Genomic DNA, 72,089 nt, shown 5'->3' with positions numbered 1-72,089 from the left:
AAGTGCTATATGACATGCATAAAAAGGGTTTCATAAATATGGTCAAAGGGCTGCTTGCCTGTTTTAACAAAGTCTTCGAGGTCTTCAAATATCTCTGGTCCAACTCCAAGCATTTCGTCTACTTCGTCAACTATCGTCGAAAGCAACCATAATAAGCAACACAACAAGGCAGGAAATGAAAGTGCTCTAAAAATATTAATTTGACTTTTCTAGGACATCTCTGGTTATATGAAAATTAACCAGAGTGGTTTCATTGGAATTGGGTCAGTGGATATTTCTAAACATTTGGATATGATGGAATCAAGGGGTTTATGGATTTGCAAGAGGTGTACAGAAATATTATTTTGAAAAATGAGCAAGGATACCCATTTAACAAGGCATGATTTTAGAAGCATCTAGGAGTTGGTTTCACTAGTTTTGGAGTTCAAATGATTTCTCTATGAATTTGCAAAGTTGGCTATATATGAAGAAATAGACCATTATTTGAGGTGATACAGAAAGTATTAGTAAAAATGTTCAAAAACTAAGTTTTGAACTTATAGACATCTAGGATTTTGAATCATGGAATTTGGAAAAAATGGGCTCTGTGTGATTTTCTAAAGTTTATCACAGAAATGGAAAAATAGGATTTTGATAAATATTTCTGAGGAGAAAGTTTTTGGAAAAATGTGCAAATAGCACCATGTGATATATCATGATTTGTGGATCCCCTAGAAATTTGAATCATCAAATTTGGATATCATTTGAATTATTTGTGGATTTTACAAGTTTACACAAAAAGAAAAAGAAAAGGGGAAGGGTTTTACCCTTATCCTACGCACTGGGCGAGGGATAGGCAGCGGGCCGGCCCAGCGGCTCAGCTGCGCGGGTGGCAGGGGCAACGTCGAAGGCGCCCCAGGCGGAGTACGCCTTCGCCGCGCGTGAAGCGGGTTTGCTCCCGGCCCGTCTCCACTTAAATGGGCGGGGCCCACCCACTGGATCGCTGACGAGCGGATCCCGGTGCTCAGGACGTCTCCTACCTCCCGCTCGAATAGAGCAGAGGCAGGAGAGGCGAGGCCGAGCGGGTGCCGGCGTTCTCCCCAGTGTCATCGGCCATCCCCAGCGATGCCCAGCACACCGGCGGGTTCAGGAGGCCGAGATGCATCCGCCGAGGTGCGCCATGTCCGCAGGGGTGGTCGGATGCGAGCGCACCATTGGCCATGGCGGGCGAAGCTGGCGGTGGTGATGGAACTCCATGGAACAGCCACGGGGAGGAGAGGGAGAAGCATGGGAGGGGCTCACGGTGATGGTGGTGGTGCCCTACTGCGGTCCAGAGGGAAGGAGGAGGAGAGGTGGGCATGAATTTAGGCGGAGTCCAGCGGCTCGGCTCCGGCCATGGGGAGCGATGGAGGGCTCGGGGAGAGGTTTGGCTTCGTCCTGTGGGTCTCTGGGAGGGAGAGAGGGTGAGTGGTGAGGAGAGGAGGGCTCGGGGAGGCCCTTAAATAGGCGGCGACGGTCCACCGAGGACTCGTGCGCCGGCGAGCTCGTTGCCGTCACCACGGGTCACAGGAGCTCGTCGCGGTGTGTCTGGGGCGTTCCTGGATTCGGTCCAGAGCTAGGGGAGAGAAGAGAGAGAGCAGGGGGGCCAGGGGCACCGCGCGTGTGAGCTTGCTCACTGGTGCACTCGGGAGGCTGGCGCGCATGCGAGCAGGGGAAGGAGGAGGGAGAAGGAGGAGGGGGCCGACCGGCTGTCGTGTTGAGGACGCCGAGGAGCATCGTCGAGTGCGCTGGGGAGGCCCGAGGTGGCCGGAGGTGCTTGGCAGGGGGCGGCTACAGTGCGGGAGCGCACTGTAGCATGCTCCAAAGCGCCCAAATGGCATGCCATGGCATTTTATATGCCTTGTGGGTGCGGCCACTAATGTCTGGTAGCTCTAGGAGGGAGTAAAGAAAGGGGAGGAAGCATTGGATGCCATGGAGGGCCACTGGAATGAGGAGGGAGGTGAGAAAGGAGAAGAATGCTGCTGTCTAGAAGGGTAAATGGGGGTGTTTCACCCCTCAATCATTGAGCTGAGGCCAGGGAAGAGTTACTGGAGATAGGAGAAGACCGGGAGGAGATGTGGTAAAAAGTTGAGCTCAAGGAGAATAGTGTAACTGGTCAAAATGGTGATTTTTGAAAAGTGACAGAAGGTGTTTGATGCAAATTTGGGGAAGCAAATTAACCCCACTTGACATGAGAATTAACAGGATCAAGTGTCACACATAATTGTGGTTGACCACCAAGTTTGAGTCCATTTTGAGAAAGTTGCCAATGCAACTTTTGTAAACCCTAGAAATCAGCAGAAATGGCTTTACCAAGATTTATTCATGCAAATCTATTCTCCTTGATGCACCACTTGGTGTAGTGTCATCATTTGAGGATTTGAACATGTCCACAGAAATTCAGATCAAAAGGACACACTTAGCAATGTAGAGTTGTTCAAATTTGGTTCTGGACAGAAAGGGTTTTGGGGTACTTTGATCAAGATAACATTCTCTCCAACTTGTGCCATTTGGTCTAGATGCATTATTACACCATTTGAGCATGTGCACCAAGTTTGAGAGCATTTGGACATGTTTGACAGTGCAAAAATGTTCAAACTTGAAAAAGGACAGAAGTGGTTTTGAGAGGGTTCCATGGGGTTATACTATTCTCCATGACATGGTACTTGGCAAGATCATCAAAAATGTCATATGTGACATGTTAGAATTTTCTTGGATTTTTATGAAAATATTTCCTGTAGAAATATTTCAAATCCTTGAAATGAGCAGAAATGGTTTTGGGAGGTTTTGTACAATATTTTGATCATGACCATGTGTTGAAACTCATATATATGGAAAATATATGTCCATTGAGTCTCCCTAATTTTTCTCAAATTTTTTTAAAGCTTTAAAATAATTTTAACCTATTAAAGACCATTTCTGGCCTTAAGAAAAATCCTTTAAATCAAATAGGAAAATAACTTTTAAAATTATATTTTTGTGGTTTCTGGGTATCCTATATCTAATAGGAGTCAAACATATTTTTGGAAAGATTTTTACTGCCCTAAATTAAGTACTTGCAGTACAAATCTTAATTCAGGGGTTTTTGGAAAACTAATTTTTGAAAATACTTTTTGGCCAAATTATTTTTGTAAGAAAATACTATATTGCTCTATACACATGGCATGATCATTGGTTCAAGAGTTTGGAGCAAGGAGATGAAGTATAGGAGTTGGAGGATTTATTTGATTTTTAGAGCACTTGTAAACAACAGACAAAATCCAAACAAGGCAAGGTCCAAAACACTCAAAAGTTTTTGTCAAACCACATTTTATCATGATTTATTAGCTTAAGTGTTGTGGCATGAAAATCAGGGTGTGACACATATTTAAGATTATCAGCCAACGGTTTAAGCTCAAACACGGGATCACCCTTAGGTGGAGGAGGATCCCCTAGGATTTCAACAGGCAAATTGTGTTTTAGCATAGGTTCCTGTTTAAAGAATACTTCATCTATTTCCCTTCTTTCATTCATAAACATATCATTCTCATGGTCTAGCAAATATTGTTCTAAAGCATCACTAGGAGGTACGCCAATAGAAGCAAGACCAATAATTTCATCCTTACTAGGCAATTCTTCTTCACAGTGTTGTTTACTAAATTTAGAGAAATTAAATTCATGAGTCATATCATCCAAGCCAACAGTAACAACATCCCTTGTGCAATCTATGGTAGCATTAACATTATTTAAGAAGGGTCTACCAAATATAATGGGACAAAAGCTATCTTGTGGGGAACCAAGAACAAGAAAATCAGCAGGATATTTAGTTTTCCCACACAAGACTTCAACATCTCTAACAATTCCCATTGGTGAAATAGTATCTCTATTAGCAAGTTTAATTGTGACACCAATATCTTCTAACTCAATAGGTGCAATATCATGCATAATTTCATTGTATAAGTCAATAGGTATTGCACTAGCACTAGCACCCATATCACATAAGCCACGATAACAATGATCTCCTATTTTAACAGAAATAACAGGCATGCCTACCACATGTCTAGGTTTATCTGTATCACAGGGTTTAGCAATTCTAGAAGTTTCATTACAGAAGTAAATAACATGCCCATCTATATTATCAGACAATAGATCTTTAACAATAGCAATATTAGGTTCAACTTTAACTTGCTCAGGAGGTGTATATGTTTTAATTTTGCTTTTATGAACCACAGTTGAAGCTTTAGCATGATCCTTTATCCTAACAGGGAAAGGTGGTTTCTCAACATAAGAAGTAGGAAAAATAGGATCATTATAAGTAATAGTCTTTTCTTCAACTTTAATAGGTCCAGCTACTTTTACTTCTATGGGAGGATGATATTTAAATCACTTCTCCTTAGGGAGATCAACATAAGTAGCAAAAGATTCATAGAAAGAAGCTACTATCTCAGAATTAAGTCCATATTTAGTGCTAAACTTATGGAAAATATTGGTATCCATAAAAGATTTAACACAATCAAAATTAGGTGTCATACCTGACTCCTTACCATTGTCGAGGTCCCAATCTTCAGAGTTCCGTTTAATTCTATCCAATAAATCCCAACTAAATCCAATAGTCTTCATCATAAAAGAGCCAGCACAAGAAGTATCGAGCATGGTGCGATTATTTTCGGAAAGCCGAGCATAATATTTTTGAAGAATTGTTTCTCTTGGGAGCTCATGATTGGGTCCTGAATATAACATTGATTTAAGTCTCCCCCAAGCTTGAGCGATGCTTTCTCCTTCGCGAGGCCAAAAATTATATATATAATTGCGATCACGATGAACAAGATGCATAGGGTAATACTTTTGATGAAATTCCAATTTCAATCTTCTATAGTTCCATGATCTCGTATCATCACATAGCCTATACCATACCAATGCATCTCCCTTAAAAGATAAAGGGAAGACCTTCTTCTTAGAAACATCATCGGGTATACCTGCAAGCTTAAATAATCCACAAACTTCATCCACATATATTAGGTGTTCATCAGGATGCTTTGTTTCATCTCCTGTAAAAGGATTAGCTAGTAGTTTTTCTATCATACCCGAAGGATACTCATAAGGAATTTCATTTTCATATTCATTTTCAATAGGTTCAGTAGGTTGAGGAGCAACCCTTTGCTCTACTGGTCGGGGTGAAGATACCCTGAACAAGCCCCTCAGAGGATTACATTCCATAGTAACAAGTGACAGTAAATTTCAGCACACTATATAGATTTTTCCTCACCAAATTCCACCTACCAAAGGCGCTTCACTCCCTGGCAACGACGCTAGAAAAGAGTCTTGATGACCCACAAGTATAGGGGATCTATCGTAGTCCTTTCGATAAGTAAGAGTGTCGAACCCAACGAGGAGCAGAAGGAAATGATGAGCGGTTTTCAGCAAGGTATTCTCTACAAGTACTGAAATAAGTGGTAACAGATAGTTTTGTGATAAGATAATTTGTAATGAGCAACAAGTAACAAAAGTAAATAAAGTACAGCAAGGTGGCCCAATCCTTTTTGTACCAAAGGACAAGCCTGGACAAACTCTTATATAAGGAAAAGCGCTCCCGAGGACACATGGGAATATCGTCAAGCTAGTGTTCATCACGTTCATATGATTCGCGTTCGGTACTTTGATAATTTGACATGTGGATGGACCGGTGCTTGGGTGCTGTTCTTACTTGAACAAGCATCCCACTTATGATTAACCTCTATTGCAAGCATTCACAACTACAACAAAAGTATTAAGGTAAACCTAACCATAGCATGAAACATATGGATCCAAATCAGCCCCTTACGAAGCAATGCATAAACTAGGGTTTAAGCTTCTGTCACTCTAGCAACCCATCATCTACTTATTACTTCCCAATGCCTTCCTCCAGGCCCAAATAATGGTGAAGTGTTATGTAGTCGACGTTCACATAACACCACTAGAGGCTAGACAACATACATCTCATCAAAATATCAAACGAATACCAAATTCACATGACTACTAATAGCAAGACTTCTCCCTTGTCCTCAGGAACAAACGTAACTACTCAAAAAGCATATTCATGTTCATAATCAGAGGGGTAATAATGTGCATAAAGGATCTGAACATATGATCTTCCACCAAGTAAACCAACTAGCATCGACTACAAGGAGTAATTAACACTACTAGCAACCTACTAGCACCAATCCCGGACTTGAGGACAAGAATTGGATACAAGAGATGAACTAGGGTTTTGAGATGAGATGGTGTTGATGAAGATGTTGATGGAGATTGCCCTCTCCCGATGAGAGGAGCGTTGGTGATGACGATGGCGATGATTTCCCCCTCCGGGAGGGAAGTTTCCCCGGCAGAACAGCTCTGCCGGAGCTCTAGATTGGATCCGCCAAGGTTCCGCCTTGTGGCGGCGGAGTTTTGTCCCGAAAGGTTGCTTATTATTTTTTTCTCGACGAAAGACTTCATATAGGAGAAGATGGTCATCGGAGAGCCACCAGGGGGCCCACGAGGTCGGGGGCGCACCCTAGGGGGCGGGGGGGGGCCCACCCTCGTGAGCAGGGTGTGGGCCCCCTGGTCTTCATCTTTGGCGAGGATTTTTCATTATTTATTATAAGGTGTTCCGTGGAGTTTTTTCAGGACTTTTGGAGTTGTGCAGAATAGGTCTCTAATATTTGCTCCTTTTCCAGCCCAGAATTCCAGCTGCCGGCATTCTCCCTCCTTATGTAAACCTTGTAAAATAAGAGAGAATAGCCATAAGTATTGTGACATAATGTGAAATAACAGCCCATAATGCAATAAACATCGATATAAAAGCATGATGCAAAATGGACGGATCACCCCCAAGTGATCGTATGAAGTGACAATAAATACTCATATTCTCAGAAATGAAACAACAAAGGCCCTGAATTATCAGGGGTGGCGGATTTATTATATTCATCATAATATATACATTGACAAAATATGTACATCACAAGAGTTGGTGGCTCAGGTGTAATAAGGCCGAAGATGAGCATTATTCCACGGCCGGCGGGTCTCCTCCTTCGACGTGCATGAGTCCTTGTGGTCTTGAACATCGATAAGGTAGTATGACCCGTTGTTCAGATTTTTGCTGACCGCAAAGGGCCCTTCCCAAGGTAGGGATAGCTTGTGCATGTCAGTTTGATCCGGGATGAGCCGGAGCACCAAATCTCCTTCTTGAAAGGTCCTGGTTTTAACCCGACGATTGTGATAACAACGCATATCTTGTTGGTAAATCGCCGAACGAGCCACCGCATGGTCGCGCTCCTCATCCAACAGGTCAAGAGCATCCTGACGTGCTTTTTCATTATCAGCTTCAACATAAGCTGGCACACGGGGCAAATCACGACAGATGTCACTAGGGAGAACCTCCTCTGCTCCGTAAACCAGAAAGAAAGGCGTGTAACCCGTAGATCTGTTGGGGGTAGTATTGATACTCCATAACACTGAGGGTAATTCCTCCACCCAACAACCCGGCGTCCTTTGCAAAGGTACCATAAGCCGGGGATTGATGCCTCTCCAAATTTCTTGATTGGCTCTTTCAGCTTGGCCATTAGACTGGGGTGAGCCACTGATGATACATCAAGATGAATATGCTCTCGTTGACAAAATTCTTTCATAGCACCCTTGGATAGATTAGTGCCATTATCAGTTATAATGCTATGAGGAAAGCCAAACCGGAAAATCACCTTTTTGATGAACTGAACTGCTGTTGCCACGTCACACATACCGACCGGCTCTGCCTCAACCCACTTTGTGAATTTGTCAACCGCCACCAAAAGGTGAGTCTTTTTGTCTTTGGACCTTCTGAAAGGTCCAACCATATCTAGCCCCCAGACTGCAAACGGCCAAGCAATTGGAATCATCCTCCATTCTTGAGCCAGCACATGAGCTCGTTGTGAAAATTTCTGACAACCATCACATTTACTGACCAAATCCTCTGCATCATTATGAGCCATCAACCAATAAAACCCATGACAAAAAGCCTTGGATATGAGGGAGTTAGAGCCAGCATGATGTCCACAATCTCCTTCATAAATCTCTCGTAGAATCTCACGACCTTCCTCAGGAGAAACACAATGTTGAAACACCCCTGTGAGACTGCAGCGATGCAGCTCTCCATTGACAATAGTCATTGACTTAGACCACCGGGTTATTTGCCTGGCCAAAGTTTCATCTTCAGGTAACTTGCCCCGGGTCATATAAGCCAAATACGGAACTGTCCAATCAGGAATAACATGAAGAGCCGCCACCAATTGTGCCTTCGGGTCAGGAATAGCAAGATCCTCCTCCGTTGGCAGTTTGACTGAAGGGTTATGCAGAATATTGATACATGTTTTTTGATTGTTCCATATTTTATGTTGTCAAATAATAAATTGCTTGGAAAGTGTTGGTATGGAGGGCATGTTGGGGAACGTAGCAGAAATTCAAAATTTTCCTACGTGTCACCAAGATCTATCTATGGAGAAACCAGCAACGAGGGGAAGGAGAGTGCATCTACATACCCTTGTAGATCGCTATGCGGAAGCGTTCAAGAGAACGGGGTTGAAGGAGTCGTACTCGTCGTGATCCAAATCACTGGAGATCCTAGTGCCGAACGGACGGCATCTCCGCGTTCAACACACGTACAGCTCGGTGACGTCTCCCATGCCTTGATCCAGCAAGGAGAGAGGGAGAGGTTGAGGAAGACTCCATCCAGCAGCAGCACAACGGCGTGGTGATGGTGGAGGAGCGTGGTACTCCAGCAGGGCTTCGCCAAGCACCGCAAGAGACGAGGAGGAGAGAGGTATAGGGCTGCGCCAGGGAGAGATCAAATCGTATGTGTTGGGCAGCCCCAAACCTCAACTATTTATAGGAGGAGGGGAGGAGGGTGCGCCCCCTCTAGGGTTCCCAACCCTAGGGGGGCAGCATCCCTATATGGGAAGGGGGGGCGGCCAAGAGGGGGAGAGGGGGGCGCGCCCTAGGGTGGGCCTTAGGCCCATCTGTGCCTAGGGTTTCCCCTTTCTCCTCCTAGCTACGCCTTGGGCCTTGTGCGAGGCGCACCAGCCCACTCAGGGGCTGGTACCTTACCATTCTTGGCCCATGCAAGCCTCCGGGGCTGGTGGCCCCACTTGGTGGACCCCCGGGACCCTCCCGGTGGTCCCGGTACATTACCGATAAAACCTGAAACTTTTCCGGTGACCAAAACAGGACTTCCCATATATAAATCTTTACCTCTGGACCATTCCGGAACTCCTCGTGACGTCCGGGATCTCATCCGGGACTCCGAACAACATTCGGTAACCACATACAAACTTCCTTTATAACCCTAGCATCATCGAACCTTAAGTGTGTAGACCCTACGGGTTCGGGAACCATGCAGACATGACCGAGACATTCTCCGGTCAATAACCAACAATGGGATCTGGATACCCATGTTGGTTCCCACATGTTCCATGATGATCTCATCGGATGAACCACGGTGTCGAGGATTCGATCAATCCCGTATACAATTCCCTTTGTCTAGCGGTACGATACTTGCCTGAGATTCGATCGTCGGTATCCCGATACCTTGTTCAATCTCGTTACTGGCAAGTCTCTTTACTCGTTCCGTAACACATCATCCCGTGATCAACTCCTTGGTCACATTGTGCACATTATGATGATGTCCTACCGAGTGGGCCTAGAGATACCTCTCCGTCACACGGAGTGACAAATCCCAGTCTCGATTCGTGCCAACCCAACAGACACTTTCGGAGATACCTGTAGTGTGCCTTTATAGCCACCCAGTTACATTGTGACGTTTGGCACACCCAAATTATTCCTACGGTATCCGGGAGTTGCACAATCTCATGGTCGGAGGAAATGATACTTGACATTAGAAAAGCTTTAGCAAACGAACTACACGATCTATGTGCTAGGCTTATGGTTGGGTCTTGTCCATCACATCATTCTCCTAATGATGTTATCCCGTCATCAACGACATCCAATGTCCATGGTCAGGAAACCATAACCATCTATTGATCAACGAGCTAGTCAACTAGAGGCTTACTAGGGACATGGTGTTGTCTATGTATCCACACATGTATCTGAGTTTCCTATCAATACAATTCTAGCATGGATAATAAACGATTATCATGAACAAGGAAATATAATAATAATCAATTTATTATTGCCTCTAGGGCATATTTCCAACAGGGCACCCGTGGATACGATTAGCCATGGAAAGTGAAAGTATGGTGAAAAAGGAATAAACTTTATTTTCTGTCTGGGAACCACCTATGATATATCTAACCATGGAAAGTATTGGGAACTCTAAGTCGTTTTCGTTGGTGGGATGGATACACCTCCCAAAATGTTTTTATCTCTAAGTTTTTTGCTTTGAGCTCTGGCACCTCTACAAATCCCTACTTCCCTCTGTGAAGGGCCTATCTTTTACTTTACGCAATTTTTATTTTGAATTTGAGTCTCCATCTTCTCTTATAAAAGCACCAACTAGGAGGCTATATGATCGTACTTGAGTATTGGACATAGCTAATATGGGAGTGTGTTTCATGAATGGATCAATGGATGAGCATGATGGGCTAGGGATAGCTTATTTTAGCGTTGATATTTTGAAAGACATGGTTGCTTGTTGATATGCTTGAGTATTTAAATTATCATGTCAAAACTAGACTATTGCTTTGAACAATATAAAAGTCCGAATGTCCATGCTATAAAGAAAGAAATATGATATGACATGTTAGGCAACATTCCACATCAAAAATTCTGTTTTTATCACTTCCCTACCCGAGGATGAGTAGGAGTTAAGCTTGGGGATGCCGATACGTATCCAACGTATCTATAATTTTTGATTGTTCCATGCTGTTATATTATCAATCTTGGATGTTTTCTAATCATTTTATATCATTTTTGGTACTAACCTATTGACATAGTGCCAAGTGCCAGTTGCTGTTTTTTCCATGTTTTTTTACATCACAAAAAATCAATATCAAATGGAGTCCAAATGCCACAAAACTTTACAGAGAATTTTTATGGGCCATAAGGAACACAACGGGCCCTGGCTGTGCCTAGGGAGTGCCCCGAGGGAGGCACAACCCACCAGGGCACCCCAGGAGGCCCATGCGCGCCCTGGTGGGTTGTGCCCACCTCGGGTGCCCCCAGACCGCCTCTTTGCTCTATAAATACCCCAATATTCCCAAAACCCTAGGGGAGTCAACGAAATATTCATCCAGCTGCCGCAGAGTCCAGAACCACCGGATCCAATCTAGACACCATCTCGGATGGGGTTCACCACCTCCATTGGTGCCTCTCCGATGATGCGTGAGTAGTTCTTTGTAGACCTTCGGGTCTGTAGTTAGTAGCTAGATGGCTTCATCTCTCTCTCTCTTGATTCTCAATACAATGGTCTCTTGGAGAACCATATGATGTAACTCTTTTTGCGGTGTGTTTGTTGGGATTGATGAACTTTGAGTTTATGATCAGATCTATCTTTTTATATCCATGAAATTATTTGAGTTTCTTTGATCTCTTTTATCCATGATCTCTTATAGCCTTGTATTTCTTATCCGATATTTGGGTTTTGTTTGGCCAACTTGATCTATTTATCTTGTAATGGGAAGATGTGCTTTGTAGTGGGTTCGATCTTACGGTGCTTAATCCCAGTGACAGAAAGGGAACCGACACATATGTATCGTTGCTACTAAGCATAAAACGATGGGGTCTATCTCTACATAGATAGATCTTGTCTACATCATGTCATCGTTCTTATTGCATTCCTCCATTTCTCCATGAGCTTAATACACTAGATGCATGCTGGATAGCGGTCGATGTGTGGAATAATAGTAGTAGATGCAAGCAGGAGTCGGTCTACTAATATTGGACGTGATGCCTATATAATGAAGAGGATTTGTTCAACCACCGCTTTGCTATTTTTGTCGAGAGAAGCCACCAGTGAAATATACACCCCGGGTCTCTTTCTCATATTATTTGCCTTTGCAATCTACTTTTATTTGCTTTTATTATCAGATATATTAATCCAAAAACCCACAAATACTTTGCTGCACTTTATTTTATTTACGATCTATTTTATTCAATCTATTACAACTTTTTCCCATCACACACCAATTTCTGGCACCGTTACCTGAAAGGGATTGACACCCCTTTAACACGTCAGGTTGCAAGGATTTGTTATCTATGTGTAGTGGCTATTTACGTTGTGTTGCTTGGTTCTCCTAATGGTTTGATAACCTTGGTTTCATATCTAAGGGAAATACCTACCGCCACTGTGCTGCATCATCCCTTCCTCTTTGGGGAAATACCGACATAGCTTCAAGCGACATCAAATATCAAGGAAAACATTAGGTGGCACTGGCTTACGCTGGGCCCTAGCCGGCTCAAAGCATCAGCCACCTCATTTTTCCTGTGATCAACATGTTTCACATGATAGCCTTTGAAATGACCAGCAATAGGATCAACCTCTCGGCGGTAAGCCGCCATGAGTGGGTCTTTAGAATCATAAGTGCCTGAAACTTGCTGAGCCACCAAATATGAGTCGCCAAAGCACCTCACCCGGCTTAGATTCATCTCCTTAGCCATACAAAGACCATGGAGCAAGGCTCATGGGGAAGTCAAAACAACGCCAGCCCCCGAGCCTTCCAACTGCCTAGATCCATCAAAGTGAATAGTCCAATATGTGCTATCCGGCTTCTCCTCAGGCATCTGCAGCTCTGTCCAATCATTGATGAAATCCACAAGTGCTTGAGATTTGATAGTCATGCGAGGCGTATAATTCAAACCATGGGGTCCAAGCTCAATGGCCCACTTGTCTACTCGACCTGTGGCCTCTCTATTTTTTGAATAATATCCCCTAAGGGAGCAGAACTAACCATAGTGATGGGATGACCAAGGAAATATTGCTTGAGCTTTCGACTAGCCATGAACATCCCATATACCAGCTTCTGCCAATGCAGATACCTCTACGTGGATTCAATGAGCACCTCACTGATATAATAAACTGGCTGCTGAACCGGATGTTCCTTGCCTGCTTCCTTCCATTCCACCGCAATTGCCACACTTATGGCTCGGCTATTGGCAGCCAGATATAACAGAAAGGGCTCCTTATCAATAGGAGCGGCAAGGATCGGCGACTCAGCTAACTGTTTCTTCACGGCTTCAAATGCGTGATCAGTAGGATCACTCTAGACAAAGTGATTCATTTTATTCATCATCTGGTACAGAGGGATAGCTTTTTCTCCCAACCGGATTATGAACCGGCTTAAGGCCGCAATACGACCCGCCAAAAGCTAAACATCATTAATGCACGCCGTTTTAGACAAAGAAGTAATAGCCTTGATTTTCTCCGGGTTAGCTTCAATGCCTTGTTCAGAAACCAAAAAACCCAAGGGCTTACCTGCTAGCACACCAAAAAATCACTTGGCCTGGTTAAGCATCATCTTGTAAACCCATATATTGTCAAAGGTATCTTTCAAATCATCTATCAAGGTTTCCTTCTTCCTAGATTTTACAACAATATCATCCACATAAGCATGAACATTGCGTCCAATCTGACCGTGAAGGAAATTTTGAACACACCGCTGGTAAATCACCTGGGCACTCTTGAGCCCAAAGGGCACATACACATAGCAGAAGGCTCCAAAAGGAGTGATGAAGATTGTCTTCTCATGGTCCTTAACTGCCATCTTGATCTGATGATACCCTGAATAAGCATCCAAAAAACTCAAATGCTCACAAGTCGCCGTAGCATTAATAATCTGATCAATATGAGGTAGAGCGAAAGGATCAGCCGGACATGTCTTATTAAGGTCTGTGTAATCCACACACATGCGCCAAGTACCATTTTTCTTAAGTACCAGCACCGGGTTAACCAACCATTCAGGATGAAAAACTTCAACAATGAACCCGGCTGCCAAGAGCCAGGCCACTTCTTCACCAATGGCCTTCCGTCTCTCCACATTAAAGCAACGAAGGAGTTGCTTAACCAGTTTAACCTTTGGATCAATATTGAGAGTGTTCTCAGCGAGTTCCCTCGCTACACCTGGCATATCTAAAGGCTTTCATGCAAAGATGTCCCGGTTCTCACGAATGAACTCGATGAGCGCGCTTTCCTATTTTGGATCCAGATTAGCAATAATACTAAACTGTTTAGATGAATCGCCAGGAACAAAATCAACCAACTTAGTGTCATCTGCCGACTTAAACTTCAACAAAGGGTCATGCTCCATGGTTGGCTTCTTCAAAAGCGTCATATCCGTCGGGTTAACATTATCTTTGTAAAACTTCAGCTCCTCTGTTGCACAAACAGACTCAGCATAGGCAACAACGCTCTCTTCACATTCCAAAGCTATCTTCCGGTTCCCATGTACTATGATGATACCCATATAACCTGGCATCTTGAGCTGCACATAAATATAACAAGGCCTCGCCATGAACTTTGCATAAGCCGGCCGCCCAAACAAAGCGTGAGAAGGGCTCTTGATCTTAACCACCTCAAAGGTCAATGTCTCAACTCTCTCTTGATGAAGCAATCCTTCCATAGATGATTGGCCGGCTTCTCATGCATACAATGCTTTGGGCAAGGCTGATTCATCATCGCCTCAATGTTAAATTTTGGCCCTCCAAGCCGGGGCGGCTTTCCCTTGTGATGCTGATTATTATTCTGTGTATTGCTATTAGCCACAAAATCTAAGTTGCCATCAGCTTTGCGCTTACCATTACCAATTTGACCCACCGTATTATGCTACCACCCCTTTGCATTTCCACTCTTCTTCCCCTTACCAGCCTTCTCCTCATCAGACTCAGGGTCTTCAGTACTATCAGAATTGGCCGAGAGCCGCCATGAGCTCTCACATATCATTGAAGTGACGTTTAAGCCGCCCCAATTTCTGTTTAAGGGGAAGGAAACGACAATTCTTCTCCAACATCAGGACTGCTGAGCCGGCATTGATACTGTCCGATGAGTGTATAATAGTTGAGATCCGGCGCACCCAATTGGTTGTTGACTCGCCCTCACCTTGGACACAAGAATACAAATCCAGGATCGACAAAGGCTGCTTGCATGTGTCTTTAAAATTTTGGATGAAACGGGCTTTCAACTCCGCCCATGATCTAATGGAGTTAGCGGGTAGCCCTTTCAACTAAGTACGAGCCGGCCCATCCAACATCATGGTGAAAAAATTAGCACATGCAGCATCACTAACAACCAGCATCTCCATGGCCATCTCATAGCTCTCAATCCACGCCTCTGCAGGTTGATCCGCCGTATAATTAGGCACCTTATGAGGGCCCTTGAAATACTTAGGCAAACACTCATTGCGCAGAGTCGGCACTAAACATGGCACACCCAATGTTCTAGATGTCACTCCTACCTCCATAGATGTTGACGGATAAACCAGAGATTGTTGTTGAGCCGCTAGCTGAGCCACCAGCTCCGCCTGCCGACGTGCCCTGCCCTGATCCACTAAAGTCCGAGCATCAATACCACCGCGTGCCGGGTCATGCCTACAAGGTTGGTTATGGTGCTATTCAGTGCTTGAAACTGCCGGTGAGTCAATGTGCCTGCTATAACTCTGGCTTGGCCGAGGGGTTGAGTGAATCCATTCACGGCTATACGAATAAGCCGCCTGTTGAGCCACAACCGTTTGAAGAAGTTCTCTGGCCTTCCGCGTCTCTATCGCAGCTGGAGACTCGCCTTCGACTGGAAGAGCCGCCAATTGTGACACCGTAGCAATCCTGTTATCCAAAGCTTTAGAATAATGGCCCGACAGTGTCGGAACATGCTGAGGCGGAGCCACATCCAAACGAGGCAGATCCACAGTATGCGGCTGAACTGGTGCTCTTGTCACGGGAGCCTCAGCCGCCCGGTTCACCATGGTTGGGTCACTGGTCCTTGCCCCCGGTGTGTTAAAAAAGGTTTCTCACATCGTACTCCAGAGGTAAGCGACTCTGGTATCTCCTTGTCATGATGGCATTTGACACGTTTTGATCCAAGGTAAGCCGGAACGACTCCGCCTGAATCCGTTGTGCCTGAGCATCCAAAGCAGCTCGCTCCATGGCCATCCTAGCATTCTCAGCCGCCAGCTCTTCCTTGGGTTGAGCTATCTTATCTCGTAACTTCACAACATCCACCTTATGTTGTTCTTGAGTGTTTGGGGTCACCTCCACCCCTATCAAAGTCACCAAAGCCTCCAACAACTCTGTCAGAACCTGAGCCAACGGACGCGCAGAGCCACTAGCACTAGCCGTCGTCGCGTCCGTTGAGCTGGAGGTCATGGCCGCGGTGGTCGTTGAGCCAAGTGGCGGCTGCATTGGCCATGAAGATCGCAACCCAGTTCGGTGGCTCATAGGGGTCCAGAATACTGTCACCATCGGAACAGCCGCCAAGCCGGCCGTCCTGAAGTTGATACATTCAATTGGTTTCACCGGTTGATGATTCAACATACGAGTAGATGGTCGGTTCACCATCAGACACAGATTCTTCCTCAATGTCCACCCCATGGATGAAACCAACAAAGGCACGCTTTATAGCGGCTTGAACCTTGGCGGGTCGTGCACGCTGAGCCGTCTCGATGATGTCGGTGCAGATGTCCGGCTCAGGGCCCGATTCGCTGTTCTTGCCGATGAAAACATGGATTCCGCCGAAGGGGACCCGGTACCCATAGTCAATTGAGCCGTCCTCGGGGCCCCAGCCAATGTCGTCGATGTAGAGCTTGTCGCGACGACTCTTGGTCATCCGGCCCACAATGCATCACTTTATCCCTGTGAAGTTGCCCTCCAAGAACTCGAAACCACCATGCACTGGCCCCACGGTGGGTGCCAACTATCGTGGACTTGACATGGCAGATGTCCTAGCGCAGGGACTTAGTCGTGGATCCATCACAACTAGGTTAGCTTGAAGGGGTTAAACGGGACAAAGGACACAGAGAGTTTACCCAGGTTCGGCCCCTCTCAACGAGGTAAAAAGCCTACTCCTGCTTTGTGTTGTATTGCTAGGGTTTTGATTACCAGGGAGCGAATACGCTTGACCTAGATCTTGATTGTTTGTTACTTGAGTTAACCCTCTGCTGGGTCACCCCTTTATATACACAGGTTGATGCCCGACGGCTTCAAGAGTCCCGACCGGCTCATACACAATGTGTCCGGCTCAATGACTAACTAAGCTTGCCTTACAATACAAGTAATACATATGGTGGTTCATCCTCTTGGGACTCAAGTCGCCTCAGGGTCTTGGGCCGTCAATGGGCTTGCTATGACCCGCCATCTTCATTGATAAGTCGCTAGTGGTATGACCCGGCCACTCCTGGGCAGTTCATACCCAGTAGTTATATCCCCAACACTTCTTGTCACAGACGACAGTGATCATGCCGTTGCACCCTGGCATCTTCAGAACATTGTAGCCATGATGAGTGGTCGCCATGAACTTGGCGAGGGTCGGGTACCCGAGGATGGCGTTGTACAGGAGGCCAATGTGGGCCACCTCAAAGTCAATCAACTCGGTGTGGTGGTTGTCGAGCTTGCTGAAGGTGACAGGGAGGCGCACCTACCACATGGGAGTGGTGGATCCATTGGTCACCCCAGAGAATGGCCTGGTGGGCATGAACTAGTCATAGGGCACTTGCAGCGTTTCGAAGGTCTCGACTGAGAGCATGCTGAGGCCGGCGCCACCGTCGATGAGGGTCTTGGTGATAGACACGTTGCTGATGGTGGGTGTGGACAGCATGGGAAACGCGCCGGCAGTTGATGAGCACCTGAGGTGGTCCTTGGAATCAAAAGTTATGGCATACTGCGACCACTTGAGGGGACACTGAAAGTCCATCTATCCCAGGGTGGTTTTGGTAATTCCTAACAACATATAGCTCATTAAGCTAACATATTCCAAGATTAATATTTCAGTAAAAGCTCGATGAATGGCATGGCATGGATGAGGAAAGTGGACCCCTCAAAATACTAAGGACAGAAAGATTGGCTCAAGCTCAAAGCTCAAGACTCTACATTTTATATTTTAGTGATCCAAGATCACATTGAGTCTATAGGAAAAGCCAATACTATCAAGGAGGGATGAGGTGTTGCTTGATGAGGTTCTTGCTTCATAGTGCTTAATGATATGCTCCAAAACCCTCAACTACCTTCCCACATCCACATATGACCTAAACCAAAAGTCAAACTCGGCCCCACCGATTCTTTCTATCCGGCGCCACCGAGTTCAGATGTCATAGCCACTTCCACAAACCCTAGGCAAATTGGTCTCACCGATAGGGATCTCGGTCACACCGAGATGGGGTTGTAATCTCTCTATTTCCCTTTGTAACGTTTCGGTACTACCGAGATGAGCGATTGGTCCCACTGGGATTGCAATGTAAACTCTCCGTTTCCCTTTTCTAACATTTCGGTCCCACCGAAATGAGCAAATCGGTCCCACCGAGTTTACCTGACCAACTCTCTCGTTAACTTATTACCAAAATCGGTCCCACCGAGTTTGTGTAATTAGTCACACCGAGATTATGTTATGCCCTAACCCTAACCATATCGGTCCTACCAAGTTGCATCTCAGTCCCACCGAAAATCCTAACGGTCACTAGGTTTGCTAAATCGGTCCGACCGAGTTTCTCAATTCGGTCTCACCGAGATTGGTAAATTGTGTGTAACAGTTAGTTTTTGTGTCGAGGCTATATATACCCCTCCACCCACTCTTCATTCGTGGAGAGAGCCATCAGAGCATACCTACACTTCCAATACACATTTTTTGAGAGAGAACCACCTACTCATGTGTTGAGGCCAAGATATTCCATTCCCACCATATGAATCTTGATCTCTAGCCTTCCCCAAGTTGCTTTCCACTCAAATCTTCTTTCCACCAAATCCAAATCCTGTGAGAGAGAGTTGAGTGTTGGGGAGACTATCATTTGAAGCACAAGAGCAAGGAGTTCATCATCAATACACCATTTGTTACTTCTTGGAGAGTGGTGTCTCCTAGATTGGCTAGGTGTCACTTGGGAGCCTCCGACAAGATTGTGGAGTTGAACCAAGGAGTTTGTAAGGGCAAGGAGATCGCCTACTTCGTGAAGATCTACCAATAGTGAGGCAAGTCCTTCGTGGGCGATGGCCATGATGGGATAGACAAGGTTGCTTCTTCGTGGACCCTTCGTGGGTGGAGCCCTCCATGGACTCACGCAACCGTTACCCTTCGTGGGTTGAAGTCTCCATCAACGTGGATGTACGATAGCACCACCTATCGGAACCACGACAAAAACATCCGTGTCTCCAATTGCATTTGAATTCTCCAAACCCTTCCCTTTACATTCTTACAAGTTGCATGCTTTACTTTCCGCTGCTCATAGACTCTTTGCATGCTTGCTTGAATTATGTTAAGATTGCTTGACTTGTGCTAAGATAGCTAAAATCTTCCAAAGACTAAAATTGGGAAAAGGATAGATTATTAATTGGTCAGGTAGTCTAATCACCCCCTCTAGACATACTTTCGATCCTACAAGTGGTATCAGAGCTTTGGTCTCCATTTGCTTTGATTTCCATAGCTTTTGGTGGTCATAGCCTTGGTTTCACAACCTAGGAGAGTATGGCGTCTAGCGAGGAAAATTATCACCGTAGAGGTCCTTACTTTGATGGTACTAATTTTGCTAGTTGGGAGCATAAGATGAAAATGCATATTCTTGGACATAACCCCGCCGTTTGGGCTATTGTGTGTGTTGGATTGCAAGGTGAATTCTTTGATGGGAGAGAACCGAATTGTGAAGCGACCGCGGAAGAGTTGAAAATGCTGCAATACAACGCTCAAGCTTGTGATATCCTCTTCAACGGATTGTGCCCCGAAGAATTCAACAAAATCAGCCGTCTTGAGAATGCAAAGGAAATTTGGGATACTTTGATTGACATGCACGAAGGTACCGACTCCATCAAGGAATCCAAGTTGGATGTTCTTCAAAGTCAACTTGACAAGTTCAAAATGAAGGATCGTGAAGGTGTCGCTGAAATGTACTCTAGGCTTGCTCTTATCACAAATGAGATTGCCGGCTTAGGAAGTGAAGAGATGACTGACAAATTCATCATCAAGAAGATCCTAAGAGCCTTGGATGGAAAATATGATACCGTGTGCACATTGATTCAAATGATGCCCAATTACAAAGATCTGAAGCCAACGGAAGTCATTGGAAGAATTGTTGCTCATGAGATGTCACTCAAGGATAAGGAGGAACTTCACAACAAATCAAGTGGTGCTTACAAAGCCTCATGTGAAGCCCCCACATCATCAAGTGAGAAACAAACCTTCAATGAAGAATTGAGCTTAATGGTGAAGAACTTCAACAAATTCTACAAGAGTAGAAGCAAAGAGAGAAGCTCCAAGTCAAGGTCCTACAATGACAAAAGATCTTCTAGTCGAGAGAAAAACTGCTACAATTGTGGAAGGCCCAGACACTATTCCAATGAGTGTACGGCACCCCACAAAAGAAGAGAAGATTCTCCAAAAGAAGAAGTAGAATAGAAGAATCACCACCTAGAGAAAGAAGGAGTAGAGATGATCGTTATGAACGAAGACCCTCATGGAGAAGCAAGGATTCGGAAAGAAAGAACAAGTCATCAAGGAGCTACACAAAATGAAGACATCAAGCTCATGTTGGTGAATGGGTATCCGACTCCGACTCCGACAATCACTCCGAGAGAAGCTATCACTCCGACTCCGAATATACTCAAGATGAAGGTGTTGCCGGTCTAGCACTTGTGTCAACCAACTCCTACGACATATTTGATTCACCAAATGAAGGAATTGGAAGATGCTTCATGGCCAAAGGTCCAAAGGTATCACACCCCGAGTATGTTGATTTCAATAGTGATGAAGAAGACTTGTTAGGTGATGATGATTTACTTGTTGACAACTCTAGTGATGAATACTATGATGAAACGTCAATTAATCATGCTAATCAAGGTGAAACGAATGACAATGATAAGGAGAAGATTGAGTCTCTAACTAAATAGCTAAACACTCTTAAGTTAGCTGATGAAACTATCTTAGGAGATCATCAAGAACTTTTAAGGACTCATGAGAAATTACGTTTTGAAAAGCTCAACCTTGAGCAAGAGCATGAGTTCTTGAAGGCAATGAATGATGATCTTCGCAAGAAAAGTTCTTCTTACATTGCCAAGCGTTTACTCTTATCCACTTACATGCCTCAAGTCAAGTCTAGTAACAAGAACAAGAAAGATTCTTCCTCTAGTAGTAACAATAATCATGCTAAATCCAATGTTGTTGCTTCTAGTAGTTCTCTTGATTCCACTAATGATTCTCTTAGCCAAGTTACACTTCAGCAAGAAAATAGCTTATTGAAGGGAATTATAGAGAAATGTGTTTACAAGAGCCTTGCCGGGAGTAAGCAATTCGAGGAAGTTGTACGCAAGCAAGGAAGGCATCGGAAGAACCAAGGTGTTGGTTTTGAACGAAAGTTCAATGCCAATGGAGTTGAGTGGGAAGAAGATCAATACCCCAAGACGAAGTTTGTTCCTCAACAAGAGAAGTATGATCCTACTTCTTTCAAAGGGACACAAGCTCAAGATGATCTTTCACCACAAGACCACAAGAAAAAAGGCAAGGACAAGATTCAAGAGGAAATTGATGCATTTGAAGAAGCTCCTAAGGCCTTGGTCAAGTGGGTTCCCAAGACTACATCAAGTTCCACTTCATCAAGTACAACTACAACTTTGAGGATTCCAATCAAGATGGTGTGGATCCCGAAGAAGAAGAACTAGAGAGTTCTTGAGGGTGACTCCGCCAACATACTTCACTCTTATCATTTTGGCAAGAACGAGTGCAATCAACTCACACATCTTACTCTAAGAATTGAGCTAAAGCAACTCTAATGGTGTGAAGAAAACAACGCTTTATGTAAAAGTGGTAAACCCACTTGTACTTAAACGATGAGTATGACCTATGATCAAATGTTCTCATTTGACTCCTAAGTCAATATACTCATATATAGATGACCTAGTCATCACCAATTGCTTGATAGATGCTAGAATTCGTTGTGCATGCTTTGCCACATATTTCAATTGCCATTTTATTGTGTGAGCATGTTGGTTGCATAATTTACTCATTCAAGGACGTCCACTTTGTTGTTTTGATTGATTGGTTTCTTTCTTCTCTTGCCAAGTGGATGGACAAGAATGCGTAAGAACCTTCTCTAGCTATCTATGCTTTTCTCGTCTCAAACTCTATTCATGCTACATCACAAAATTTGATCAAGTCAGATTCGAACCACTCTGTGTGAGGAGCACTCAGAGTCCCTGATTGGTCATAGACTTAAACTTCCAAAACTTCTTTGTGCGTTTCGGTCTGACCGATTCACCCATTTCGGTCATACCGAGATTGTAAGTGCATCTAGTGCCACCCCTAGTTGGTTTTGGATTATTGACGACAAACCTAGTTGAGGGACTAATGTGTTTGTGAGAATTGCAGGATAACACAGGTAGAAGTCCCTCATTGATTCGGTTTTCCTATCAGACATGACCCCTAAAAATGTATGAAGACATTGAAGTCAAAGGTGGTATATGAAGATATTCACATTGAAGACTATGACAAGAGAAGACATCACATGAAGCCTATGGAGCTCGAAGACTTAGATCTTTCGAAGTTCTTTTTCTTCTTTATTGAGTCATAGGAACCACCGTACTATTAAGTGGGGTCCAAGAGAACCAGTCAGAATGACTGAAGTGATGCCTAACCAAAACCTATGTCTTCGAGTGAAGACTATGAGAGCGAATCTTGTCTAGAGTCGGACAAGTCAGCTTTGCTTGTATCCCAAGTAAAGTTGCCGTGTGAGTTTGAAATCTGACCGTTGGAACACGTGTCAGTTCCTTAGTGACCCAGGGTCATTTCGGACAAATCAGGTCGGGTTGCCTAGTGGCTATAAATAGCCCACCCCCTACAACCATAAACGGTTGGCTGCTCAGAGTTAGTATACGGCTTTTGTCGTTTGAGAGCAACCCACCTCGAAGCTTTGAGAGAGAATTCCTTGTGAGGATAAAGCCCTAACCACCCAGAGCCAAAGAGAATTGGGCATCACTTAAGTCTTCTTGTCTGTGTGATCTGAAGACTTATTACACTTGAGGACTGTGAATCCTCCAGCCGGTTAGGTGTCGCGTTCTGAGCATCCAAGAGACATTGTGGATCGCCGGTGAACGAAGTCTGTGAAGGTTTGGGAGTCTACCTTGAAGACTTACCAGAGTGATTGGGCGAAGTCTGTGTGACCTTAGCTCAAGGGGAATATGGTGAGTACTGGGTGTCCTGAGCTGCGTGTTCAGGACTGGGTGTCCGGGACTGTGTGTCCTCAGGTTTAAATACCTAGCCACCCTAACCAGACGTACAGTTGTCACAGCAACTGGAACTGGTCCAACACATCATTGTCTTCAACGAGTCACTGGTTTCATCCTTCCCTTCTCTTTACGTACTGTTACTCCCTGTGAAGTCGTTGTATGATTGCACTATCTTTTATCTTCACTGAGTGACTGCATGTTCTGTTTGGCTTCATAATATCTTCCTACCTGATCCTTACTACATTGCTGCTATTAGTCATTGTGCTTTCACTCTATTGAATACTTGACTATGGCTTGCCTAGTGTAGTCTACCTTCCGCTGCAGGGTAATAGGTTTATTTCTATCGTTTGTCTTCATAACTTCCATGTTTTGAAGACTTTCATAAAAATCGCCTATTCACCCCCCTCTAGTCGATATAACGCACTTTCAATTGGTATCAGAGCTAGGTACTCCCTTGTTCTGTGTGATTCGGTTTAACCACCTCGAGTTTTAGCTATGTTGACTGCAGGGATAATTAAAGTCTCTGATGCGTGCCCCGTCTTCGATGGAACTGAATATCCCTACTGGAAGAATAAGATGCGCATGCATCTTGAAGCCATTGACGTCGACCTATGGTATGTCGTCAAGAACGGCGTTCCCAAGGCTGGAGAAGGTGTCACTGCTGCTGACGTCAAGAATTTCGTTCAACTGGACTCTACTGCCAAGAATATCATCTATGGTCATCTGACCAAAGGACAGTATGGCCGCGTGAGTGCTTTGGAAACATCTAAGCTAGTCTGGGACTGGCTCTCCAAGGTCAACGAAGGCGTCTCAACCCAGAGAGATCATAGAATCAGTGTCCTTCACAACCTCTTCAACCGCTTCAAGAGAAATGATAATGAGAATGTCCAGCTCACATTTGATCGACTCACTGACATCATGAATGAGCTTCAAGCCCTTGGCGCTACTGAGGTCACCAAGCATGAAGTCGTCAAGACACTACTGAGATCACTTGACAGTTCGTTTGACACCCTAGCCCTGATGATTCAAGAACGTCCTGATTTCAAGACACTCGATCCATCTGACATACTTGAGAGGCTTAACACACATGAGTTTCAGCTTTCTGAGAAAAGAGATATCTACGGTCCAAACTATGGGCGAACTCGTGCCCTGAAGGCAAAAGCTGTCTCCCCATCTGAAGAAGAATCTGACAGCAGTTCTGATGATCCTGAAGACATTGGAAGGGAACTTGCTATGCTTGTGAAGAAGTTCCAAAAATTCACCAAGAAGAAAGGCTTCAGAAAATCTTCCCGATCAAGCTCAAGGAATGATGAAGCTTCTGCTCATGACTACAAGAAGAAAACATGTCACAAGTGCGAGAAACCTGGCCACTTCATCTCTGAGTGTCCGCAGTGGGACAATGAGAACAAAAAGAAGAAGAAGAGCAAGGAATATGACTCTGGTGACAAGAAGAAGAAGAAATACTCAAAGTCTTCCTCCAAGTCTTCTTCAAAGTCTTCATCACACAAGAAGAGCTCATCTGGCAAGGCACGTGAGTTTGTTGGCAAGGAACTGGACTCAGAGGAGGAGTCCGCTTCTAAGGAGGCAGAGGTGGAGTCTGAGGAGGAGTCCGATTCTGGCGTCGCAAGTCTGGCTACAGCATACGTTGCCAAGTCCATCTTCAACACTAAAGACAATGACCTCATCACCGACACCGATGCAAATGACAAGGACTACTCCGCTCCTACCTACTGCTTCATGGCACGCAGTGCCAAGGTAAACACACGCACTACTCACTATCAAACATCTAGTGACGATGACTCTGATTGTGGTTCAAAACCCAGCTACAAAACACTTGCTAAAATTGCAACTGAGCAACAGAAAGCCATGGAACATATTCAAAAACTGTTAGACAAAAGCGATGATCTGTTAGGCACTGAAATGACTTGGTCTGAGTCCTTAATTGAAGACATAAAAGATCTTCACGTTAAGTATGAGGAACTTGAAAGTCGTCATGAAACGCTCTCAACAACTCATGAAAAGCTTTCCTATGATTATCTTCAAAGGAAGCAAGATCTTGAGAAATTGAGATGGCTCATGAAGATCTTCAAAAGGAAAATGAGTCACTTCGCTCCAAACAGATCAGTTCCGCTCAGGAAGGATTTGAACCACCATGTCTTAAGTGCATTGAGTGTGATAATGCTACTACTGTTGCTGAATGTTCTACTGGTGCTACTACTGCAATATCTTCAACTGTTGATGTGGGAACTAACCCCTCTGCTGAGGATTCTACTGCTATTGCTGATGAGAATGCTAGGTTGAATACATTGCTTGAAACAGGGATGTACAAAAGTCTTAAAGGGCATCAGACACTATGTGATGTCCTCAAAAAGCAGATCTTGAACCGAAACCCGAGGAAAGAGGGTGTTGGGTTCGTAAGGAAAATGAATGCTGATGGCTCTTACTGGAAATCTGAGCAGTACCCCAAAACCACATGGGTTGCTGCAAAGGAATCTTCAGCGGATCTATCCAATCTATCTGGCTTCTCTTGTGCAAATCCCATTGTCATTGATGAATCCTTTGATGCAAACTATAAACTGTTTAAGAATCAGAATGGTGAAGTGTTTTCCAGGTACATTGGTACTAACTGCAGGAATGGACCGCCTATGAAGAAGATCTGGGTTCTGAAAAAGTGTCTGGAGGATCTTCCTGTGAATGTCATCATGACTCCACACGTGAAGAAGACAAACCTCAGACCACAGGCTTCATACGGTCCAAAGGCTTCATATAGATAGAGGACTCACCTGAGTCGCACTAACGCAAATGTTTTGCAGGGAAACCATACTCAGGCCTATGAATATGAGCGCGGTTCATCAAACCGCCATGTTCATAAGACCAAGAACTATTCTGCTTATTCTTATGAGTACTATTGTCCGCCTGCAAGACTTTTTGCTAGGGCTCCAAAGCCAAAGTTCTCAGATGCTGCACTTAGACTTATTGCTTCTAAGCCACCCTTTAAGATGTGGGTGGCTAAGAAAGCTTAACTCTCTGTTGCAGGGAATGGTCTCCAGCAGAAAACCAAAATCGTCTGACGCTATTGCTGGGGACCTTAAACATCTTGTAGAGCGCAATATCAAATGCCCGAATGGTCTTACTATGTACTTCGTTCCTGAATCGCTTGCTACTCTCCCTATCAGTCCTAATCTGGATCTAAGCTTTCATAACCCACTGATTCGTCAAATGTTTTTGCTTCACAATTCTCTTCGTGAAGCCTATCCCCCTAACTGCACTGTAGAGTACGACACCAGCGTCTTCAGAATGGATTATTGATAGTGGGTGTACCAACCACATGACTGGCAAAATAAGTCTTCTTATAGACTCAACCTTACGTCCATCCGACAAGAGTGACATCACATTTGCTGACACTGGTAAAAGTAAGGTATTGGGTCTAGGTAGAGTTGCAATCTCAAAGGATCAACACATGGATAAAGTCATGCTTGTTGAATCCCTTGGCTTCAACTTAATGTCTGTCTCAATGCTTTGTTATTTGAACATGATCGTAATATTTGGAAAATATCTTTGCCTTGTACTAATGGAATCTGACAAGTCTCTAGTGTTTTAAGGGTATCGGAAAGATGATCTGTACGTGGTAGATTTTTCGGCAGGACCACAGCTTGCCTTATGTCTTCTAGCAAAGGCTTCAGAATGCTGGCTCTCGCATCGGAGGCTAGGGCATGCTGGCATGAGGAACCTCCACTCCCTTGCAAAGAAGAAGCATGTCATAGGCATCGAGGGCGTCAAGTTCAAGAAAGATCACTTATGCGGTGCCTGTGAAGCAGGGAAGATGACGAGGGCCAAACATCCCTCGAAGACAATCATGACAACCACTCGACCCTTCGAACTGCTCCACATGGATCTTTTGGGTCCCACTCATTACTCAACTCTTGCTACCACTTCTTGCCTCTATGGCTTTGTTATTGTTGATGATTATTCTAGATATACTTGGGTGCACATAATCCTCTACAAGACTGAAGTGAAGGATGTCTTCAGACGCTTCGCCAATCGAGCAATGAACAACTATGGCGCCAAGATAAAGCACATCAGAAGTGACAATGGCACTGAATTCAAGAACACTGGCCTTGATACATATCTTGATACCTTGGGCATCACACATGAATTCTCAACCCCGTACACGCCTCAGCAGAATGGCGTCGTCGAACGCAAGAACAGAACACTCATTGAGATGGCCCGAACGATGCTTGATGAATACAAGACTCCAAGAAAATTCTGGCCTGAAGCTATTGATACTGAATGCCATACAATCAATCGTGTTTATCTTCACAAGATTCTGAACAGGACATCTTATGAGCTCCTTACTGGCAAGAAGCCAAATGTCAGTTACTTCAAAGTATTTGGTGCCAGGTGCTGGATCAAGGATCCACATCACACTTCAAAATTTGCACCAAAAGCACATGAGGGTTTTATGCTTGGATATGGAAAGGATTCGCACTCCTACAGAGTCTTCAATCTCTTTCATTATAAAGTGGTTGAAATAGTGGATGTGCGGTTTGATGAGACTAACGGTTCACAAAGAGAGCACCTCCCAAACATGCTAGATGAAGCTCCATCCAGCGAATCAATCAAGCTTATGGGAACCGGAGAAATCATACCCTCTGAAGCTCAACCTGAAGAGGAACTTATCATCTCCGCACTTGATCAACCTGAAGACAATGCTCAGCCTGAAGACAATCCCACTAACAATGGCAATGATCAGCAAGAGCAAAATCTTCGCCCTGTACATCCTCGTGTTGCCAATGAAGTGCAGATTGAGAGAATAATTGATAGCATCAATGCACCTGGTCCGCTTACTCGTTCAAGGGTGACTCAGCTGGCAAATTTTTGTGGGCACTTCGCATTCGTCTCAATAACAGAACCCAAGAAAGTTGAAGAAGCCTTCATGGAACCTGAATGGATTGAAGCTATGCAAGAAGAGCTTCAACAGTTTGAGCTGAATAATGTATGGGAACTGGTTAAGCGTCCTGATCCTCGGAAGCACAACATAATAGGAACCAAATGGATATACCGCAACAAGCAAGATGAGCATGGTCAAGTGGTCAGAAACAAAGCTCGTCTTGTTGCTCAAGGATATACTCAAGTGGGAGGCATTGACTTCGATGAAACATTTGCTCCTGTGGCTAGACTTGAAGCCATACGCATACTGCTGGCCTATGCCAATCATCACAACATACTTCTATATCAAATGGATGTGAAGAGCGCCTTTCTCAATGGCAAGATTGAAGAAGAAGTGTATGTTGCACAACCGCCCGGCTTTGAAGATCCAAAACATCCAGACATGGTATACAAGCTCAACAAGGCACTGTATGGCCTCAAACAAGCCCCTCGGGCCTGGTATGACACACTCAAATACTTCCTGAAGAGCAAAGGCTTCATACCTCGTTCCCTAGACCCCACTCTCTTCACGAAGACATATGATGGTGAACTGTTTGTGTGCCAAATATATGTGGATGACATTATCTTCGGCTGCACCAATCAGAAGTACAGTGAAGAGTTTGGATATATGATGCAAGAGCAATATCAGATGTCCATGATGGGAGAGCTGAAGTTCTTCCTTGGTCTCCAAATACGACAGCAACGCAACGGCATCTTCATATCTCAAGAGAAGTATCTCAAAGATTGCCTGAAGAAGTTTGGTATGCAAGACTGCAAAGGCTTCACGACGCCAATGCTAGCCAAACATCATCTGGGTCCTGACGACAATGGTAAAGAGTTCGATCAAAAGGTATACCGCTCCATGATTGGTTCTTTACTTTATCTATGTGCATCTAGGACAGATATTATGCTTAGTGTTTGCATGTGTGCTCGATTCCAAGCGGCACCAAAGGAGTCGCATCACTTAGTTGTGAAGCAAATTCTTCGATATTTGCTCACACCCAACTCTAGGATTATGGTATCCAAAGGGCTCAGAGTTTGATCTGGTTGGATTCTCGGATGCTGATTATGGTGGTGACAAGGTGGATCGCAAGTCTACATCAGGCACATGTCATTTTCTGGGACGATCACTTGTATGCTGGTCTTCAAAGAAGCAGAACTGTGTATCTCTCTCCACTGCTGAATCTGAATACATTGCTGCTGGATCTTGCTGCGCTCAGATTCTGTGGATGAAGCAAACACTCAAGGACTATGGCATTCATCTGAAGCAAGTGCCACTCTACTACGACAACAGAAGTGCCATCAAGATTGCCAACAACCCAGTTTAGCACTCGAAGACAAAGCACATTGAGATTCGTCATCACTTCCTCAGAGATCATGTTGTGAAGGAAGATATTGATATCATACACGTCAACACTGAAGAGCAATTGGCAGATATCTTCACCAAGCCCTTGGAAGAGAAGAGATTTTGCAAGTTACGGTGTGAGCTAAATATCCTGGTGTCAGGTGGTAGGTGCGACATATGCCAACGAGTGGCTTATCATTGTAGGATCCAGTAAGACGTCGCCGGTGCCTGGAAATGGGATGAGGCGAAGACATGCACGCCGGCAAATCTTACCCAGCTTCGGGGCTCTCCGTGGAGATAACACCCCTACTGCTGCTCCGCGGGGTCTCTGCATGGTCACTAGATGAACAAGTAGCTACACGGTGCTCCTTGAGCTGTTTGGCGAGAGGAGGAAGAAGGGCGCGGCTTGCTCTCTTCTCCTCCCTGTGTGGTGTCTGAGACTAGCGGGGGTTGATCTCTCTTTGCATGGATGCCCCGGGGGGTTTATATAGGCCTACCCCCCGGGGGTACAATGGTAATCCGGCTGGGCGCGGGGCCCAGCCGTCTGTGTCTACACTCTCCGATTTCTGCGCCGGCTGCTGGGGCGCGCCGGCTAGTGGGTCCCGCCGGCTGCCGGCTCCTTGGTCGACAGGCAGGCCCCACTGTCAGGGCCTTGTCGGCGGCTGGTTACTGTTGCTCAATCTTTGTGGCGAAGGCTTCACCGAAGTGGGCGTGGCTACCGTGCTGCTGCCCGGTGGGTGATCACTGTAGCCCCACCGCATCTTGTCTCCTTAATGGGGCGTCTTCTTCGAGGGAGGTGGCAAGCCGGCTGTGGGGAGCCGGCTCTATCTTGGGCCGACTGGGGGAGGTCTGGCCGCCTTCGGGTGTCTCTCTGCCCAAAAGGGCCCACCGCCCGTGGGCCGTACTGGTAGCCCATCGGGGATGACAGCAGGGTCAACGTGGCAACAGTGCCGCGCCGGACGGGTCATGGCCACCCGTACAGCGCACTATGCCAGGCGTGCTCCGGGATTCGGGGGTGGCAGGCTTCACTATAGCCACGCCCCATCACATTGCTGTTATGTGGATGCAGACTTCGAGGGTACGATCTTGACCGCTTTATGGGAGCAGGCTTCTTGGAGTCGGCCTTCTCGCGGCCGGCTTCTCGGAGCCGGCCCTCCCGCGGCTTGTCTTCATGAGGGCTGAAGTCAGGCCGCCTTTCGATAGCCGGCCTGGAGACAGCCGGCAAGGGGAAGGCGGCCCTGCGTCTTGGATTCTTGAGGGCCGAATCGGCTCGTAATTTTTTCAGAAGGGCCAGGGGGAGCCAGCTAGGCTACCCATGGTTATTTACTCCGACAGTAGTCCCCGAAGCTGATCGAGCATCGAGGCTGACAAAGGGATGAGAAGCTAGGTCAGCTTCCTTTCCCGAGGGGCTGGCTTTGCTCGTGCGCGCCATCTTCGGAAAAGCTCCATTTCTCGTAGGCGGGAACGCGGGCCACATGGCGAGGAAATCCTGCCAACGTACGCGCGCGACGGGACGCCGCCGCATGCCCGGGCCCGCCACTCGCAGGCCTCGGTCCGAGCGCGGATCTTCTGCGGCCCACATGGACCGCTCGCCTTCCCGCGGCGGTTTTATTCTGTCATCAAGGCAAAATAATCACGGGACGTGGGGGAGTGGGCGCAGTTGATCCCCACGTTCCCCCACGCCGCGCCTCCTTGGCTCCGCCACGCAGTCTATAAGTAGTAGGAGGAGGGGGAGCGGCAGAGGCTCGCGCGCTCTCCCTCACTCCGCCCCTTCTCGCCCTCCTTCTTCTTCTCTTCGCCGCAGCAACTCTTTGTCGCGCCGTCCCGCCGTCGCTTCGTCTTGCTCCCTGCCGCATCGCTCCCATGGCGCTGTCGAGCTCGTGGAATGGCTCCAACGTCCATGAGGACCACGTCGAGTTCCTCCGCCGGACGCGGCGTCTGCCCGGCGAGAACCTTGTGCGGGTTCGTCAAGCGCTAGCGAGGGAGATTTCGCCGGCACCGGAGGAGGGCGAGCGGGTGATCTTCCGCTCGCACTGCCTGCGTGGCTTCGGCCTCCCGGCGAGCGGATTCCTTCGAGCCTTCCTCGAGTTCTACCACCTCCAGCCGCATCACCTGACGCCCAACACGGTGATGCTGCTATCGGCCTTCGTCACCCTGTGCGAGGGCTTTCTTGGAGTTCTCCCCACGCTCGAGCTCTGGGGGGAGTTCTTCCAAAGCAAGCTCGGCACCGTCGTCGTGGGCGTGCCCGCCCCCTGCGGAGCCTTCATTGCCATGAGGAGGGCGAGCGAGAACAATCCGTTCCCATCCATTCCGCTGATCCAGTTGGTGAAGCTTTGGCAGAAGTCTTATTTCTACGTGAAGAACGTCGCCCAGCAAGGCGACTACGTCAACCTGCCGGATTACGTAGCCGGCCTGCCGGCTGGGAGGCAGCCTTCGTGGAGCTACCGGGCCAAGTCGCTGTCTCAGGCCGGGAACGCAGCCGTCTCCCGGCTTCGGGTGATGATCCAGTCGGAGGGCCTGACTGGAGCCGACTTGGTGGCCGCCTTCATGGAGCGCCGGGTTCTTCTGCTCCAAGGCCGGCCTCACATGATCTTCCAAATGAGCGGCCGCTTTGACCCGTGCCGGCTGAGCACCAGGGATATGCCTCACGCAGAGGTGTCTTACATGGTGAATTATATCTCTAACTGCAAGCTCGTCGAGGATTGGCGATACGGCAAGGAGCCGTATTCCCGCGCCAACCCTCCGCCTGCCGTAAGTTCTTTCTTCTTTTCTTCCTTTTTGTAGCCGGCCTCATGATAGCCGACTCTTGATCAGTTCGTTTGCCTTTTGCAGAACCCTCTTCTCCCGCCGACAGCCGGGGCCGCGGGGGTAGAGCGCCAGCTCCTCCCCGACCGCACGATGGACGACGCCGACGATCCAGACCTGGGAGCGGCCGCCATGGAAGACGCCATCGTGGGGGAAGGCGAGGAGGCCGGAGGCGCAGGACACGGGACCAGCTTCGAGGACTGGCCGGATGACGACGAGGTCAAAGTCGCCCCGCACTGCCAGCCGGCGCCCGATCATCAAGGCGCGGGCTCGTCTGTCGTGCCGGCTGCCCGTGGCGGTGCGCAGAAGCGCCGGGCCACGTCGACCTTCTTTGGCAGCCGGATGAGGCGGCCGCGAAGGCGGCCCGCTTCCGCAAGGCGGTGAAGCAGCCGCAGGCGATCTCTGCGTAAGTCGTCGAATGTCTTGCGTATATATTTTTTGTCTTCTCTGTCCGAAACTCTTCTAAACCTTTCTTTTCTTGCCGAACAGGGCGCCGCTTTCTCTCGAGCGAGGTCCTGGCGGCTTCGTAGTCGGGCCGACTAGAGGCTCCTCAAGCTCCCGCCGCGTGGATCCCTGTGCCGACCTTAAGGAGGCCACGGAGCGGAATGCGCGGGAGGTGCGGGAGGAGCGGGAGGCGGCGGAGCGAAGGACCGCCCAGGCGACGAAGGAGCAGGCCGACGTGGCGGCCAAGGCCCGGGTGAAGGCGGCAGCCGCGGAGACGGAGGCTTCGCACAACCGGCCTCCGCTGCTCATTGTTCCCCTCCGCGCCGTGGCCCCCGACGTTCCCGTGCCCCCGTTGGAGGAGGTCGACCAAGGCCCGCCGGTGATGGAGTGGCGGGAGGATCCCGCGATCTTCGTGGAGGGGGCGTCGCAGACGGCGCCGACTGGAGCGGGCCAAAGCGGCCAATCAGCTGTGGCGCCAGAGCAGCCGTCCAGGGGCGAGCCGGCGGCAGGGGCCGGCCTCGAGGTGCAGCAGGCATTGCGCCGGCGCGCAGGGGGTGGCGCCTCCGTGCCGGAACGGCAGCGGGCGCCAGCCAGACAGCGGAGGCCCTGGAGACGGCCAGCGTCAGCACGTCCGAGTGGACTCCCAGTGGGGGGACGGGCGAGCTGAACGCGGCGGCCCAGGAGGTCCGGAACCGGCTTCAAGCTCAGGCCGCCTCGCTGCAGTGATACACTCAAGAGTTTCTCTCGACACGGGCCGTCATCCGGGTGAGTCTTCTGTCCTTGGTTATTTTGCTCTTTCGATTTCTTCCGTGGGGGCACGTCAGCGCACCCACTGGGTGTAGTCCCCGAGTTCCAAGCCGGCTGTTGCGCAGGAGGTTTGGAACTTACTAGGTCCTGACAACTTAACTTATCTGCCTCGTGTATAATCTTCCAGGAGTATCATAACCTTCGCGCAGCCGCCTTCAACTCCCAGGCTCAGGAGCTGGGCCGGAGAACTGAGGACCTGACCAGCAGCCGGAGTGCGTGTTTGTCTCGTTCATCTCCTGTGGGGCCGTGTCAGCGCACCCACTGGGTGTAGTCCCCGAGATTCGGGCCGACTGCTGAGCAGCCGGGTCGGATCTTCCTTGACGACTTCCCCTTATTAATTTTTCCTTTGTCTTCATCGTTGTAGGAGCCAATGCCGACTTGAGGGGGCAGCTCAGCGAGGCGCAGGCCGCCCTTCGCGCCAAGGAAACTGAGTACGACGCCTTGGTCATGGAGCACAACCGCCTGGCCAAGAAGCTGGCTGACCAGGAGGAGAGCCACAAGGCGGCCCTGAAGAAGGCGCAGGATAACGAAGCCGCCCTGAAGGCGGAGTTCGAGACCGAAGCGGCGGGCTGGGCTGAGACCAGGCAAGCGCTGAATGAAGGCTTCGGCCGTATTGAGGATTTGATCGACGGTAAGCCGCCTTCCTCGCTCCTTGCATGCCCCTTGCCGCCTGATTTGTGTTCTGACTTGTGCTGCTTTTTATTCTCTGTGCAGACTACTTTCCTGGCTACTCCGTCTTTGCTACCCAAACCATCGAGGCCCATCGCGAAGCGCGCCATCAGGCGGGGGCCGACATCGTGCCGGATGCGAGTCGGACGCTTGAGGAGCAACTCTTGGCGGTCCAAGCACGGCTACAACCGGCTCATCGAATGCTTCGCCGCCTCCAGCGCGCCAGGGCGCAGGTGTTGGCCGCCCTCTGGCCAAGCGAGACGATTCCCCGCACCCCGAGTCGGACTGCCGACTGGCTGGAAGTTGCAGTTGGCTGCTTCGAGGCTTGGAAAGCATCAACGGCCTGGCATGGAGCTGGGCGGGTGTTGGAGTTCGTCCGAGCTTGGTATCCGCGGCTGAACCTGGACCAGCTGCGCACCTGGCGGCTGGAGGCCGATGAGGAGCTGGAGGAGGTGTGGCCGGCTATCGCTCAGCGCGCTTCGACGATCGCCAAGTGTACTGACATCAGCGTCTTTGCTCCTGAAATTAATGATGACGGCGCTGCTCAGCCGGAGGAGTGGTTCGGGCTGGACCCGGCAGCGGGTGAAGACTCCGCAGAGGAGATCGCCTCCAACGATGAAGGCGAAGACGACGAAGGAGAGGAGGGCGAAGACGTTGAGCCGGCCGGTGAAGCGGCCAGCCAACCTCAGCCTGATCGTGCCTCCAGCAACGAGGCGCGTGCTAGCGCGCCCTCTGCGGGAGGCGGTGATCATGCCGAGGTTCACCAGCCGGCCACTCCTCCAGCTGGCACTGCCGTCTCCACCGACCTGCCCGACTCGCTAGTCGCTCCCTTGGCTTAGTCTGCCGTCTTTCTTTTTTCCTGCTTGTTGCCTTTTGAACGATTTTATCAAACTTGCGCAGTTCCACCCACTGGGGGTGTATTCAAACTATGTCGAATGTTGGCCTTTTGAAGGTCTTTTATGTAAATATTATTGCGTGCTTGGTTTCCATTCATCTATGCTTTTTATCCTTAGGCTGTTTCCTTTGCCGCCTTCCCCTTCTGGGAAGGCAAGTACTCGAGCTTTCTTAGATTGGAGCGAGGTGAATGGAAGCCGGCCAGCCGGCTACTCTGGTAGCCGGTCGGTGGTGGGAGAAAAACCGGCTTTTGCTATATTAGTCCGTTAGTCCCTAGCCGTTTTTCGTGTGGGCACCCGTTCCTGCCCTTAACTCTTGCCAGCCGGACAGCCGGTTCTTCGAACTGCGACTTTTGGCAAGAGAAAGCTTGGGAGCAGACACACTACTTGTCTGACTGCGGGTGGGACTTCTAATATAACTCCAGGCGGCCAGTCCCCGGGCCGACTAGTCGAACTCGGTGCCGGACGGAAAAAAGTGAATGCAATGACAAGGCCATAAGCATGATAGTTTTCATTTCATAGACAAAAGATGGCAGTCCCCGAGCTCTCCTCGGGGGGCCTATTGTCTCGAACTTAGTACAAAAGTTAGTGTGATACATACTGCATTTCAACTGTAAAACCTTCGGAGGAGGTTGGCGTTCCATGGTCGTTCCGACTCCTTGCCGGAGTCGTCTCTCTTTCGTGCCTTCGGCTTCTGCGCGTCGATCAGGTAGTAGGAGTCGTTGCCTAAGGCTCTGCTAATGACGAAGGGGCCCTCCCAAGGGGCCGAGAGCTTGTGCTGGCCGGCTGTTCGCTGGATCAGCCGGAGCACGAGATCGCCCTCTTGGAAGGATCTTGGCTTGACCTTCCAGCTGTGGTAGCGGCGCAGGCCCTGCTGATAGATGACGGACCGGCTGAGGGCTAACAGCCGGCCTTCTTCCAGCAGGTCGACGCCGTCTTCTCGTGCTTCCTTGGCCTCGGCTTCCGTGTACATGGTTACCCGAGGCGAGTCGAACTCGGTGTCAGTTGGGATGACCGCCTCGGCACCATATACGAGGAAGAAAGGAGTGAAGCCGGTTGACTTGTTTGGTGTAGTGCGCAGACTCCAGAGGACAGCCGGCAGCTCATCAAGCCAACAGCCGGCTGAACGCTCCAGTGGTACGATTAGTCGGGGCTTGATGCCGGAAAGGATGAGGCCGTTGGCTCGCTCGACCTGTCCGTTTGACTGCGGGTGGGCGACGGACGCTAGGTCCAACCGGATGCCTTGCGTCGTGCAGAAATGTGCCAAGGCTCCCTTGGCGAAATTCGTGCCATTGTCGGTGATGATGTTGTGTGGTACGCCATACCGAGTTGTTATATCTGTGATAAATGTCACGGCAGTTGGCCCATTCAGCTTCTTGATCGGCTTTGCCTCAATCCATTTGGTGAATTTCTCCACGGCGACAAGCAAATGTGTCATGCCGCCGCGCGCCGTCTTGAATGGGCCCACCATGTCCAGTCCCCAAACGGCGAAGGGCCAAGTGAGGGGAATGGTCTTGAGTGCTGAAGCCGGCATGTGTTGCTTGGAGCTGAAGAGTTGGCACCCTTTGCAATGTTTAACTAACTTCTTGGCGTCATCCAAAGCAGTCGGCCAAAAGAAACCATGGCGGAAGGCTTTGGCGACGAGTGATCTTGAGGCCGCATGGTGGCCGCATTCTCCTTGGTGGATGTCCCTGAGGATTGCAATGCCCTTCTCTTGCTCAACGCATTGCTGGAGGACTCCAGTGACACTGCGCTTGACAAGTTCTCTGTTGACGATTGTGTATGCTCCGGCTCGGCGTTGGACTTGTCTTGCCTCTACTTCGTCAGCCGGCAGATCTTGGTTTATTAGGAAGTTGAGGATGGATTGAGCCCATGACGGAGCTGCGACTTCTTCTATTGCCAGAACGGCTACTGTGACCAGGGCGGGCAGGCTGGGCGGTGAAATACTGGAGTCGGCCGCCGCCTGTTGTGTTGGTGTAGTCTCCGGGCCGACTACCACAGTCCCCGAGCCGGGTGAGGCAGTCCCCGGGTCGGGCGTAACTACGGAAGTCCCCGAGCCGCCTGCTGATACCCCCTGGCCGACTATCGAAGTCCCCAGGTCACCTGCTTGGTTCTTCGAGCCGGCTGCGTCGGGGTCAGGCGGCACGAAGATGGAATCGGACTCTGGAGACGGCTTGATAGACGGCTTGAGGAGGCGTTGTAGAGAGACACCGGTTGGTATTGCTTGCCGAGTGGAGCCTATTCGAGCCACGGCATCAGCTAGCTCGTTGTCGGCTCGTGGTATGTGGAGGAACTCGCATCCTTCAAAATACCCACTGATCTGCTGAACGAGGAAGCGGTAGCTTGCCATATTTGCATCCTTGGCATCCCAGTCGCCGGATGATTGCTGGACCACCAAGTCCGAGTCGCCATAACATAGGATCCGGCGAATGCCGAGTTCTTTGGCAAGCCGGAGCCCGTGTATGAGCGCCTCGTACTCGGCCACGTTGTTGGAGGCGGCAAAGTGAATTTGCAGCGTGTATCTGAGCTTGTCGCCTTTGGGAGAGGTGAGGATGACGCCGGCTCCCAAGCCGGTGCGCATCTTGGACCCATCGAAGTGCATGCGCCAATGAGTGGAGTCAGGAGCCGGCGGTAGGTACTGGGTCTCGGCCCAGTCGACGAGGAAGTCGGCCAATGCTTAGGACTTGATGGCGGTGCGAAGCTGGTAGAAGATCATATAGGGGGCCAGCTCGATGGCCCATTTCGCCACCCGGCCAGATGCATCCCGGCTGCCTATGATCTCGGCCAGCGGGGCGGTGCATACAACCGTGATGGGATGCTCTTGGATGTAGGGCTTCAGCTTCTTGGCGGCGAAGTACACGCCGTAGCACATCTTCTGGTAGTGCGGGTAGTTCTGCTTCGAGGGAGACAGCACCTCGCTCAAATAGTACACCAGCCTCTGGACCGACTGGGCTCGTCCTTCTTCTGGGCGTTGGACTACGATGACGGTGCTGACCACCCGGCTGGTTGTGGCAATGTAGAGGAGCATGGGCTCTTTCTCAGTCGGCGCCGCCAGGACAGGCGGCGTGGCCAGCATCTTCTTCAGCTCGTGAAAAGCTTGATCGGCTTGGTCATTCCACTCGAAGTGGTTGGTCTTCTTCATGAGGCGGTAGAGGGGAAGAGCTTTCTCTCCGAGCCGGCTGATGAAGCGATTCAGTGAGGCCAAGCATCCAGTAAACTTCTGGACGTCTCGAAGTTTGGTGGGGATCGCCATTCTCTCAATGGCCTTGATCTTTACTAGGTTGCATTTGATGCCTCGTTTGGAGACCAGGAAGCCTAGGAGCTGGCCGGCTGGCACTCCGAACACGCATTTCTTGGGGTTAAGCTTGATTTGGAACCGGCGTAGCTTCTCAAATGTTTCCTTGAGGTCTTCCAGCAAGGTGCCGCGCTTCTCCGTCTTCACTACAATGTCATCTACGTAGACATGGGCATTTCTGCCGAGTTGCTTGAGGAGGCACTTCTGCATGCAACGCTGAAAAGTGGCACCGGCATTTCTCAAGCCGAATGGCATAGTCAGGTAGCAGAAGGCTCCGAATGGCGTGATGAAGGCGGTCTTTAGGCGGTCTGCCGGATTTAACTTCATCTCGTGATACCCTGAGTAAGCATCCAAGAAACTCAACAGCTCGCATCCGGCCGTGGAGTCTATCACTTGGTCAATCCTTGGCAGGGCAAAGGGATCTTTGGGGCAGGCCTTGTTGAGGCTCGTGTAGTCTATACACATGCGCCACTTGTTGTTTTTCTTTAGCACGAGGACCGGGTTGGCAAGCCACTCTGGAAAGAAAACTTCCATAATGAAGCCGGCTGCCAGAAGCCGGGCTATCTCCTCTCCCACAATCCTGTGTTTCTCCTCCGACACTCGGCGGAGGGGTTGTTTGACTGGCTTTGCGTCTTCTCGGACGTGTAGTTTGTGCTCGGCAAATTCCTTCGGGATGCCCGGCATGTCCTTGGGGGACCATGCAAAGATGTCCCGATTCTCACGGAGGAAATCGGCGAGCTCGCCTTCCTATTTGCTGTTTAGGTTTGCCCTGATGACGGCAAACCTCTCTAGGTGCTCGGGGTCGAGAGGTATCTTCTTCGTCTCCTTGGCCGGCTGGAAAGATCCTTGAGCATCATGCTCCTTGGGATCGGGGGACAAGGCCGATTGCTTGCCGGCCATGGCCACGACTTGGTCCAACATCTTCTTTTCTTCGGCAATCATAAGGGACTCGGCCAGCCGACTGCTGGCTGCTGCGCACTCAGAGGACTTCTTGTAATCGCCGGCTATGGTGATGACGCCTTTGGTGCTCGGTATCTTCATCTTGAGGTATGCATAGTGGGGAACTGCCATGAACTTGGCCAAGGCAGGTCGGCCAAGCAATACATGGTAAGGGATCTCCAGGTCCACCACTTCAAACCAGATCGCTTCCCAGTGGAAATGCTCCTTGTCCCCAAAAAGTACATCAATCTTGATCTTGCCAATGGGGGCGCAGGACAGGCCGGGTACGATGCCATGGAACACAGTCCGAGTAGGCATGAGTTGCTTCGTCTTGACATTCATCTTCTCCATGGTGTCACGGTACAGGATGTTGATGCTGCTCCCGCCGTCTATCAGCACGCGGGAGAATCGGGCAGCGCGTCTATCCGTTGCAAGGGTGGCATCCAAAACCAACGCATAAGAGCCGGGAGACGGCATCACCTCTGGGTGGTCGGTCCGGCTCCAGCTGATAGGTTTTTCTGACCAGTGCATGTTCTCGGCGGGGTTGGCAGCAACCATGCTGACTTCTTGGTGCTCTCGGCGTTTGCTGCGCCGGTCTGCGGGCTGACTTGTAAAGATGATATAGGCGGCATGCTCATCGGGGAACTCATCATGCACGGCTCCGACTGCGGGCCGAGCGGCCGGCGGCTGCGGAGCCGGAGGCGGCGGACCGGCAGGTGGAGGCGGCGCGAGCCCTTCGCCTTTAGAGATTCGGGTGTGCCAGTGGCACTTCCGGGTCATGTGGTTGGACGGCTTCGCGCCGCTGTGGAACTTGCACAGGGCGTCGAGAGTCTGCTCGTAGGAGAAGGCCGGCTGCCAAGCCATCTTGCCGCCCCTCTGCTTCTTGGGTGCGGGCCGCGCTTCGGGCTGCTCGTCTTCGACTGTGGCCACCTGCCGACTGGTGGAGGGCGGCATCGGGCCCTTGCGCTTGTGGTCGTTCTGGTGTGGGCGTTGGCCGGAGTCCCCAGCCGGCGTCTTGGGCGCCGGGTTGAGTACCTTTCCGGACGCGTGTACACGGAGTTCGGTCTTCATCGAGGAGTCGGCGGTGGCGTACTTGTCCGCTATGATCAGAAGCTCGTCGAGGGTAGTCGGCTCGTCGCAGAGGAGCTTGTGCTTGAGGAGGGTGCCTTCTCGGCACCCGGCAGTGAAGTATTCTATGGCTTGCACCTCGTGCACCCCTTCGCAAGAGCTGCGGAGCTCGGCCCAACGCGTGAGGTAGTCGTGAGTGGACTCGGCGGGGCCTTGTACGCACAAGGAGAGCTGTCTGGGCTTGGGAGCCCACTTGTAGGTGTCGGTGAAGTTGCGGACGAATGCTTCTGTGAAGTCTAGCCAGCTGTTGATGCTGTATGGCTTGAGGCTGTTGAGCCAGGTCCGCGCCGTGCCCTGCAGCATGAGGGGCACGTACTTCACGGCAACGCCCCTGTTGCCGTTGGCTATGCTAGCCGCCGTGGAGTAGTCGATCAACCAATCTTCCGGCTTTACGGAGCCATTGTACTTGGGCGTGTCTCTTGGGAGCGAGAACCCTTTGGGGAAAGGCTCGTCGCGGATGCGGGGGCCGAAGCAAGGCGGGCCGACATCGTCTTCTTCTTCTAGCACTAGGGATCGCGCCAGGCGGTCGATCCGATGGCGGGCGTAGTTCTCACCGACTCCTTCGCGGCGACCTAGCCGACCGCTGAGAGTCGGATGCGCAACAGGCGGCGGGGTGGGATATCTCTCTCCACGGGGCCGGGGCGGAGGCGGGTTGCCCTGCCACTCCACGGCCCGGGCGTGGCCTTCTGCGTCTCGCTCGATGAAGATTCGGATTCGGCTGCGGCTGGCAGCCGGTTCTTTCTCGCGCCGCGCGCGGGTTTTACCCGTAGTCGGCGTCCGGGACGTCGCGCCGTGATCTCGGTGCGGGGGAGGGCTTTCCGCGCGAGCGTCGGCTTCGTGCCGCTGCGCGGCTGCACTGATCAGCCGCTGGATGCGTCGGGTCATGTGGGGGAGCTCTTCAGCCCCCAGTCCATCTAGCTCGTCTACGACCGCCTAGGCGGCACGCAGGTTCTCGAGTCGAGTAGCATAGACTGGGCGGTCGACTCCTAGCATATCGGCGACGATACCGCCGCGCTGTCTAATAACGCCGGCCCGGCTAGGCCCGCCTGGGGGCGGCGTGCCAAAGGCGGCGCGGTCGGCCTCGCGTCAGTGGGCCTCAGCGAGGCGTCTCATGGAAACCAACTTTCGGCCCTCCGCGAGGAGGGCGAGGCGGCGAGCTTCCAGTGCTTCAGCATCGGCATCGGTCGGGAAGGGGATGGACAAGTCGTGGACCGCTGCGTGCGGGGCGTCGTGGGCGCTCTCGTCAGAAGCGCCGCTGTGGCCGATGACCATCACCTCGGTGGTGACAGCGTCGCAGCCATCGGCCCGGGAAAGCGGGTCGTTGTAGATCGCGACGTTGGTGGGGAACGTGTCGAGCGAGGCCGTGTCGGAGTCGATAGGTATCGGATCGGTGGAGCCGACCGACTCCAAGTCCACGGCAGGCTCACCGGAGACGTGGAGCTGGCCGAGGAGGTTGACGAGGTGGTCGGTGCCCGCGTCGGGGGCGAGCTCGTCAGAGATGAGAGTCTTGTCAAGGAGATTGGCGAGGCTGCTCGCCGCACAGATGTTGGTGACGCCTTGTAGCACGCCGTGGCAAGCGCCATCGGGCGTGCCGGGCTGGCTACGCTCGCGTGGGAGGAAGAGGGTTCCCGTCCAGAACAGGTCTCCGGACAACGGTGCACCTAGCCCCACGGTGGGCGCCAAATGTCGGGTGGTAGGTGCGACATATGCCAACGAGTGGCTTATCATTGTGGGAGCCAGTAAGACGTCGCCGGTGCCTGGAAACGGGATGAGGCGAAGACATGCACGCCGGCAAATCTTACACAGCTTCGGGGCTCTCCGTGGAGATAACACCCCTACTGCTGCTCCGCGGGGTCTCCGCATGGTCACTAGATGAACAAGTAGCTACACAGTGCTCCTTGAGCTGTTTGGCGAGAGGAGGAAGAAGGGCGCAGCTTGCTCTCTTCTCCTCCCTGTGTGGTGTCTGAGACTAGCGGGGGTTGATCTCTCTTTGCACGGATGCCCCGGGGGGTTTATATAGGCCTACCCCCCGGGGGTACAATGGTAATCCGGCTGGGCGCAGGGCCCAGCCATCTGTGTCTACGCTCTCCGGCTTCTGTGCCGGCTGCTGGGGCCCGCCGGCTAGTGGGTCCCGCCTGCTGCCGGCTCCTTGGTCGACAGGCAGGCCCCACTGTCAGGGCCTTGTTGGTGGCTGGTTATTATTGCTCAATCTTGGTGGCGAAGGCTTTGCCGAAGTGGGCGTGGCTACAGTGCCGCTGCCCGGTGGGCGATCACTGTAGCGCCACTGCATCTTGTCTCCTTAATGGGGCGTCTTCTTCGAGGGAGGTGGCAAGCCAGCTGTGGGGAGCCGGCTCTATCTTGGGCCGACTGGGGGAGGTCTGGCCGCCTTCGGGTGTCTCTCTGCCCGAAGGGGCCCACCGCCCATGGGCCGTACAGGTAGCCCGTCATGGATGACATCAGGGTCAACGTGGCAACAGTGCCGCGCCGGACGGGTCATGGCCACCCGTACAGCGCACTGTGCCAGGCGTGCTCCGGGATTCGGGGGTGGCAGGCTTCACTGTAGCCACGCCCCGTCACATCGCCGTTATGTGGATGCAGACTTCGAGGGTACGATCTTGACCACTTTATGGGAGCCGGCTTCTTGGAGTCGGCCTTCTCGCGGCCGGCTTCTCGGAGCCGGCCCTCCCGCGGCTTCTCTTCATGAGGGCTGAAGTCGGGCCGCCTTTCGATAGCCGGCCTAGAGACAGCCGGCAAGGGGAAGGCGGCCCTGCGTCTTGGATTCTTGAGGGCCGAATCGGCTCGTAATTTTTTCAGAAGGGCCAGGGGGAGCCGGCTAGGCTACCCATGGTTATTTACTCCGACACCTGGAATCCTCAAATGTCCTGTGATCAGGCACACATCCTAACACTTATGCATATTGATGACTTAGATGTGCAACACACGAAGTAAAGTATATCTTTAATCAATGAAGACATACATTCTAAGTTTGAATACATGAATGTGGAATTTGACTTCGGAGCGCCACGATAATTGTGTGCCGTGTCTGGGTCTAATACTTCCTATACGGTGGGTAACGCCACCACCAAATGTTCTGTTTGAAGTGTTTCACTCATGGCGTTACATTTGCTATGTCTTCACATTTGGTTTGGCTTCAATCTCAACATGTCTTCGTGATTATCTTCACTATGTTGAATATATATATATATATATATATGTACTAGTGTCCTGTCCTCTACAGCATTCACTTATAGCTATGTCTTCTTGTTGAATCCTTTGAACTAAGTGAATGTGATCGGACCCTAACCTCTCTATGCTTTCTATCTCAAACTCTATCTCTCAAAATCATATGCATTCTATTGAAACTGTCGAATGTCTTCTCTGCGTCCTTGTTAGCAGAAGATACAGAGACAACCATTAAGTCCGTTTTCAATGCTCATTCCTCCACCTGAAACCAGGAGAAGTGGGAACGACCACCCGACAATCCAGGCGTGCGTGGGACGTGGAACAAACCCCAATATGCTGCATGATGGCCACGTGTTCCTTAGATGCAAATCGCCAGGGGCACCTATGTAATAACGCAGTGCCGCCCCTGTACCTATAAATACGCACCTCACAGCAGTCATTATCTCTTCTTCCACTCTCGCACGAACCCTAGCGCCACCGCTAGCCCTCGACGACGCCAGTGACGAAGCGCTTCGCTGCCGCAACCTCTCTGACGCCGTCTTCACGCCGACCGCGGACATCGTCTTCTCCACCATCGCCGTAGGTGTCCTCCGTCGCCAAGTTAGGGCACGGACGATCGAACTGCTCAGCCTCCTCTTCCACTCCGTCTAGCAGTTCTTCATGTGGTAAATAAAACCTCCTTTTTATGGCCTCATTGATCCTATAGCTTTATCACTTTCTACCACAAACAGTTTCTGTTCACACAAGTTGGATCTCTTTCATACTGCACCTCATAACATGCCTAGTATATTCACTTATGCTTCACAAAGTAGTTAGATTCCTCACTTGTACTGATCCGGGGATTCATACAAATCTGGAACCAACTCCTTGTCTATGAGTGAATGTCTTCGCACGATGAGGTCAATGTCTTCTAAACTGATTTATCTTCAAAATCTTCTAAGAATGCATATGACCTCTTCCCCTTCCCTCGCACCTTAATGCTGTCACAGGTACATGTCCGTGGGAGAATCCCTTGGTTCTCATAGTCTGCATTCATTTGCAGAATTCTTACAACATCACATAAATTCTCCCGAAGCCAGTTCCTGTTTGTCCAGCAAGCAAAAACCTTTGAAGCCTTTGAACGTATTGAAGCCTTTTAGTTTAAAGTTCATGGCTTCAGAGAAATCAGCAAGGAAGGGTGGCAGAAAGCGTCGTGGAGAAACATCAAGAGATCTGCCCGATGACCTCTCAGAGCTGTACAAGACAGATCCTGAAGAGGATTACAATCAGCGCAAGACGCGAATCCAATTGATTCGACACTATTGGGCAGAACAGTGGTTCAAGTACAGATTTGTGACCAAGGAATATGCTGAAAAGAATGCCTTCAAGCGACCATGGGGAGACATCCTCTACAAAAATCTTCAACCCAGGACCAGAGATGAAGCCATTGAACAAGGCTTCTATCCCTGCATGGTTCGTGGACCACAGCCTGCGGATGCTGACCCATCGTCCCTGCTATGGTGTCGTGACGACATTCTGTTCAAGCGCAACTTCCAGTTTGCCCAGAAATCAGCAAAGCAGAACAAGAAGACATTGGGACTAGACTTCAACCCTGGTCCTTCTGTGTAACGCCTTTGATGCGGCTATATCTCCCACATGTCGAAGCACAACTTAGAGGCATAACCGCATTGAAAGCAATGCCGCAAGTGAGGTAATCTTCACACAACCAATGTAATACATAAGGGAAAAGAGATACATAGTTGGCTTACAATCGCCACTTCATACAATACATGAATAAAGCATTACATCATCCAGATACAAACAAGGTCCGACTACGAAACCAAAATAAAAGGAGAACCCCAAATGCGACACGGTCCTCGATCGACCCCAACTGGGCTCCACTACTGATCAACTAGAACGAAACAACATGAAGGACAAGATTTTCATCGAGCTCCTCCTGAGCTTGGTTGCATCATCTGCACGGACTCATCGGCACTTGCAAGCTGGTTTTGGATGTATCTGTGAGTCATAGGGACTCAACAGTCTCACACCCTCACGATCAAGACTATTTAAGCTTATGGGTAAGGTAAAGGTACGAGGTGGAGCTGCAGCAAGCGACTAGCATATATGGTGGCTAACATACGCAAAAGAGAGCGAGAAGAGAAGGAAAATCATAACTCCAACACCGTGTTCACTTCCCAGACTCCGCCGGAAAGAGACCATCACGGTTACACACGCGGTTGATGCATTTTAATTAAGGTCAACTTCAGGTTTTCTACAACCGGACGTTAACAAATTCCCATCTGCCCATAACCGTGGGCACGGCTTTCGAAAGTTCAAATCCCTGCAGGGGTGTCCCAACTTAGCCCATCACAAGCTCTCAAGGTCAACGAAGGATATACCTTGTAGCGGGAAGACCTGATCAGACTCGGAATCCCGGTTACAAGACATTTTGACAATGGTAAAACAAGACCAGCAAAGCCACCTCAATGTGCCGACAAATCCCGATAGGAGCTGCACATATCTTGTTCTTAGTGCACACCGGATCGTCCAAACTTCCGGTAGGCCAGCCCAGAGTTGCCCCTGGTGGCCACCGGCGGCTGACTAGTTGGACCAACACTCAGAGGAGCACTGGCCCGGGGGTTTAAATAAAGATGACCCTTGAGTCCATGGAACCCAAGGGAAAAAGGCTAGGTGGCGAATGGTAAAACCAATGTTGGGCATTGCTGGAAGAGTTTTATTCAAGGCGAACTGTCAAGGGGTTCCCATTATAGCCCAACCGCGTAAGGAACGCAAAATCCGGGGACATAACACCGATATGACGAAAACTAGGGCGGCAAGAGTGGAACAAAACACCAGGCATAAGGCCGAGCCTTCCACCCTTTACCAAGTATATAGATGCATTAATTAAATAAGATATATTGTGATATCCCAACAAGTAAACATGCTCCAAAAAGGAACAACATCTCCATGTTCCAACAAGGAACAAACTTCAATCTTCACCTGCAACTACCAACGCTATAAGAGGGGCTGAGCAAAGCGGTAACATAGCCAAACAACGGTTTGCTAGGACAAGGTGGGTTAGAGGCTTGGTTCAACAATATGGGAGGCATGATAAGCAAGTGGTAGGTATCGCAGCATAGGCATAGCAAAAGAGCGAGCAACTAGCAAGCAAAGATAGAAGTGATTTCAAGGGTATGATCATCTTGCCAGAGATCCCGCAAGGAAGAAGAACGAGTCCATGAAGAAGACAAACAGACGTAGTCGAACGAATCCTCACAACACGATGTTAACGGAAACAACCTGAAGAAGCATCACCGGAAAGAAGCAAACAACATCGTAAACAAACATCACATAAACATGGAATGATGCACAACGAAGTATGATGCATGTCCGGTTTAATGAAGCATGGCATGGCAAAATGCACAAGCAACCCTACAAATTAAGTGGAGCTCAATATGCAACTCCGTTGCATATTGACGAAACAACACGTGACTTATTTTGTTTGATCTCGTTTATGTACCAAACAATATTAAATGTTGATTAACATGGCAAGAGGTGAAGCTAAGTAAAACTACCTATCTAGTCAAGTTTAAATGAGGCCGGAAGCAATGAACAACAATTCCGGAAAAAACCCCATATGCATATATTAGGTTTGTTACTGTTCTGCCCTAAACACAATTTTAGAGTTGTTAAACATGCAAAGTGAGGCCACCATGTTAGACTAGGCATTTTTCTACCCCATTTACATATAAAGATTATTTAATTTGAAGCTATGGTTATTTAGTTATGAAATAAAGCATTTTAGCAAGTTATTTAAACAAATTTAAAGAAACAGCATTTTAAACATTTCAAACAAGCATGAAAGTGACAAATTATTAAGCTAGACAAAATTCTAGACATTTTACATATAAAGTTTGTTTTAATCCGATGCACCGCCTGTGAGTAATTATATGTATGAAGCTAGGGGGGTTTCTGTAAATATGCAGTTTTCTGTAAATAGAGAAAATCGTCCCGTGGAAAAAAACACATCACGGCCGAATCCGATGGAACTGGGATGCTCACCACGGGCTTCGGCCCGGTCCAGTGGTGAGGTGAGGCCAGCAGTGGGGGCACAGATGGGCCTGCTGGAGAGGCCCACGTGGAGGACGACGGGTCAACGAGCACGGGCGAGCGAGACTTGACGCAGGCCTCGTCCTCGAAGCAGAGGAAGCAGGCAAATGATGTGAGAGGCGGGGTGGCTCCAGTTGATGCAGGGCGCGGCGGCGGATGGAAATCCTGCACCGGCGACGCGGCGGCGTGAGGCAGAGGCAGGACACGGCAGGCGGGGGTGGATCCGGGTCGCGGAAGATGGCGGGGACGGATGGATCCACCTCGGACCCGGCGAGGCAGCTTGAGCTCGGCGGCTGGGCTCGTCCTGCTGGTTCTCGGTGGCAAACGGGTGAAGCAGCGGCTGGCAAGGGAAGGTCGAGGGCGGACGGGACAGGCGCAGGGGTCGCGGACGAGCAGGACGGAGAGGAAGCAGTGGCGCGGTCCATACAGAGGGTCAACCTGGGGCGTGCCTGGCTCGTCCTCGAAGAAGAGGCGAGGCGCTCGCCGAGAAGAGACTGGACGGCGACAGCGAACTTGGCGGGGAGGAGGCAGGGAACACAGGGCCTCGTGAAGCAGGGCGGTGGCGGCGGACTTGGCATACGGCGAGGCTGACGGAGGCCGGACGGACCTGGCCGTTCGAAGGTCAGGTGACGGAGCTTGTCTCCTGCAGGAACAAGGCAGCGGTGGCGCTGCTCCTGCGGCTTGAACGTCTGCACATCAAAACGGGAGAGAGAGAGGGAAATGAGCTCGGGCAGCCGGGAAAAGAAAGAAGGAAGGAACGAGAGAGGAGGCGCAAGGTTGGCTCTGGTGTTGCTGCTTGTGCCCGGTGGAGATGACTCGGGGTTGGCCTGCACGAGGGAGACGAGGTGAGGAGGAGGCGCTCGGCTGCAGTCTCGATCCCATCTGGATTGAGCGCTGGGAGACGGCGCGTTGTGGGGGTTGGCTCGGGGCTTGGGCAGGATTGGTGGGGATGGATTTTGGGATCAGTTTGGTGGTTGCTTGGGTGAAGAGCTCGAGGTGGATTGGAAGGTGGCGGCGGTCGAGAGGGATCGATGGGACATCTCCCTAGAAGTTAGGGTTGACTGTTTATATAGGTAGGTTGGTTAGGTTAGGGGCTACTCGGTCCATCCGATCATAATCAGACAATCCCGGATAAAATAGCTAGGGAGTCCAAATAAGAAAACGGTGATGTTTTGTAGATGTTCGGGGATGATCCAAACACAACAGTGGCGACAGTCCGGGTCGGGTCTGGGACAATTTCGGACGCGCACGTGAGGGGTTCGATGCACTCTGCAGAGAGGGTTTCAGACCGTGCGGTCGCATCGGACAACTCCGGAAGCGAAGAGGGGAAGGAAGATGGACTAGGTGGGCTGTGGCGAGACTGCGAGGGGGAGAAGAGAGAGAGAGGGCCCGGCATCTGTTTTCGGAGACCGAAAACGTCCGACGTTAGACCGTCTATAATGCCGCTTTAGTTATCCGTTGGGGCGTCAAACGAACTCCGAATGCGATGAAATTTGACAGGCGGTCTATCTACACTATAATAAGACCGCATGCCAACTTTCAACCCAATCCTAGAACATTTTCCGGCCACTTATGAAATACTATTTCAGACATGCCGCGGGCGCATGCAAGTGTGTCTGGGCTCAGAACGGACAACGGAGAGAACTCGGAGAACCCGGACGAATGCAAGTTTTAAAACATGATGATGCAATGCACATGATGACATGATAAGATGCAACACGCAAGCAAATGACAAGGCAACAATAGCGAATAACTGGAAGACACCTGGCACATCGGACTCGGGGCGTTACATTCTGCTCCAAGGGATGATGGCACACGTGATGCAGAACCCAATGTCGTCGGTCCTTTCTACAACCTTGAAGGTCTCATCACCCATATCTTGGTTCAAGGGACTGCCATGTATGAGCCTGCAGATGAAGCTGAATCAGATGAAGTGCCTGCAGCGCCGAATCCAAAGAAGCAGCCTAAAGCTTCAAAGCCTGCCTCTGCTCCAAAAATCTCACGGGCGAAGCCACTGGCAACTGCACCTCCTGAAGACAGTGTGTAGTCTGAAGATTTGTCACGCATCTCCAAGCCCCAGCAGGTCAAGATGCCTCTGCCACAGACTGGCCAAGAGCTAACAGCTGCTGCCATTCTGCGCAATGATGCCATTGATCCGTCAAGTGATGAAGATCTTGCAGATGACGCTCTTGAGCAACTCATCAAGAGCAAAGAAGAATCAGAAATCTTCAATGATCTGCCTCTCTTTGACGTGACAATAATCCACAACTTCATTGATGAGTGGTTTGACATGCCAAACATCAGCTTCGAAGATCTGCAGCTACCCATTGGCCTAAGTGTCGCCTTCCATGGCGCCATTGCTTTAGAGATAGCTCTCGCTCAACGCATCGTCGAACTGAAGCAAAAGATTGACTATGAAAAGGCTCAGTTCAAGAAGCATATGGCCAAGCTTAGCGTGCAAGAGGTGAAGAACTTCAAGATTATGCTGCACGAGCTCAAGGAAGCCTTTTATTAAGAAACGTGCAGAAGCTCAGGGTTCTCGTGAGCGTATGAAGGTTCTGGCTGACAGATGTGTGCAAGCCTACAATGAGGCTGAGAAGCGCAAGGCCCTTGGGCGTCCTGGCATCGATCCAGGATGGCCGCAAAGAAGAAGAAGAAGCTCGCTACGGCTGAACCCGACGCACCAAGGCAGGAAGCAGATCCCATTGTCTTCCCAACTAGAATGACTGGCTCGAAGCCAAAAAGCCGGTCAACTGCTTCAGAGCTGAAGAAGATGAGGACTGCTGAGGCTGAAGCCCGGAAGAGGAAATATCCTGAAGCCTCTCCTACTGCCCCCTCCAAGAAGAAGAGGAAGGCCAAGAAAGAATGGGCTGCTCCCACAGAGCCCTTGATTGTTGAACCCATTTCCATGGTTTGTCCTGACGCTGAACGCCAACTGACAATCCATGAGCCTGCTTTCACAGAGGCTCATGAAGCTGAAGACTTTCCAGCAGCTGATCCCATCGCTGCTGAAGACATTGGTCACCATGACCATGTAGAAGATGGTGCAGTCCTTCCTCAGCTCGAGCACAGCGAACTCATCAGCATTGGTCGTCCTCTGACGCCAATTGCTCAGGATGCTTCATGGGCTGATCGCCCACAAGAGAAAGAAGACTTTGAGGCCCAGCCAACTCCAACTACACAGGTGTCACCTGCGTTGCACAGGCTTCGCAAAGGACCAAGGCCTCCAGTCTCTATGTCTGAAACTGATGAAGACATTCCGGCTGCATCAGCCGATGAAGAAGAAGTCCCACAAGCTGCTACTTCCCTGTCCCACCAAGAAGCGGTTCTCGAGGAGAACGTGATTGTGACCGACCCTCCAGCTCGTCAAGTGGAGGTTGAAAATCTTGAGGCTGCCACCACCAACACCACTGAAGCCACTGACGCTGTCATGGCTGAAGCTAATGTGGAGCCCTCACCAACAAAAGCACAGAAGCCAGCGAAGCCACTGATCCCACTGCTTCTGTCCCTGCGCCTGCTGCCGGTCCTCAGTTCGACTATCATGTTGAGCACAGGCCTCAGGTACAGAAGCCAATCCCAAGATTGCCCAGGTTCCCAGGTCCTGCATCAGCACCTGGATCCTTCAATATCAATGGCTTCAGAGCAGACAACACATTCTTCAATAGCCCCAGGAACCCCTACTCAAGGGAAAGAATATCATCTGATCGATTTAGGAGCTATCCGCAGCGAAGCTATTACTCTTGCATTCTCTACAATCAAGGTCGCATCTTCCCACACAAGCGTCTTGACATTGAAGCAATAGCTGGTCTGCCCTGTCTGGAAGAAGCTCTGGATTGCTTCAAAGAAGTTGGATTGCTGCCGTTCGTCACTGACCAAGAGCATTGGAATGAAGAGTTGCTGCTCCAATTCTATGCCACACTTCACATCCGCGGGTATAACAGAGATCCGAAGACTTGGGTCCTGGAGTGGATGACAGGAAATGTTCATCATGAAGCCAAAGCCTTTGACATCATTGAGCTCACTGGTCTACCCACTCCCGGCGATCTCTACGAATCTGGCTGTCAACTTCACAATGAAGCTGTGGAGAGCATCTTTCAGAAGCCTGAACCTAACATGAGTCAGATGCTCAGTATGATGAAGCCATTGACCCAAGATGCTGCATATCCCAAAGAGTTCTTTGTTGAAGACCTAGAGTATCTGCCAAGGACTATTTATCACATCATAAGGCGAACTCTCTGGCCCATCAAAGGGCACTCTCCACATGCCAAGCTGGAAGGTGTAATAAAGACTTTGGTCTTCTATATTCTTCATGGAAAATGCTTCAATGCACAGGACTTCTTAATTCGCCAACTTGCTGCATCAAGCTCTGATCTGTTTGGCTTGAAGTTCTACGCCCCATGGGTAATGCGGCTGATTAAACTTCACTCCGCTATCTCATATCAGCCATCTGCTCGCAATCATCGGATTTTTCTGCCTGATGTGGATATGTCAATTGAAGCCATCTATCCTGAGCCTGCCAAGGAACCTCTAAGTCTTCAGAATGCAGAGCATCAAAGTTTTTCTCAGAACATTGATGGATTTGAAGCAGTCACTCGTGGGTATCCTTTGGCTGGCACTACACGTGCACCGCATCCTGCTCTCACTGAAGCCACTGACAGTACAACTGCCCCACGACCTAAGAAGCGCACTCGTGTTCTCAATGACCGAGAGCTTCTTGTGGCTCTTCATCAGAAACAGGATAGGCATCATGACTGGCTGAAGCGTTAAATGCAAAGCCTCTTGGTGGATGTTAATCGCATTCGCAATCTTGCCACCAAGAATGCCTTTGTTGCCCATGAAACCTCTCGACGCACATGGAAAGGGCTGACACTGATGTGTTCTGAAGATGATCTTCAAGAGGATGGCTTCTCTGAGCGCTTCAAGTTTGACTCCACACCTCCTCGAAGGGCAGTGCTGCGATGAACTCCATCTCTTGAAGACTCTGAGTTCTCTTCCTCTACTGCAACTGTAAATGCCAGAGTGATTGAGGATGACGATGATGGTACTTCACCGCCGCCTCCTTCAGCACGCTTCGACACTGCTCCAAGCTCTTCTGCATCTCCAAACACCACCGACGACCCTGCTGCCTCGCCTACTCTTTGGTCCTTACTAACAAAAGGGGGAGAAGCATACGAGTTTGATAGTCTTCAAGCGGGTCCATATGGGTGGGTGCTTCATATTTTCCTTCGTGTTATCAACTCTCTTTCTGATACATTTGGTTCTTTGAGTTGTAACACTTAAAACTCGATGGTCGTCTGCTACTTATTTGCCATTTTGTGATGCGATGATAAATTTTGCATGTGCGACGATAAATTCCGCACTTAGACCATTTTGCAGACGTCCATTTTCCATTATGCATGTCATTATCTTCACATACCTTCACATGCATAGTGGATTGTCATCATAAGTTGAAGAGGATCTCCACAAGCACAACCTGCCATGTGCATTTGCATTCCAAAAGCAAATTACTTATATGCACATCTTCAGGGGGAGCCCTTGCAACTTATGAAAACAATTCCTTATCCTTTACAATTTCACATATTATATTCCCTGTTGAAAACTTCAACTAGTTTGTCATCAATCACCAAAAATGGGGAGAGTGCAAGTGCATCTAGTGCCACCCCTAGTTGGTTTTGGAGTATTGACGACAAACCTAGTTGAGGGACTAATGTGTTTGTGCGAATTGCAGTATAACACAGGTAGAAGTCCCTCATTGATTCGTTTTTCCTATCAGAGATGACCCCTAAAAATGTATGAAGACATTGAAGTCAAAGGTGGTATATGAAGATATTCACATTGAAGACTATGACAAGAGAAGACATCACATGAAGCCTATGGAGCTCGAAGACTTAGATCTTTTGAAGTTCTTTTTCTTCTTTATTGAGTCATAGGAACCACCGTACTGTTAAGTGGGGTCCAAGAGAACCAGTCAGAATGACTGAAGTGATGCCTAACCAAAACCTATGTCTTCGAGTGAAGACTATGAGAGCGAATCTTGTCCAGAGTCGGACAAGTCAGCTTTGCTTGTAGCCCAAGTAAAGTTGCCGTGTGAGTTTGAAATCTGACCGTTGGAACACGTGTCAGTTCCTTAGTGACCCAGGGTCATTTCGGACAAATCAGGTCGGGTTGCCTAGTGGCTATAAATAGCCCACCCCCTACAACCATAAATGGTTGGCTGCTCAGAGTTAGTATACGGCTTTTGTCGTTTGAGAGCAACCCACCTTGAAGCTTTGAGAGAGAATTCCTTGCGAGGATAAAGCCCTAATCACCCAGAGCCAAAGAGAATTGGGCATCACTTAAGTCTTCTTGTCTGTGTGATCTGAAGACTTATTACACTTGAGGACTGTGAATCCTCCAGCCGGTTAGGCGTCGCGTTCTGAGCATCCAAGAGACACTGTGGATCGCCGGTGAACGATGTCTGTGAAGGTTTGGGAGTCTACCTTGAAGACTTACCAGAGTGATTGGGCGAAGTCTGTGTGACCTTAGCTCAAGGGGAATATGGTGAGTACTGGGTGTCCTGAGCTGCGTGTTCAGGACTGGGTGTCCGGGACTGTGTGTCCTCAGGTTTAAATACCTAGCCGCCCTAACCATACGTACAGTTGTCACAGTAACTGGAACTGGTCCAACACATCATTGTCTTCAACGAGTCACTGGTTTCATCCTTCCCTTCTCTTTACGTACTGTTACTCCCTGTGAAGTCGTTTTATGATTGGACTATCTTTTATCTTCATTGAGTGACCGCGTGTTCTGTTTGGCTTCATAATATCTTCCTACCTGATCCTTACTACATTGCTGCTATTAGTCATTGTGCTTTCACTCTATTGAATACTTGACTATGGCTTGCCTAGTGTAGTCTACCTTCCGCTGCAGGGTAATAGGTTTATTTCTATCGTTTGTCTTCATAACTTCCATGTTTTGAAGACTTTCATAAAAATCGCCTATTCACCCCCCCTCTAGTCGATATAACGCACTTTCAGAGATCACTAAGTCGATCTAGATTTTCAATCTCGGTGCAACCGATTTGAACTTTTCGGTCACACCGAGTTACAGCAACTGCTTGCAGTTATGCATCTCGGTGCCACCGAGTTGTTCCACTCGGTCACACCGATAGGGTCGGGCTATATATACCCACGGGCAAAATTTTGGAAATTTTCTCCGAACTCTTTCGCCCGCGCTTAGCCCGCTCTGCCTCCAGGGTCTCCGGATCGTCCTCCTCGTCGCCAGTTGCCTCCTGCCGCTGGTCTCCACCGCCGTCAACGAGAATCATCCCCGCCGTTGCCGCCATAGCGAGTTCATCGTCGAAATAGGGTATGAACTTGATCATTGTGCTATCCTTATCTGATTCCTAGCACATTGTGTTCGCCATGAATCTTTCCATGATTGAAACTATCTTATCCAGTCAAAAACACTCCGTAGATTAGAGATGATTTGAAATTTAGGGTTAGGTTTCCGCCAAAACCATCTCGGACCAACCGAGTTGTGGAACTGGGTACCACCAATTCAGCTCAGGCCATTCCACATGCGATTCTCGGTCTGACCGAGAATTGAAAATCGGTGTGACCGAGTTCAGGACTTTGTGAAACCCTAGTAGTCTCGGTGCCACCGAACTGTGACTCGGTCTGACCGAGTTCATTAGTTTAGGTTCCAACAGCTTCTTCGGCATCACCGAGTTTACAAATCGGTTGATCCGAAATGCTTTTTGATTCATTCTTTTGCAAAAACCTCTGTATTTTGTGATGCTCATCCACTCTACCTCATCTATAATCTATTCACGGGGTCAGCTGTTAGAGATTGCATTATGTCTGATCAAAGTGACAGTCAGAACAACTCAGAGGAGCAGGTTCACATGAGTGAGGGCCCTAGTCCCTCTAGCAGCTCAGATGATTGAAGCAGGAGCACACCCAGCAACTTGCCAAAAGCTGCCACCAGGGCCAGAAATAAGAAAACTTCTGAATCTGAGGATGAGGACTATGTGGCTGAGGAAGAAGAAACCACCTCAAAGAAGAAAGTGGTTAAAAAGGAATATAGCACTGCTGTTGCCACCAAGCCAGGGATGAAGCAAAAGGTTCCTACCAAGAGAGCTCCAATGTCTAAAGCCAGAGCATGTACTCAAGAGAATTTGGGATCTACACCCAAAGAGCAGGTTATGGCAGAAAAGAAAAGGAAAGAGAGGGTCAAGAAGACCACTGCCAGAGTGCTTGGGAGATCTTCAATCATGAAAGACTCTGAAGAAGAGGTAGAGGAAGAGGATGTTGCACCAGCACCTAAGGCATAGAAAATTATGGGAGATGCCATAAGATCAGGGGCTGCTTCATCTAAGCCCAAAGAAGCTCCCAAGCCAGCTGCTCCAAAACCCAAAACTGCACCAAAGAAGAATACCAGGAACATTCCAGCTACTGAGAAAAACAAGGCCCCAGTGCCTGAAACTGTTGCTGAAGAAGAAGATGATGAGACACATGTTTTGAGAATGTTAAAGCCAAAAATTCCAGATCATAATGATGCTTATCCTGTAGCAGAAAACATGAAGATCAGGAAGGACTCAGGATTGAGGCTATGGAGAGAGTCAGATCCATATGCCACTAGAAGAAGAACAGCTGTGGACTACAGGTTCCATACTAAAGAACAACAGGATTTTTATGAGACAGTGTTGCTTGACAAGAAACCAAGAGTATGTGACATGAGATGGGTCAACTGGGAGTACATCAAGGAGTATATGACAGTTTCAAGGCTTGTGGAGTTGATGAGTTTGTGGCTCAGAAGCTCACAAAGTGGAATGATGAGCTTATCATGTAGTTCTACTCCACCAGCTCCATCTACATCGACTGAAGCCTTCATTCTTGGAGTTCTCCGGACACCACCACCTGAAGACCAAGCCTGAGAGACGATTTAGTGCTATGCATTTTCTATGAACTTTTTGGTAACTTGTTGCCAAAGGGGGAGAAAAATGTATAGATCATAGGCTTCGAGAGAGAGCATTGCCTTTTTATTCTCTCTTGCTTTGGTGGTTTAACTTTATTTGCTTGATTGAGATACTTTCTGTCTGTGTGATACTTGGATGATCATGTGTGTTTGATCATATGCTACATTAATGCTTGTTGGATGACATTATCATTTTATCCCTATATGATCATTCACTTTGCTTGGTGATGAGTGCATGTATTTAATTATGGGACATTTACATCTATGCCCTTAACTCGAACCCACTACTCAGTTTTGCCCCTAATTTTTAGGTATGCTCAGTTTTGCCCCTCCGCCGTTAGTTTCACTTATAGAAATGCCCTTCTCTGCCGTTACCGTCCGCTCAAAGGTCTTTGACCGTCCTGAAAAAATAGCAAAAAAAATTAAAAAAATATGAAATTTGGTGGGATCAAAGATAGTCATGTCCGCAAGGCGCGTGCACATTTTCATGCCGTTCGGACACTCCGGGAGCTCGTGTCAAAGGAAAACATAAATTTTGTACGCATGCGAGCAGTAAATTCAAAACAAAATAGAAAAAAAATCAAAAAAATATGAAATTTGGTGGGACTCAAGATATTCAGGTGCGCAAGATGTGTGCACATTTTTGTTGTGTTTGGACATTGTAGGAGCTCGTGGAGAAAAAAAACAAATTTTAGCTCAAAAAAACTTTGAAAAAATGCACTATTTTGTTTTTTTTCTCTAGAGCGCCCCGTACGTCATTTGATCACCAAAACTTGCAAGCACTTTGTGCACTCAAGCCTCTTTGACGCCAAATAAATTCAAATTTTTTTGAACTTTTTTGCTATTTTTTTCGAATTTATTGTTCATAGGCATAAAGTATTTTTGTTTTCCTTTGCCACGAGCTCCCGGAGTGTCCAACCAACACAAAAATGTGCACGCGCCTTGCGGACATGACTATCTTCGATCCCACCAAATTTCATATTTTTTTTATTTTTTTTGCTATTTTTTCTGGATGGTCAAACTACTTTGACCGGACGGTAATGGCGCAAAAGGGCATTTCTATAAGTGACACTAACGGCGGAGGGGCAAAACTGAGCATACCTGAAAATTAGGGGCAAAACTGAGTAGTGGGTTTGAGTTAGGGGCAGAACTGGAATTGACCCTTTAATTATTACCATTTTGAGCGCTCCACCAAGATGTATGTGACATGGAAGAGTAACCCATGAGCCTAACTCTCTGTGCATTTGAAGTCCAAAGCAAATCATAAACTATGCACAAATTTAGGGGAGTTCTTGCTTTTCATATACTTCTCAAAATGACAATGTTTTCCACTCTTATTATCATTCGTCGAAGCTTTGATCTATATGTTGTCATCAATTACCAAAAAGGGGGAGATTGAAAGTGCAACTATCCCTGGGTGGTTTTGGTAATTCCCAACAACATATAGCTCATTGAGCTAACATTATTCCAAGATTAATATTTCAGGAAAAGCTCAATGAATGGCATGGCATGGATGAGGAAAGTGGACTCCTCAAAATACTAAGGACAAAAAGATTGGCTCAAGCTCAAAGCTCAAGACTCTACATTTTATATTTTAGTGATCCAAGATCACATTGAGTCTATAGGATAAGCCAATACTATCAAGGAGGGATGAGGTGTTGCTTGATGAGGTTCTTGCTTCATAGTGCTTGATGATATGCTGCAAAACCCTCAACTACCTTCCCACATCCACATATGACCTAAACCAAAAGTCAAACTCGGCCCCACCGATTCTTTCTATCCGGCGCCACCGAGTTCAGATGTTTTAGCCACTGCCATAAACCCTAGGCAAATAGGTCTCACCGATAGGGATCTCGGTCACACCGAGCTGGGGTTGTAATCTCTCTGTTTCCCTTCGTAATGTTTCGGTCCTACCGAGATGAGCGATCGGTCCCACCGAGATTGCAATATAAACTCTCTGTTTCCCTTCGTAACGTTTCGGTCCTACCGAGATGAGCGATCGGTCCCACCGATATTGCAATGTAAACTCTCTGTTTCCCTTTTGTAACATTTTGGTCCCACCGAAATGAGCAAATCGGTCCCACCAAGATTACTTGACCAACTCTCTGGTTAGCTTATTACCAAAATTGGTCCCACCGAGTTTGTGTAATCGGTCACACCGAGATTACCTTATGCCCTAACCCTAACCATATCAGTCCTACCGAGTTGCATCTCAGTCCCACCGAAAATCCTAACGGTCACTAGGTTTGCTAAATCGGTCTGACCGAGTTTCTCAATTCGGTCTCACCGAGATTGGTAAATTGTGTGTAATGGTTAGTTTTTGTGTCGAGGCTATATATACCCCTCCACCCACTCTTCATTCGTGGAGAGAGCCATCAGAACATACCTACACTTCCAATACACATTTTTTGAGAGAGAACTACCTACTCATGTGTTGAGGCCAAGATATTCCATTCCCACCATATGAATCTTGATCTCTAGCCTTCCCCAAGTTGCTTTCCACTCAAATCTTCTTTCCGCCAAATCCAAATCCTGTGAGAGAGAGAGTTGAGTGTTGGGGAGACTATCATTTGAAGCACAAGAGTAAGGAGTTCATCATCAACACACCATTTGTTACTTCTTGGAGAGTGGTGTCTCCTAGATTGGCTAGGTGTCACTTGGGAGCCTCCAACAAGATTGTGGAGTTGAACCAAGGAGTTCGTAAGGGCAAGGAGATCGCCTACTTCGTGAAGATCTACCGCTAGTGAGGCAAGTCCTTCATGGGCGATGGCCATGATGGGATAGACAAGGTTGCTTCTTCGTGGACCCTTTATGGGTGGAGCCCTCCGTGGACTCGCGCAACCGTTACCCTTCGTGGGTTGAAGTCTCCATCAACGTGGATGTACGATAGCACCACCTATCGGAACCACGACAAAAACATCCGTGTCTCCAATTGCGTTTGAATTCTCCAAACCCTTCCCTTTACATTCTTGCAAGTTGCATGCTTTACTTTCCGCTGCTCATAGACTCTTTGCATGCTTGCTTGAATTGTGTTAAGATTTCTTGACTTGTGCTAAGATAGCTAAAATCTGCCAAAGACTAAAATTGGGAAAAGGATAGATTTTTAATTGGTCAAGTACTCTAATCACCCCCCCCTCTAGACATACTTTCAATCCTATAGACACATAGCCTCAAGCCCCGGGAGGGCTGCATTCACCTCACGAGAGCACTGCTTGAATATGCAGTTTGAGGCGGGCGCCTGAGCACTGCCGAGGATGCAAGCAATTGCACGAGGCTTCTGGTAGCCCCCTGCCTCCTCGTCACGCTGATTGTCATCGTTCCTCCTGGGCGACAGCAGCAGTGGAGGGAGGCCAACATTGCCTTCAGGACAGGCCTCGTGAGGCTGATCACGCTAGGTGCCGTCACGAGGCTGATCGCGCCAGCCACCCTCGCGAGGCTGGTCGCGCTAGCCTTGATGGGGGTTGCAGTTGTCCCAGCGGCCTCCTGCACGGCTCCCTCCACGGCCAAAGCCACGGTAACTACGCTTGGGGCGGCGGCCCAGATGCTCATCCTGGAGCGCCCCGAGCTCCTGACAGTCATCGGTGTTGTGAGTGTGCACATTGTGGAAGACATAGAATGGGCGACCATCCTTGGAGGGCTCGTCGGGGTCACGACCGCGCTTTAGTTCAGGCTCGGCTGCTAGTATGGAGGGGCCCTTGCACTTTACTTCCTTAGTCTTGGCCTTCTTGTCTTCGGGATCGTCGTCCGTGTGCTTGATGAGGGAGAGGCGGCCTTCCTCTGCCCTGGCGCACTTGTCAGCCAGGTTGAACAGCTCTAGTGTTGTGCAAAGGTCATCATTGATGGTGAGCTCCTCACTCATTTTGACGTCTGTGATGCCCTCTGTGAATGCCGAGATGATGGCTTCGTCCGAGGCCTTCGGGACCTTAAGGCGAACTTGGGTAAATCACCAAATGTACTTGCGGTGAGTCTCGTCGGGGCACTGCTTCATGCGTCATAGGTCATTGGCGCTGACAGTGCAGTCGCGGGTGCCTTGGAAGTTGGCGATGAACCGCTCGTGGTGCTCATCCAACAAAGAGATCGACCCCTCTGGGAGGTGCATGAGTCAGGAGCACGCACCATCCTTGAGGGCCATGGGGGAACCAATTCGTCATGACCTTGTCATTGTCGCCGCCTTCATGCTCAACGCATAGAGCTGGAGGAACTCCGTTGGGTCGAGGAGGCCGTCGTAGCGCGGGGGCAGCCCCGGCTTGAACATGACAGGCCAGACCACTCGCCGCAACTCTCGGGTGAAGGCATGACAGCCCATGGTGCAAACAGGTGCAGCCCGTGCGGGAGGAGCACGGTCCTGGCACCCACACACCGCAGTTTCTTGACCAACCCGGTTTTAGTGCTGATGTGGGGCGTGTGAAGCGCATGCGCGTCGTGCTGCGGTTAGGGCACAATCCGGCAATTGGCCTTGTCCCGAGCTGGCGCCGGTGCACCACGATGCGGGTTACGTGGACGTGCCACACGCTGGCGATCGATGTTGTTGCCGCAGAGGGGAGGAGGAGGACGCGCCATGCGCCACGTCGCCCGCACAGGACGACGAAGGGAGGAGCAAGTGGGAGGGCCTGGGGCCTCGCCGATGGCGTTGACGAGCTCAGCAATGCAGCCCAGCCAGGCATCGTAGCCTTCATTGGTGGGGCAGTAGCACAACAGTTTGCGCGCCATGAGTAGCGTGGCCTGCGTATTCAATGGCCCGTGTCGAGCGTGGGAGGCTGAGGCCGTAGCCGAGGTGAGAGAAGGCATGGCTGTGCGACCATCGCGCTGCATAGAGGGCAGCAGAGAAGAATCCTACTTCTCGTGAGTGGCAGTTTCAGGGGCAATGTTGGCTGCATCGGAAGCGGAGTGGCGGGGAGCGCCGCGACCTGCCGGTGCCGTCTGGGCGAGCGTCGGCCATGGGGACGGTGGAGCAGAAGCGGAACAAAGTGAAGGAGATGCGACACACCCCTACCTGATACATCTCCAATGTATCTATAATTTTTTATTGTTCCATGCTATTGTATTATCTATTTGGATGTTTTATATGCATTAATATGCTATTTTATACTATTTTTGGGACAAACCTATTAACTTAGAGCCCATTGCTAGTTTATGTTTTTTCCTTGTTTCTGACTTTTACATAAGAGGAATATCAAATGGAGTCCAAACAGAATAAAAATTTACAATGATTTTTCTTGGACCAGAAGACACCTACGTGACTTGCAGAGAGGGACAAAAGAGTACCGAGGAGGCCACAAGCCTCTAGGGTGCGCCGGGGGGGCTAGCTTGTGGGCCACTCGGGAGTCCTCTAACCCTAGTTCCACCTATATATATTCTCAAATATTCCCCCAATATCAGAAGCGTGGACCAAAATACTTTTTCGCCGCCGCAAGCCTCTGTTCCCATGAGATCCCATCTTGGGGCCTTTTCTGGCACCCTGTCGGAGGGGGATTCGATCAAAGAGGGCCTCTACATCAACCTTGCTTCCTTTCCGATGAAGCATGAGTAGTTTACCATAGACCTAAGGGTCCATAGCTAGTAGCTAGATGGCTTCTTCTCTCCCTCTCTCTTTGATCTTCTATACAATGTTCTCCTCGATGTTCTTGGAGTTCTATCCGATGTAATCTTCTTTGCAGTTTGTTTGTTGAGATCCGATGAATTGTGGATTTATGATCAGATTATCTATGAATATTATTTGAGTCTTCTCTAAACTCTTTTATGCATGATTAAGATATCTTTGTATTTCTCTTCGACCTATCGGTTTGGTTTCGCCAACTAGATTGGTTTTTCTTGCAATGGGAGAGGTGCTTAGTTTTGGGTTCAATCTTATGGTGTCCTCACCCAATGACAGAAGGGGTGGCAAGGCACGTGTTGTATTGTTGCCATCAAGGACAAAATATGGGGTTTATATCATATTGCTTATGTTTATCCCTCTACATCATGTCATCTTACTTAAAGCATTGCTCTGTTCTTATGAACTTAATACTCTAGATGCAGGCAGGAGCCAGTCGATGTGTGGAGTAGTAGTAGTAGATGAAGGATCGTTTCGGTCTACTTGCCACGGATGTGATGCCTCTATTAATGATCATTGCCTTAGATATCGTCATAACTATGCGCTTTTCTATCAATTGCTCAACAGTAATTTGTTTACCCACCATCTGTTTTCTTTGAAGAGAGAAGCCTCTTGTGTAACCTATGCCCCCCGGATCTATTTTCCATCATATATTTTCAGATCTATAAACCAAAAAAACCAAGAATACCTTGTTGCAATTTATTTATATTTACTTTAGATTGCTCTTTGATTTATCTTTATACCTATCTCTATTAGATCTCACTCTTGTTAGTGACCGTGAAGGGATTGACAACCCCTTTTTTGCGGTGTGTGCAAGTGTTTGTTGGTTTGTGCAGGTGCATATATTGGGGACTTCCCTGTGCCTCCTACTGGATTGATACCTTGGTGCTTAGATGAGCGAAATACTTATCTCTACTTTGCTGCATCAGCCTTTCCTCTTCGTGGAAAAAATCAACACAAGCTCAAGAAGTAACAGGAAGAATTTTTGGCGCCGTTGCCGGGGAGGTTCTACATAAAGCCTACAAAGTACCCATCATAAACTCTCATCTCTTGCACTTACATTATTTGCCATTTGCCTCTTGTTTTCCTCTCCCCCACTTCAAAAACGTTTTCAGAAAATCACAAAAATATTTGCCTTTTTATTCACCCTTCTTTCGTTTGTCTTTTCGTTTGCTTTTTTGTTTGCATGTGTGCTAGATTGCACGGTTTGTCACGATGTCTCAAGAAAATACCAAGTTGTGTGACTTTTCCAACACTAATAATAATGATTTTATTAGTACTCCGATTGCTCCCGCCACTAGTGTGGAATTGTCGGTGTACAAAAGTAGGGGCTCTTCTTTTGACCCCTTTACTTGTGCACAGGAAGTCAGAGCCGCGCGCCACGGCCACACTTAGGAGGGCAGAGGAGGGGAGCCGGAGGGAAACCGAAGCATATGGCAAACAAAGCAACACCAAGGCTAGAAACACTGAAAAACAAAGGAGCAAGGTGGACTCCCCCGGCAAGAGCCTTGCCGGGGCGACCTGCGCGGCCCCGGCAAGAGCCTTGCCAGGGTAACTTGCCCAACACCAGCAGAGCGAGCAACCCTTGAGCCCACAGGCTCCAACCAAACCAACTACATTGGAACCAAGGCTCGGGAGGCGCCTCTGTGGTGGCATGCAAATCTTTGTCAAGATCATAAAGATGTGAGATCAGATGAGGACCAGAAGACGGAGACCCTCGGCAGGATCGTAGCCGAGGAAATCCACAAGACCCTCGGCAAGACACTTGGGGACGACTGCAACGCCACGACAAGACCCTTGCCGCCCCCCGGCAAGACCCTTGCCAAGGGCATCAGCAGTGCCACTGCCAGGCCCGCGCCAGCCAAGACTCCATCACCGTCCCCAAGCAGCTGCTAGCTCAACCAGCTGGGCAGGCACCTGCGTGGCGACGAGCGGCCTCTACACCGACTCAGCAAGCACCTGTGTGGCGGCATGCGACCCTTCATGAAGGCTCCACCACCGCGCCAGCCTAGCAGCCAGCCAACGTGGCGCCGTGATGCCTCATCAGCTTGGACGCGTGTCGAGGCCAGGCGAGGCGGCGACGGCTAGGACGTGCTTCTATGGCGTCCCCATTAAAGCAAGGGGGCATGTCGGTAGCGCATTAAATGCGTTTGTCCGACAGTCCCAGAGGATAGGCTTATCGACTGTAGACCTTTCCACCTCCTGTGTGCCACTGTGGCAACCCCTTTTTCCTATAAAAGGAGGCTCGAGGCGACTAGGAGAGGGATTCGGCACTTTTGGGCAAGTAGCACCCCGTAGCTAGCTCAAGAACACAAGAACACTCAAATACATCCACCAAAGCAGGACTAGAGTATTACGCATCTTCGCGGCCCGAACCTGGGTAAACAATCCGTGTGCTTTCTGTCAGACACGCTCTTTGCACAACCTCGCTCTTGCCAACCGTAGAAGGGATCCTAGTGACCCCATAGGTGTCGTTTCCACCGACATCCTTGGCGCGCCAAGTAGGGGGCGCAGTTGTGAAAATCCGGTCTGGCAGTCAGCCTAGCGGTTCTTCATCGTCATGGCTCCCAAGAAGAAGGCGGCCACGGCGGTCAGTTCGTCGGGAGCCGGACGACCTGTACCGGTGCGGGCGAGCAGCGCGCCTGTCGTGGACAGGACCCGAGGCACGGCCTGTGAGCACCAACATCGCTCTGGCAGTCAAAGCCTGGCAAGCGGCGTCGTTCGTGCGCAAGGCAACGGGCCGCACGCCGCAAAATCCAGAGACGGAGCTGGGCCCCAGGCGTCGCGGGACCCTCCGGGGGTGTCGCCGTGCCACCCACGGGCGGCGCGGTGACCTCCAAGAGGCCCACCCCAGCGCCCACAGTGCACTCTTCCCAGGTTGTGCGCGACGAGCAGCGTCACCATGCCGGTGACCCTGGACACCGCCGTGGGAAGAGTCTTGTGTGTCATTTGCGGGACGAAGGAGGCCAGCATGCCCGCCGAAGTGCTGGCGAAAATGGCACACGGCCGCCGGGCCGTGACAGAGCTCCTTCTAACATGGTTAGAAGTCGAAGCGCATCACGGTCCACCCAGCTTTCGTCGCTACCCATGCCAACAGAAGCTTTGGTGCGCGCACGCAGCTCCTCCTTGACTTCCCTCCTGCTGCGGAGAAGCTCAATGAGTGGAGAGCCACTATCCGGAGCCTCGTCGGCGCCTCCAACAAAGACGAGCCACGGCCGGCGGGGCCCTCAGGCCGGCGCTCCATCGAACCACTGCACGCCAGTGGTGGAGGTGTCGGAGGCCCCGCGGCCATGGTGCACTCTCCTCCTCCACGCCAGCCACCGCGGATGTCGGTCCGTCTTGATGATGCTTGTGATACCATTTCCATAGCGTCGTCCGACCCATGGACCCACCGCGACCAATGCTAGGTTCTTCGGGAGCGAGCTGATGAAGACACTCGAACCACCATCGAGCGCCGGCGTGATACACGCCACCAGTCAGATAGGCGGGCGGAGCCCGCCATGGACCGCCCATCGCCGGGAGGCTCTGACGGCCTACCTGACGAGGTGGGTTGCCCCACCTTTACCCGTGAGCTGCGGCAGTTCCAGTGGCCATCCCACCGCACGTTCAATCCCGATGTCGGTGAGAAGTACAATGGAAAGACTCACACGTCGGAGTTCCTCAACATCTACACCATCGCGATGCAAGCCGTTGGGGCTCTCGACGATAAGGTGCTTGCCAATTATTTCCTGTTGGCCCTGAAACCCAATGTCATGTTTCTGTTCATGCACTTGCCGGCGGATTCCATTTCTTCTTGGTCGGACCTGTGTTATGAGTTCGTTGGTGCCTTCACTGGAGGCCACCAAGCTCATGGCCAGGCGAGTGATTTTCATATCATTCCCCAGAAGGAAGGTGAAAAGCTACGCAAGTACATACAGAGGTTCAGCCGAGTGCAATACAACATCCCCGATGTTCACCCTGCCGCCGTGATCAGCGCATTCGATCACAATGTGCGCAACCGCAAGATGCGTGAAGAGCTGGCAGCGAACAAGGTCAAGGATGTGGCCGAGCTTTACGTTTTGGCCGATAGATGCGCTCGGGTAGCAGAGGGGAGGCAGTACCTCGGCGAAGATGCCGGCGCAGAAACCGACTCTACCGACGAAGACACCGCCGCCCCAACGAAGAAGTGTCGGCGTCGCAACAAGAAGCGCAAGGGAAAGACCGTGCTTGTTGCCGAGGGATCCGATGACACCGGCGCCGCCAAGAAGGGCAGACGACCCCGACAAGGAGATTGCCGGGTGCGCCGCTTGCCGGGCCTTGGTGGCTGCCGACAAGCCAGGGGGCTCCGACAAGCAGTACTGCAAGATCCCCCGCACCAAAGGCCACGACCTCTAGAACTGCTGACAAGTTGAGCTTCTTGCTGAAAATCAAAAAGCCGAGTATGAGAGGTAGGACAAGGAGAAGGGACAAGATGGTGCTGAAGGATTTGGCAAGAAGTGTGGTGGCCAAGGAGGTCACCGCGGCAAGGATAAGCAACAAGAGAGGCCCGCTCGTGGCCGCGACAAGAAGCAGGAAGATGATGATCATGACGAGGTCGACGAGTCTGGGGAACATGAGTTCCAGAAGGCTACGGAGGCCATGTGCATCGATGGTGGCGCCTCGCTGCATACTTCTCACCGCCAGCTCAAACAGCGGGCGCGTGAGATCACAGTAGCGGAGCCCTCGTTCAACGCTCAGAAGCCACTGAAGTGGTCCAGCACGCCCCTCATCTTTGACGCCGAGGACCACCCTGACCGCACAACTGCGGTCGGGTGTTTGCCGTTGTTGGTCTCACCAACGATACACAACCTCAAGGTGAACAAGATGCTGGTTAACGGCGGGGCCGGTCTGAACTTGATCTCACCCGTTGTGATCAAAGGCTGCAAATCCCTGATGGAGACCTCGAGGAAACGGGCACGTTTCAAGGGGTCAACCCGGGAAGGAGCCAACCGAAGGGGAAGGTCACATTGCCTGTGACGTTTGGAGGCGAGTTGAACTATAGGACGGAGAGGATTGTCTTCGACGTAGCCGAGATCCCCTTGCCCTACAATGATATCCTCGGTTGCCTGGCACTAGCCAAGTTCATGGAGGTATCGCACTATGCCTACAACATGCTGAAGATGCCTGGGCCGATGACCATCATCACCGTCCCCTCCAACAAGAAGGACACACTGATCTGCGCTGACCAACTCTTCCGAGAAGCAGTTGCAGCAGCTGCTGCCAAGGCGCTTGCTCCTGTAACTGAAGCACCAGGAGGGAAGAAGAAGACTGGCAAGACCTCTCGCACCCACTCCAGAAAGAGCACCTCTTCGGAGTGTTGTACTACCGTCGAGGACGTTCCAGAGAGCTCCACCGCCAAGAGCAAGAAATCCAGAGCTGCACCACTAGATACCAAGAGGGTGTCCGTCAAGGAGGATGGCACGGGAGGGGCTTTCACCATAAGCTCCGCCCTCGACGGCAAATAGGAAAGCGCGCTTGTCACTTTCCTGCGCGCGAATGTCGATGTGTTTGCATGGCAAGCATCCGACATCCCTGGCGTTCCCAGGGAAGTGATTGAGCACCATCTCGCTGTCTGTCTCCATGCGCGACCCGTCAGGCAGAAGGTCAGGAAGCAAGCTTTGGAACGGCAGGAATTCATCACAGAGGAGATCAGGAAGTTGGAAGCGGCAGGCTTGGTGAGAGGAGTGCTCCATCCAACGTGGTTGGCCAATCCGGTGGTGGTGCGCAAGGCGAACGGGAAGTGGAGGCTGTGTATTGATTACACAGACATTAATAAGGCTTGTCCTAAGGACCCCTTCCTGTTGCCGTGCATTGACCCGATTGTTGACTCCATAGCCGGGTGCTATCTGTTATCATTCCTCAACGCCTACTCGGGCTACCAACAGATCTTCATGGCAAAGTAAGACGAAGAGAAGACATCATTCATCACCCCATGTGGTACGTATTGCTTTTTATGGATGCCTTTCGGGTTGAAGAGTGTTGGCTCAACATTCGCAAGGGCGGTCCAAATTAGTTTTGAGCCCCAGCCACATAGAAATATGGAAGCTTATATGGATGACATAGTGGTCAAAACCAAGGATGAAGCAACCCTTGTACAAGACTTGGAAGAGACGTTTGCCAACCTATGCAAGATCAACCTCAAGCTGAACCCTGAGAAGTGTGTCTTCGGTGTTCCGTCCAGCAAACTTCTTGGGTTCTTTGTGTCACAGTGTGGGATCGAGGAAAACACAGACAAGATCAAGGCTATTGAGCAGATTGAGGCACCCACGCGGATCAAGGATGTGGGTCGGCTCACTGGCTGTGATGCCGCCATGAGCAGATTCATCTCCAAGTCTGCTGAGCATGCCCTTCCCTTTTTCAAGATCTTGATAAAGGCGGGCCCAATGGAGTGGACCCCAGAGGCCGAGGCAGTGTTGCAGGATCTGAAGAAATACCTATCCTCTACACCAATACTGGTTGTGCCTAAACCACAAGAGCCGTTGCTACTGTATCTGGCGGCAACGAATCAAGTGGTCAGTGCCGCGCTAGTGGCGCAGAGGGAGGTCGGTAAAGACGCAGTGGCGACGGCAGGATTGGTGGATGGCAAGCCAGAGATTCCCCCGGCGGGGCCCGATGCCAGCAAGGCAAGGCCCCCAGCGGAGTCTGACGCCATCAGGACAGGGCCCATGCGATCAAATGAGGTGGTGCAGAAGAAGGAGATGATGCAGCACCCGATTTAGTTTGTCAGCTCCCTCCTGTAGGGGGCGATGTCAAGGTACTCTGGTGTGCAGAAATTGTTCTTTGGCCTCCTTATGGCCTCGAGGAAGCTGCGTCACTACTTCCACGCACATGAAATGCCTCCCGTTACAACGGATACTGCACAACCCAGATGCAACCGGAAGGATTGTGGAGTGGGCCTTGGAGCTTTCGAGCTTTGGTTTGAAGTTTGATAGTGCTTCGACAATCCAGAGCAGAGTCTTGCCAGAGTTCATTGCAGAATGGACCTCAACGCCTGACGAGGAAATCCAGGAGACCACCCTCCCCGGCAAGGAAGCAAGTCACAACTGGATCATGTACTTTGACGGGGCTTTCTCGCTGCAAGGCGCCGGTGCTGGTGTGCTGCTCGTCGCACCCACCGGAGAGCACCTCAAGTGTGTAATCCAGATGAACTTTCCCAGGGAGATGTCCACCAACAAGACCGCTGAGTACGAGGGGTTGCTTGCTGGCCTCAGGGTCGCAGTGTAGGTCGGGGTCAAGAAGCTCATCGTCAGGGGTGATTCACAGCTTGTCGTCAAACAGGTTAACAAATATTATCAGAGCCCGTTGATGGAGGCCTACGTAGATAAGGTGAGGAAGATGGAAGAGCGCTTTGACGGTATACAAGCGGAGCATGTTCCCCGAGCGGAGAACAACATCGCCAATTACCTGTCAAAGCGCGCTGCATTCAAGCTACCTGTGGAACCAGGTACTATTTTTTCTTCGGTTAACTCAACCATCTGTCGAACCATCAAGGGAGCAAACCAAATAGAGGAAATCAGGCCCCAGCAAGCACTTTCCCGCTGAGCCCCCAGGGGCTACCGGCAAGGGTGTTGCTGTGGATTCTGAGCCTGCCAAGGAGCGACTGATTCCGGCAGGCCATCAAGCCCTGACCATAGAGATGGCCGCTCCCATGGCAGAAGAAATGCCTTTGGTCCTTGTCTTCAAGCCCCAGGCTCCGGCATGGGCACAACATACCGTCCGATTGCTCCAAACAGGGGAGCTTCCTGAGGAGCAGGAAGAAGCGGAGAAACTAACCCGTCGGTCTGCCATGTATCAGTTCGTCGATGACGTCCTGTACAGGAAGAGATCGAACGGTGTGAAATTGAAGTGCATTCCCCGGGAGGAAGGACCGGAGCTGTTGGCGGAGATACATGAAGGCATATGTGGCTCCCACATAGGGTCGAGGGCCCTTGCCAGCAAGGCATTCCGGCAGGGTTTCTTCTGGCCCACTGCCCTCTAGGATGCAACGACACTAGTAACCAAGTGTGAGGCGTGTCAGTTCCATTCAAAGAAGCTTCATGAACCAGCTCAAGCCCTTCAAACAATTCCTCTTTCCTGGCCATTCTTGGTATGGGGGCTTGACATCCTGGGCCATTTCCCCCACGCTGTCGGGGGCTTTGAGTACTTGTACGTTGCGATCGACAAGTTCACAAAGTGGCCAGAGGTGGAAGCAGTGAGGAAGGTGACAGCACAGTCAGCCGTCAAGTTCTTCAAGGGTATAGTGTGCCATTTTGGTGTGCCAAACAGAGTCATCACCGACAATGACACGTAGTTCACAAGCCACACCTTCATGCAATACATCCAAGACCTCAGCAGCAGGGTCTGTTTCACTTCCGTGGCACACCCACGGAGCAATGACCAGGCGGAGAGGGCAAATGCTGAAGTGTTGCGAGGCCTGAGGACAAAGACATTTGACAGGCTGCACAAGAGCGGAAGGCGCTAGATTGATGAGTTGCCAGCGGTTCTTTCGTCGATCAGAACGATGCCAAATCTAGCCACCGGCCAGACACCCTTTGCCCTAGTATACGGGGCAGAAGCAGTTCCCCCCACGGAACTCATATACGGGTCACCTCGAGTGCTCTCTTACGACGAGCTTGAGCAAGAGCAATTGCGTCAAGATGACGCAACGCTCCTTGAGGAAGATCGTCTTCGGGCGGCTGTGAGAGCAGCACGCTACCAACAAGCCTTGCGCCGCTACCATAGCCACAAGGTTCATGCCCGATGCCTTGAGGGAGGCAACCTTGTTCTTCAGCGCGCTCAGTCGGCCAAGAATTCTGAAAAGTTGACACCAAATGGGAAGGCCCTTATCAGGTAATACGAGTCACCAGGCCTGGCGCAGTCCGCCTGGAGACCGAAGATGATGTTCCAGTGAGCAACTCATGGAACATTAAACATCTTCGCAAGTTTAACCCATAAGGCGCGGTTGCGCCCCCCCCCCCCCGACAACCCACCTTTTTCAAGCCTCGCCGGCAAGGCATGTAACCCTGTGTACAAAGCCAGGCACAAACCCTGAGCATAAATAAATGAAGCGCCGGCGCCCTAATTTTAGCATGCATGCTAGGTTAAGTCTGTCCCTCAGTTAGGGTTGATAGTGCGTAGCGGCGACTAACCCCTAGCCTAGAGGTCGAGTATGTGTATTTCTGTCTTCTTTGGTTCGCAGGGCACGTGGACACTTCTGCTGAGCCGCTTGGGAGAAAGAGAATGAACCAGCGCTCCGGCCCCGGCAAGCCAAGATTGCCGGGGGCTGAAGACACGAGGATCTAACCACGGCAAGCCAAAGTTGCCAGGGGCTGCGGATTCAGATAAGTTCTTCATCCCCTGTTGTGCATTTCCGTATGGAGCAGGGACAAATGAAACCTTGTCTTGCTCCAAGACCACTGAGGGAGTCCTGGATTAGGGGGTCTCCGGACAGCCGGACTATCTCCATTGGCCGGACTGTTAGACTATGAAGATACAAGATTGAAGACTTCGTCTCGTGTCCGGATGGGACTCTACTTGGCATGGAAGGCAAGCTAGGCAATACGTATATGGATATCTCCTCCTTTGTAACCGACCTTGTGTAACCCTAACCCTCTCCGGTGTTTATATAAACCGAAGGGTTTTAGTCCGTAGGACAACAACAATAATACCATA

The sequence above is a fragment of the Triticum urartu genome, chromosome 4 (assembly GCF_003073215.2).
Source record: "Triticum urartu cultivar G1812 chromosome 4, Tu2.1, whole genome shotgun sequence".
NCBI classification, from domain to species: domain Eukaryota; kingdom Viridiplantae; phylum Streptophyta; class Magnoliopsida; order Poales; family Poaceae; genus Triticum; species Triticum urartu.
The sequence above is the reverse complement of the archived record's forward strand: the minus strand, read 5'-3'. Positions refer to the sequence as shown.